Source organism: Vicugna pacos, unplaced genomic scaffold, assembly GCF_048564905.1.
Source record: "Vicugna pacos unplaced genomic scaffold, VicPac4 scaffold_77, whole genome shotgun sequence".
Lineage (NCBI taxonomy): Eukaryota > Metazoa > Chordata > Mammalia > Artiodactyla > Camelidae > Vicugna > Vicugna pacos.
This window is the reverse complement of record NW_027328758.1, coordinates 1344666-1416754: the sequence shown is the minus strand read 5'-3', so window position 1 is coordinate 1416754 and position 72089 is coordinate 1344666. Positions and strand designations below refer to the sequence as shown.

At 46.3% G+C, this 72089-nt stretch overlaps 1 long non-coding RNA gene across 1 annotated transcript; it reads right to left on the bottom strand.

Moving 5' to 3' along the window:
* Positions 1-18768: 18768 nt before the first annotated feature.
* Positions 18769-24567, bottom strand: LOC140694667 (uncharacterized). The gene is made up of 3 exons (XR_012070252.1): positions 24342-24567; positions 22734-22950; positions 18769-18852 (listed from the first exon to the last, which is right to left on the bottom strand). It is a non-coding gene; the product is annotated as an uncharacterized lncRNA (long non-coding RNA).
* Between the last annotated feature and the right edge of the window lie 47522 nt (positions 24568-72089).

The window sequence follows — 72089 nt, the reverse complement described above, 5'->3', positions numbered from 1 at the left end:
GCCTTGAAAGTAGGCTCTCCTGTATATTTAAGGCTAAAGGCAACATTGTTTTACAAAAGGTGCAGAGCTAGTAAAACTAAGCCTAGAAAAGAGGGCAAAGGGTTAAAGACAAAAGGACAGATCTTCTATGGAGTCAGATTTTTTTTCTTTTCTATTATACTATATTCTAGTTTTGTTTTAAGTATATAAGAATAAAGTTTAGACTTTTCCCATTTTAAATAGTGCAATTTTAAGGAGAATTAATTGCATTCACAGTGCTGTGAGACCAACACCAGTTGTTTCAGACTATTTCCTTCCTCAAAGTAAATGCTTTTATACAAAGCGCACCCCACGTCCTACCTCCCCCAGCCCATGACAAGCCCTAATCCCCTTTCTCTCTCTATGTCTTTACCTATCCTGGAGGTTCCCTATCAATGAAATCATATAAAAGGTGGCTTTTTTTTGGTTTGTCTGCCCACATATCTTAAGTAGGGACGGGTGAATTTTTTGTTTGTTTGTTTTCACGTGAATTAGCATTTTTGTATTTTGAGAGGAAAATCCAGATGGATTAAAGATGAGACGTACCAAATGAAGCCCTTTTAGTAACTCTGCATAATCTCGGGGTAGGCACTGATGTTCTAAGTGTGAAACCAGAGCCAGAAGGGAGATGCTTAGCTCTTCTTGTGGCAAAATAAAACCAAACAAAAGCAGAAAACAAAGGCCAAGAAAGACAGCTGGAAAGACAAACCACAGCCTGGAAAAACCTTTCCTCATGACCCAAGGTCGGAAAAAAGCTTCACATCCCTGTGGTCCAAAAAGCTCTTGAAGCCCAGTGTTCTGAAAAGAAACAAAACACACAGAGTCAGTTCCAACGAGAGGCAGTGCAGGTGGCCGGTTTGTGCTAGAGATGCTCGACCTCTCAGGTGAGGGCACAGGCAGACAGACAGACTGCAGAGCCAGCATTGGCCACCATCACCCTGGCAGGTCTTTAGCCCTGTGACAACCAGCCCTGGTGACAACGTGAGCAGGCAGAGGCCCCAGGAGGTACCCTGGAAGGAAGAGCAAATGGACGCTCCTCTGCGGCAGAACAAGTTGCAGGATACATCAAAGTGCCACAGGTGCATCCCTTCCCTAGCAGTGCTGAGCCTTAGAGAAGATCCCACCGAAGTGCTTGCACAATTTTCAAAGATAATGTTTCTTCAGTAACATGAATTCAAAATAATCAATATGTCATCAAGGGATTTTCAGAAGTGACCTTCCCTGGACCCGAACAATACACACACATAAATACACACATATAAACATAAATATATACACACATACATACAGGAAAAGAGACAGACAGACTGAAACACAGAGAAGCAGGGGGAGACAGAGAAACAGAGAGAGAGACAAGTCAGAGAGAGAGGCACTGAGAGAAAGTGACAGAGAGAAGGAACACTGGAGCTGGTAATGAGTGGAACTCACATACATTTTCACAAGTCAGTCTATGTGTCAGAACCAAAGTCCCATCCACCCTCCAGGGGAGGGTGTGGGGATCCCACAAGGGTGTGGGAACAGAAGGCAAAAAAATAGGAAGCCATTGTGGGGTAGCCCACCACAGAGGCCGAGATGGGACACTGGGCCTGTATGTCAACATGACAGAATGACCTAGGAGGTTGTATGCCAGAGCGGACGATGTCAGAGTTGTATTTAATTTCAGTCTCACGACTGGGAGCGGGGAAGCAAGCAGCAAGGAAAGTGACTTTCTCCAGACCCCAGGGCAGACCCTGGCCTGTGTGGGGTGTGCTTTGCACTCCGCCAGCCCTCTGTGGGGTCCTTCCTTTGCTGAGTCTGTGCACTATCTCCCTTTGATGCCAGCCCGTGGGGGTGACACATGCAATAGTTGTTTCTAGGTCTAGAGACATGATGGGTTCTCTAGGAAGCAGGGGCCAGAATGATCCCCACTGTGCCGATGGGGGATTGGGGAGACCCTGAGAGGCACGTGGCTTGTCCAGGATGATAACACTGCTGAGTAGGGGGAGCCAGGTCTGAACCCAGCTGTGTCTGCTGAGCTGCGTCACTCTTTGCATCCAGGCTTCCCCAGGGCTATGGGGGGGGCTGAGTTGGTGTCACTGTGTGTGGACATGGCATGGAGTGAGAAATGAGAGATTGGCAGCCCAGAAAGGCCCTTGAGGAGCTTTGTGTCAGGAGGAAGCTTGGATAAGTGGACCCCAGGAAGTGACCTCACTTCCCTGGCAATAAAGCCCAACAGAACTTGGAACTGAAGTCGCCAGGCACCCACTCTGTAGAGAAGTCCCTACTCAGCTCACCTGGTTGGAGACAGAGGCATGTTCTGCTGCATCCCAATATCCCGAGGCCGCAGCCCCGGAAAGCCCGCAGCGAGGGGTTCTACCAACGCTGCCGGCACTGGGTCAGGTCTCACCCAAGGCGCCTCTGGCCTTTTGGCAAGAGAGACCCAAAGGTAACACAGGGAGTCCCAGGGCAGTCCTGCCCAGGCTGGGCCACCACTCAGATCCCACCCAGGTAGCCACACGGCCCCTTCCTGGCTGGTGGAGGTGGAGCAGTCATGTTGGGGATGGGTATCTGCCTCAAGAAAGAGCAGGACAGAGGCCTGGGGGGCCCGGTCGCATAGACAGCCGAGGAAAAAGCTGGCTGGCTGGGATGTGGAGAGCCGGGGAAGGGTCCTGCTGCCCGAGGTGGAGCCCATGCTCTCTGGGTATGTATTTTCCCTCCCGGATGTCTGAGCTGAACAAAGATCCGGTCTGATCTAGCAGCAGAGGGTAGAGTCTACAGAATCAGGAGTGTTCCTGGCCGGGAAGGACTCTGAGACTTCCATGCTGGGTCAGCTGCTGGTCACTATCATTGCAGAGTCAGATACCACATATTGTACAGAAGCTGATGAATAAGAACACCAACGCCCCCTCCCCAAGTGAAGGGCTGGTGTGTCACTCTTCTGAGGGCCAGCGCAGACTCCTGCTGGGTCTGGATATGGAGGGGTCCCCACCACCATGGCCCACAAATCAGTGGGGCAGGCCTCCGACCCAGACATCACCCAGGACTCTCCCAGGGACCTACCTGGGGCTGACGGGTAGCTCAGCACACCCGGGTCTGACCTGGAGCACCGTGCCCACCTCGCTGCAAGTCACGTGGAGGTCCAGGAGCCCCTGAAGCAGAGACCAAAGATCAGAAATGCAGGGCTGGTGTATGTGTGTAGGTGAGGGAGGGGCGAGGGCTGGGCCACACAGGGAGGTGTCCCTAGAGGCTACTGTTGGGACCAGAGAAAAGAATGGCCTCAGAACACCTGTCTGGAAAAATTCAGTCACAGAACACATCCTGTGGGCACTTTCTGGGTGGGAGCTGTCCGGGAAGGTTTCTGTCCTTGAAGAGGCACATGGAAAGGGAGGCAGGTGCGTAAAATTTTCCTCTCTCACAGCATGAGGTCTTCCACAAGACTTAAAACTCTCTCCACATCCAATAGTTACAGTGGAGGCAGGGGCAGGGGAAGATGTCAGAGACCAAAAATGGGACGAACTGGATCCAGCCGGAGACCCCGAGCTCCCTCCTGCCACTCCTGCAGCTCCTCCTGAACCTGCATCTGCAGCTGGACTGCTGGGCAATGGAGAACCAGTTCAGGCATCACCACCCCCTTGGGCAGAGACCCCTCTGCACCCACCCACACCTTCTTCTCCAAAATGTTCTCCAAAATCCCATCATCAGTCCCCCCCCAAACTTGACGTCCCTTCCGCTGGAGATGTTTTTGTTTCACTTTCTTTAGTTTCCTTTGCTTGTTTCACATCATTTATGACATCCTTTATTTTTCTTTTTAGAGTTTCATGTAATAAAATATAGACATTTCCCCTATTAAATTGTGCAATTCAGGAGCATTAGAGGCATTCACAATGTTGTGCGACCATCACTACCATCTAGTTTCACACTATTTCTTTCCTCAAGGTGAAACCTTGGATCCAGAGCACGCACTCCCCTCCCTCCTCACCCAGCCCCTGGCAACCCCAAGTCCTCTTTCTCTTTGCGTGTCTTTACCTCTACTGGTTGTTCCCTGCCAATGAAACTTTAAAAAAGGGTTTTTTCCTCCCTGCCCACATGTTTTAAGCTGGGGCTGAGGATTTTTGTTTGTTTTCACTTGAAACAGCATTTTTATTATTTTCAGGGGATATCCAGGGGGATTAAAGATGTGATGCACAAAATGAAGCCCTTTTAGTAACTCTGTGCATAATCTCAGGGTAGACACTGCTGTTCCCCCTGTGACACCACAGCCAGAAGACACAAGGGAGATGCTTAGCTCTTTCTGTGGCAAAATCAAAACCAAACGAATCAAAAAAATTAGTAAAAGCCCAGAAAAATTGCTTGAAAGACAAACCACAACCTGGAAAATGCATTCCTCAAAACCCAAGGTTGGAGAAATTTTGCCCATCCCTTTAGTCCAAAATCCTTTCGAAACCAAGTGTTCTAAACAGAAACAGTACAGGCATGGGCAGTTCCAATGAGAGGCAATGCAGGTGGCCAGTGTGTGTTAGAGATGCTTGACCTCTCAGGTGAGAACAGAGGCAGACGGAAACACTGCAGAGACAGCACCGGTCACCATCACACTGGCGGGTCTTTAGTCAGGTGACAACCAGCCCTGGTGACAATGTAAGCAGGCAGAGGCTCCAGCAGATCCCCTGGAGTGAAGAGTGAAGGGACGCTCCTCTTCAGAAGAACAGGGTGCAGGACGCATCAAAGGGCCACAGATGCATCTCTTCCCCAGAAGATCTGAAACTTACAGTTCATCCCATTAAAATCCTTACACACCTATTCAAAGATGCCTTTTCAAGGGTGTTCATCACAGCACTGGTTGAAACAGTTGGAATTAAAGCAACACTAATATTGATGGAGAGGGGATGGGGTCCATTCATTCCGGTTCATGTGGATGAATGAATGCTGTGCAGTTGGAAAAGTGGGTGCCTGATCTCAACCCAATGTCAAGGGAAGCCTCAGGGTCGAAGTATGCAGACCCACTCTCTGCATCCAGGGTCCCATCTGCACGACCACATATGTGTGAAATCAATATAGATGGAAATTTATCTGATTGTGAGTGTGTGAGAGACAGAGATGGAGAGAGACATACTGAGAGACACAGAGACTGAGACATAAGCACCAAATCATTCATGACAGTCACCGCTGTGGATGGGAATTACAAATCTCTTCTCTTTTAGGCAATATTTCAATTTTTTGTAATGTGTCTGTATTACTCTACTAATTCTAAAAGGATTAAAATCCTATGCTAATGTGACCCATTCATTACTCAACTATGGAGTAATTAAAGTACATTAATCCTATTTTTAAAAGAATTTAAAGCCTTCTCAGGACTCAGTTCCATGTCAGCTCAGTGGAAGCAGAGGTTCTCCAGGAGGTCGTGTCTCTTCTGAATCAGCATCAAATAGAGGTGAGCAAGAAGTACCCGACTTGGACACTGAAGACTACAATAGATGAGAGAGTCTGTTGAGAGAAATTAAGACCTACATTCAAAGAGAATAGTCCCATATTCATGGAGCAGAAGGCTTCATTCTACTAAGATGACAATAGTCCACGAATAGATCTGATGATTCAAAGAATGCCTACCCAAATCCCAGGTGGTGTTTTGCAGGAATTGAAAATCAATCTAAAATTCACGTGGAAAATCCAGGGGGTCAGAATACATGAGTGAATCTTAAAAAAGAACAACAAAGTTCGAGTAATGGTAAGTCAGATGGAACCCACGTTTAATACAAAACCTCTTTAAGCTGAAGATAACTGAGATTCAAAAGATGTAGAAGAAAACCTGTCATGGAAGCCAATTCTCTCCTTTCCCTTTTCCCTATTAAGTTAGGTTGATAAAAAAGCCTTTAACTTTCACCATTTAACATGGTAGGTACTTTTCTCGTTGGCTCTTGCGTGTGTATAAATAAAACGTTTCTCTCATTCATCCCCTCTTTACTTCTGTCGGCTCTTTGGGAGGGACTCTGGATTATGGGGACTTGCTCTTTTCTCACCTTCTTTAGTGACATCTTTTGTCCATGGTGAAGTTCTTAAAAAAAGAAAAGGCTCATTGGTTTTGGGTCAGAATTGCAACATGTATACCTTTTGAGACCCCCTGGAGGAACAAGGGGGTTCAATACTGCCTGGAGAATTCACTTGTCAAAATGCCTAACAAGACGCTATTTGCAAGGTTTTATTTAAAGATTCTTACCCTAAAACAAATCCCCTATCTAAACCTCTTGGATGATCAAATAGAAAGAAAAAAGTAGAATCATGTCTGGCCCAAGAACACTTGCTTAACAAAACGGAAGGACAGAATCAGTTTCGGAGCAAAAATTAAAATGCATTTATACCATCAACCCTCCCACTCTTTTGTACACTGTCCTCATGTAATCTGCCAGATGGCCCCCTGGAGAAGGCCCTTTGCCGGAACTCGTGCTCATTTTCAGAGCTCGGCCAAGCGGGTGGTTGGTCCCCAGGGCCTGAGAGGGGCTCTGTGTGAAATCTTCTCTGCTGAGACCCAGCGGACTGAAGGTAGCTGTGTGCTCTGAGGGAGAGAGAGCACACCGAGCCTCTGTGGAGGCGTCTCTGAGATCCTCCCCAAGGCACACAGCTCTAACTCTGGACACAGGAATTTTTGATTGGCATCTTAGTTGGAAATCTCCTCCTGGATAGAAAGAAGCAGATTCAAGATGTTGCAATTGGATGGGCAGGTCGGCCTCTCGAATTAGTCGATGAGGAGGACACGCAATTTTCTGCAGAAGTAGGAACACCCATCCCTGCTCTGCTGACGTCATCTACAGAGATACAGAGACGCGACTCAAGGGGGAATTCAAAACCCACCAACCTTTCTTACCGACGTCAACATCCCCACTTTATTCTCCTGTCAGGTCTCTGCACAAAAACTGTGGCTCATCCCCAAGTATCACATACCCATCACCCCGTACCACTCTGTGCCTGTGTCAAACTCGAGCATTAAGGCCTGTGACCGTTACTGTTAAATCGTGTCCCCCTTTCAGCCCGTCTCCCGCCATCATCCCAGCTCAACCTCGTTGTCTCTCTCCAGGTCAGCAGCACTCTTCCCACTGGCTTCCCATCAGCTTACCTTGCCCTGCTTCCATTGCTTATTCCCCATACGTTACCCACAACGGTCTTATTAAAGTATGAATCAGATCAAGTTGTTCCACTTTGCAAAATACTTTCGTGATTTTCCATTGTATTCAGAAGGATATCCAGAGTCCCTACCAAGGCCCTATGTGATCCGGGCCCTCACCGATCTCTGCAGCCTCAGCTCTCACCATTCTGCTCCAGCCCATCTTCACCGCCCCGATGGTCCCCACCAGGACAGCTGTGTTTCTAACTCCAAGTCTCGTACTTACACTTCTTCCAGCCTGGGAGGCTTTTCTTGTCTGTTACCTACGTGGCTTATTCTTTTGCTTTATTCAGGACTTTGTTCAAATTATTTACCCTCAGAGAGGACTTATCTGACCACATTATTTAAAATAGCATGCACATATTTCCTATTCAAACATTTTCTCTCCTAATATGCTTTATGTTTCTTTGTGGCATTATTAGTACCTGGCACTACATCATATATTTATTTGCTTACTAGTTTACTGACTGTCTTTCTTACTAGACCTATATTCATGGAACCACAAATAACTGTTTTAACCAGTAACTTTCAAACCACCTTTAAATGAATTATTTTATAAGTTGAGAATTTCAGAGGCTTCCACGGGTTGCTTAGGGGAAAAAAGAAAAAGGATTCAGGTTGAAATAATTTATTAAGGACCTGAGAGTTGGTTATTTATTTTATACATAGTAGTGTGTACCTGTTAATCCCAAACTCCTAATCTAGCAAAAGACCTTGCTGACTACTATTTTTAAAAGACTTTTTTTTATTTTTTAACTGGGGTTGTTTGCGATCTCTTTTCTTCTTTGTTATTTTTCTTTTTTTAAAGACTTTTTCTTATTTTTTTTTTTTACATTGAGGTACCGCAAATTGAATCCAGCACGTACTCTACCCCTTGAAATATACCATCCCCTCCAAAGACAATTATTTTTATACTTTGACAATACCATATTGAATTAAGATTTTTGTTCCATTTTCCCTTCATAGAGTTTATAACTGAGGGAGAGAGTCAGAGGAAGCCCTGGGCCAACCCTTCCTTCTCAGCGGGTCACTACACAGCAGAGGAGCTTGGCTGTCTCCAGGCCCAGCTCACCTTTCTGCTCTGAGGGCCGACTCAGGCCACTTCTCTTAAAACCGGCGTGTTAGAAGCAGCAGAAAGCCAACTAGCGAGCAACAATGACAAAACTGACCCACCTGCAGTTGGACATCATCTGCTCCGAAACGAACCTCATAAATCTCTTCTTCTTATTAGTGGATGGTTTTCAAAAATATTCCCAAGGAGATGAATCTCACTCTATTTTTCTGGATTTCTTGGACCTTCTATGACTTTAACTGCAAGCTTGATTTTCTGCACAACATCTGCAGGGAAGCCAGGCAGAAAACGTGAACAGACCCTGCAGGCCGCGGCTGAGGCCTCCGGTCAAAGCATCCTTGTTGTGCAGAGCCTACGTTCATGGAACCAGTTTCATTACTGCTGTAATTAGTTCTTATCCAAGTGTCCCACCAGAAATGTTTCTAGATAGAACGTGGCCTGACGCAGATGAGCAGTGGGGATGTGGGATGCAGATGGCAGACAGAATGGAAGGAGAGAAGGGAAATGTTTCCTCAGGCTTCAGTTTGGAAGATTTCTGATTTTTATATGGACATTACACTTGGTCAGGCTGAAGCACCGTTTACTCTAAGACGGGGTGATGTACATGTATCCCTACAACTTCTAAAAAATATGTTGAAGCTGGGCGTGAAAGCCTAGGGGACAGACAGCTTTGAGTGACACCTCCGTTACAGGATGCCTATGATCTCGGGCTCACAAAGAGGAAAAGAAAACACATATCTTGCCTGTGTAGCTCTATGTGAAATTATTTTGACCCTTGACGGATGGTGTAAGATCAGAGATCATGTAGTCTTTCATACGTTGCAAAGATGACAATTCTTCTTGATGAGTCAGCAGACTGTTTCCGATGGCCCGGGGTCTGTGCCAGACATTAGCTGTCTAGACAAATACCACACAGACCCCCATCCATCAAGGAGATCACAGTGTGTCGTGGAAGAGAGAAATTTAAATAGGTTTTCAAAACAATGTGCTAAGAGTCACTTGGCATCATATATACTATATGTTCAGAGGGGCTCTTGCACTGCCTGGGGCAGGGTTCTAGAAGGTAGCGAAGGTGTCAGAGAGAAAATGCCTTCAGCACTGACATCTGAAGGATTCCAGCAAATCCCTAGACCAGGAGAGTGCGTGCTGGGCACGGGAATCTCGGCAGCTTGCGTGTCTAGTGCAGAGGTCTGGTCGTGTCTAAGAGCACTTTGCACTTAGGGAAGGAAGGTCAGTGAGGCTATTGGCTGTGGGGAACTACCGGAAGCTGAGGCTGAAAAAAAGCAGCAACTAGGTGATGAGAAGGTGTGACGTTAAATCAGGGAGCGTGGACTTCCTCACATACGCCGCGGGGAATTCTTTGGAGTTTTAAGGAGGAGAGTGACACAGATTAGTCATTAAAAGTGAGAAAAGTGGATTGTTCACTCTAAAGAACAGCACTGGGGAGACTAGCAAAGGGTGGGAATTAATGCAGTGGGGAGCGAGGGGCGGGTACTTATTTGGGGGACATTAAGGAATAGAATTGTAGTACTGACGGGGGTGAGGGAGTGGAAAAGTAAAGGAAAACTCCCAGATGTATGTCACGGAAAACAGATGGGATACTGATGCCATTGTTTGAAAAAGTAAACCTAGTTCTGAGCGAGTGTAAATCCAAACATACAGAGCTTGAGATTTTTATGGACGAATCAAGTGGGAATGTCTACTTGTCAATTATAAGTATATTTCTGGGACTGAAATGAAATGTCCTTGCTGGAAAAGATTTGATAGATAATCAGTAGACAGAGAGAAGTTGAAACAACGGGAATAAATGCCACCCACTGACATTTTTATCAAAGAAAAGGGAAGCAGGGCACTTCTGGTTCAGAAAATATGGCAGACCGGAAACTTGAAGACGCACTCACTAAAGACACATAAATACGTAGGACACAATGCCGCCAAACATTTTTTTTTTTATTTTACAGGCACCTTTATTGTGGTATGATTCCTGTATAGTAAATTACACATATTTCACATGTCCTATTTGATCAATTTGATAGATGTCTACAACCAGAAAACCATCACCACAATCAAGATAGCTAACATTTCAATAACTCCCCAAGAGGGACACTTTTCCAATTCCCATATTTATCCCTTCTCATCCCCTTCTCTTCCTGGTAACCGTAAGTTTGTTTCTGTATGCTGTGGGTCTGTTTCTCTTTTGTAGTTAAGTTCATTAGTGTCTTTTTTTAGATTCCACATATAAGTGATATCATATGGCATTTTTCTGGCTTTCTTCACTTAGAATGACTATCTGTACGTCCATCCATGTTGCTGCAAATGGCATTATTTTGTTCTTTTTAATGGCTGAGTAGTATTCCTGTGTATACATATACTACTATATCTTTATCCAGTCAGCTGTCAATGGACACTTGGGTTATTGCCATGTCCTGGCTATTATAAATAGTGCTTCTGTGAGCATTGAGGTACATGTGACTTTTTGAATTAGAGTTTTCTTCTGACATATGCCCGGGAGTGGGAAGGCTGGATCATGAGTTAAGTCTATTTTCAGCTTTTAAAGGAAATTCCACACTGTCTTCTCTAGTGACAATGCAGCCCGTTTTGTGAAAGCAGAGCCATGCTCAGAAAGTAATGGGTATTTCTAGCGGCCAGACATGAAGCACAGTGAGTGTGGCCTGTTGAAGAATCAGAGGGCAGTCTGCCAGGGCTGGAGTAGAGTGACAAGGGAAGTGTGGTACAGGTAGGATTCAGACCACATGGGGACCTGACAGGCTGGGATAAGGAGCCTGGAATTCCAGTCATCCCTTGGTATCCATGGGGCACTGGTTCCAGGACTCACCCCTGACGTCAACATCCATGGATGCTGACGCCTCTTGTATAAAATGGCATAGGACTTGCATGGAACTTATGCGCACTCTCCCATATAATTTATATATATTTGTGTGTATATATATATACACACAAACATTTATTTAGTTATAGTCATTTTACAATGTTGCATCAAATTCCAGCTTAGAACACAATTTTTCAGTTATACATGAATATACACGTACATTCGTTGTCACATTCTCTTTTGCTGTGTCCTCCTGTGTACTTTAAATCATCTCTAGAGTACTCACGGTATCTAATACAACATGAATGCTATGCTATGTAAGTTGTTGTCATTGTATGGCAAATTCAAGTGTTGCTTTTTGAAACTTTCTGTTTTTCCATGAATATTTTCAAACCACTGTTAGTTGAATCTGCTGGATAGGGAGCCCCTAGATACGGAGAACCCCCAAGCTCTTCCTTTCCTCCTCCTAATTTTCCACTGCAAACACTGGAGTCCAAACATAGGAGAGCGCCATCTACCTGCTGGAAACGCTGAGGAATTCCTTCAGTTTTGTAGCGCAGGACAGAAGGTATAAGGACAACTAGTGGGAAGGGAGGGAGTGCCTGGAGAGGAAGGAGGAAGGACCGCAGTGGAAGCCAGCTCATGCACTTACTGGAGCTAGCTGATAGCAGTGAGGGACGCCGAGGAACTGGAGACACGTCACATGGGGGGCGATCCTGGCCACCATGTGCAGGGTTCACATAGCTGGGACCCAGTTTGCAAGATGAAAACAACAAGGGTGGAGAGGGGCTGCCTCAGCCCCGGGATCCTGACAACGGCCACAGCGCCGTGACTCCAGCTAATACGGCTCCAATAGTAAGCCAGAGAAAGGAAACTCTGAGCCAAGATATTGCATATTCCACCGCAGGAACACGGATAACTAGATCTCTAAGCTGACAAAATGTAACCACCAGAAACAGGAATCTTTCCTTTTCTCTTCATTTGGACCTTTGGACAGGGAGCCACACATCTCTGACGGGAATCAACTTTAATCCAATAGAGAGCTCACTTTTTCAGGAATAAGCATGGAGAAAAAGAGTGGGGTGATGGTTTAAAGCAGAAGTCAAAGTGGAAGCCCATCTGAGAAATGGTAAAAACATGCATCTCAATGAATACGAGTTATGGCGAAAAGAAGGAGGAAGGTTAAGGAAATCTCTATCCAGCTGACAAGTCTAGCCAGTCATAAAAAGACAGGACTTTAAATCAAGAAAACTTTTTTGTTTTTTTGGTGATGAAAAACAATGCCATATTTTAAAACAAGTCTTGGGCCATCAACAACACGCTGAGAGTTGTTGAGGAGAATATAAATCTGCATATATACATGAAAGTGTTCCAAGTCCAGCACTCGAAAAAACTTAATGAATCATGTGTCCAGTTGATTTGAAAATCCTGATAAGTAAATAAGTCAATAGTGGGAAAGACATGGTATTAAATTGTGGTTGTGAGCAATGAAATCCAAGAAGTTTATACCTATATTTTCATTGTTAATATAACAAACTGAAAGCAACTGTCAAAAAGTAGTAACTGGGGGACCTACACACACACACACACGCACACACACACAATCTGGAACAGCAGAGAGGTAAAATATGCTAAATTTATCATTATTGTGGTACAGGATCTAATAGATTATTTCATTTTTGATAGTGTTAAAGGAATACTGGTCCAATTACATATAAAGTTATGAACTTAGAGATAATTTATAAAAGTTTAGAGAAAATTTTCATTAAAAGGCAATATACCTTCCAAATCATTGAAGAGAAAATTATCAATAAAAAAATTAATCAATCCAGCTAATATGGAGTAAAAGAGACCATATGTACCATCCTAAAATAAACCACAAAATGGATACAATATATGAAACAATGATTTTTAAGACACGTGAAAACGATTATCCACTAGGACCCTGTCCTGCCACCCCCATAACAAGGCTGCTAGGCCTCCTACTGCCATCACCAAGAATGTCCACCAAGAGGCTACATTTCCTTCCTCTGCTCCTACTGCAGAGCCAGTCCTGAGCAGTCCTTTTCCAGGTTTTGGCAGGCAGCTCTCAGAAGTGCTCTCGTATGCCTTGGTCCCTTTTGGCCACTAGCAAAGGGATCAAGGCTGAGCAGTGAGCCTCCTTCCTCATCCAAGACCTAGGAACCTCTCTGACTTCTGAGCAGGGCTTCACCCTTGTCTGCTGTCTGGTACTCTCCACCTGGCTTCCCGAGTCCCCGGCTTGGACAGCCTGCACGCTGGCCACAGCCCATCAGAATCTGTTCCCCTGCCAAGAGGCCACGTGTAATCGTGAGCAGGGCCCCAGGCCTCTGGAGCAGCGTGGCTTGGACTGCGTCCTGGCCCTAGGCGCTCGGGCTCCATCCCCTTGGTTGAGTCAGTTAACATCTCTAAGCTAAGTTTCCTCATCAGTAAAATGAAGACATATCAATATGGAAAAAAAATCAGAATCGGGGGTTAATAAATTTCTGGTGACTGAAGATTTTTTAATTTTGAATTATACAGCGAAATACATCATACAAATTTTACTACTTCAGAATTCTAAAAGACAGCTTCTACTGTTAAAACTAATGCATGCACATACACACAAACACACGTGCAGACACACTGGCTTTGCTCCACATACTTCCCTATACACACACACGTACATGGACTCATGTACCACACACACACATAGCATACACACAACCACACACGTCCTCAGGCGCACACACACACATAGGATACACACTACCACATACATCACCAGGGGCATGCACTCACAGACACATACACACTCAGAGTCATGTACAACACAATTCCCCAGGTGCTTGTGTGCGCACACACGTCATACACACCTTTGGCTTTATTCTAAATCTATTTACAATTGAGGGTCTCAGTGTCCATTGTTTTATCCTCTCAGTAGATCCTGGCTTCAGAGCGTGAAGCAGGAGCCCCTCCTCTCTGGAGACGGTCTTTGCCACTTACAGTCCCAGTAGAGCCAACATAAATACTCTGGACCTTTGGAAGTGCAGTTCCAGAGCATACCTGGGAGCTCACATCCTATATATCTAAACATATTAAGTGCAGTAGGTTAAAGTCCTACCTTTACAAATATACATTCATTATCAGGGGGAAGGCCAGGTTCAAAATTAGAATTCCCAGACTCAGGGGAGTCCTGCAAAGAAAGTGAGTGTGTGGGGAGAGCTGATTCCAAGACTCTGATCACTAGCCTGACTCTTTTCTTCCCAATGCTGTGTCCATCCCTTGCCATAAGGGGCCTTGGATGTGCACAGGGGGACGCTCAGAATTCACTTCCGGCTCTGCCTATAACCTCCATGCAAACAGCTGCCCTTTGGCCTCTCTGTGAATCCTGGGAATCTGAATTCCGGGGAGAGCCGGTGCAGGCAATAGAAATGGATCAGGGGCTGCTGAGGCAGGGCATTCGTGGTCCTGGGTTTCTAGAGCACGGAAAGGAGCCAATAACCATGTCCCCTTGGCCCTGCTGACTCCACCCAATGGAGGGCGTGGCCAGAGGAAGTGTCAGGGCCAGGGGTACCGTCTGCAGTGCAGGACTGAGGGCAGCGGGCCCCATTGCCGTGGTCTAAGGCAAGAAGCCCTAAGGAAAGGTCTGAGGAGGCTGTAAAATATCTTCATTCCCATTAATTAAAAAAACAAAAGCTTACCACAGGCGTGCGTGGGAAAGGTTTTGTTCTAACAAGGGAAGGGACTTGCCAAGGTCTGGCCATAGAGGGCTGGTGGGCATGCCAGGTTGATGAGGAACCAAGAGGCCGTTAGCCTCCCTTGGGTCTAAACACTGCCTGAATTCCTCCAGGTGACACTTAAATGCAGTGAGACATGGAACCATCTCAAGTTGTTAAAATATTCATGGTGAGCCATTCAACTCTCTCCTCATTCTTGGCTACGAAAGCACGATAAACACAGCTGGGAATCTCATCAGCCTGTTGGTTGGTTCACTGTCCATCAGGCGCCCCCTCTTGTAGGAGCTTTTATCATATCACTCAGGGCTGATCCATCCCAGGATTACAGCTGATTTTCTGCAGGTGGCACCACTTGCTGGTGACACGAAGGAGGCATGTTAGCCACCTCCCAAACACTGAGGCTTCTCCTGGGAGGAGCCTGCAGATCCCCAGTCCAGCCTCTGCACAATGATGCTCCTCAGTGTCACTCCTGGCTTGCTGCCCTGGCCAGAACCTCACTGGATTGTTGATAAATGTCACCCATATACCACATCTAAGCTTGGGGTCCAGATGTGATCATGGTTCTTATTTTCTTCCCATCGATGGATTGTTTGATCTTCGTGTAATCGTGTCGGTAGGAAGGCCAGTACAGCCCTCTTGGGGCCTCCCCGAGCCGCCTCTGTCTATAACTGTCCTAGCACCCCAGGGGATCGGGTCTGAAGCCTGGCACTCAGACACGAAGATGACAGCTGGAGAGACAGAAATCCACACCTGCTGTGGCTTCTGCTGAGGCTCGATGTGGCCATACAAACGGATCCCACAGGCCCTGAATTCACTTGACTCGCTGCAGGGATGCTCCCACACTGCCGCGTTCCCCCCAGAGACCGAGGGCTTTCTGCTTGTTCCGGAAGGCCCCACCCCCGAGGGGACACTGGGTCCAGTGGAGCGTCCAGCCTGCTTCCCAGCCAGCCCTTAGGGCTTTCGTGGGGCCTGGAACATCACCTAACCTCCTCTTAGGGGCCCGTTTGTCCTTTCCAGCCAACAGACCTATGTCATAAGCACTTTAACTCACCTGAGGGTGTTTTCCTCACTTCAGGGGCAGTGAGGACTGGGTTTCTTCACACTCCAAGTGCCCCCGTTCTGGATGAAGACAGTCTGGCTCTCCCCCAAGTCCTGCAGGTCCGGGCCACACCTGCTGCTGGTCACTGAGTCTGTGCTGTGTTCTCTTCCAGGACAAGAGGTGCACTTTGCCCCCTGCCCCGCCCCCACCAGCGGTAGCAGAGGCGGCGAACACCCAGGTGAGCTGGGGCCTGAGACCGTGCCTGCAAATCAGTGCCCCAGAGGCCTCTGGTGACTAGAGGGACCACGGGGCAGAAGCCAGCATGCGAAGGGAGGAGGAGGAAGGTTCAGGATAAGGAGATGAAAGGGGGAACGGATAGCACCGTGAGGACCACGACCATGAAAGGGAAGAGAAAAGACAGTGAAAGCTGGAGCGGTGTCGGCGTTAAAAGCTGTGGGCTTTTTTAAAAAATTTTATTAATTACCAATATATATTGACAGATTTCTTATTTTATTAAAGATTATGTGCCATGTCATATAACAGGATATAGTATGATATTATTTATTAAATTATACATAATAGAAGATATACTAGCATATTATGTTCTGTTTATTTATTAGCAGATAGTATATAATACATATGTAGGTGTTTATATACGTAATATATAATTCATGCACCTATATAACATATAACCCATAACAAATAATGTAAGATTATGATTAATGTATAATATAACAAGATTACATAACAATAATGATGTAATATTATCCATTGTATGTCTTGGTTCATGAAACATTCTCATCGTAGGTGACTGTCAGAAGTATTTATGTATTAAAATTAGTATTATAAGACACAGCTATGAACATATCACCCAGCATCATAACAGGAATATTGACAGTGACATACTGTGTCCTCTTTCCCTATCATGCACTTGGCCTACTCTCACAGGAAGTAACCAGCATCCTGAATCCTGGCTTACCATTCTCTTGTGTTATTTTCACATACACAATACTTAAGATCAGTTAAAACAAATGAACTGCAGGTACATGCAATGAAATGAATGAATCACACACTCTATGTTAAATTAAAAAAGTAAGCCGTAGAAGGTAGCCTATAGTGTGCTATGCTTTTAACTGTGTATATATATGTCAACTAAACTCACTAAATTAAGAACAACTACAGCTAGAGTCCAGGTGGGAGAGAGACACATAAAAGGTGAGGTGAGCAGATTTGCTGCAGGTGAGCGAGTTCCTTTCCAGTGACATGTCATTCTCTCTGAAGAAGGAGGCAAGGCCATCTGCTGGGAGTCAGGGAAGAGACAGAGGGAAGCTTAGAGTTGTGCAGAGAGCAGAGAATGTTGACACCACTGAGTGATAAGCGGGGAAATGTGCTCACTAGAGAAATCCTGGAGGACTGCCTGGCAGTGGCAACATGGTGGGCATTGATTTGTAGTCTTAGAAATCTGTGCTGGGAGAGCCTGTTGCCTGCAGGCTCAGAACAAATAGAGCTGGGTGAACCGAGATGGAAGTCGTCCTGGTGAGGAACTGAAAAGATCAAGGGTCAAGGGGGTTTTGTTTGTCGTAAAGAGAGGGCTGACTGTGGATGCAGAGCTGAAAGGTGGGGAAGTGGAAGTAAGAGGAACGTGGACAGGCAGGATAGCAGAGGAGTCAGCGCTTGATGTCCCAGTGAGGGTGAAAGAGGGCCAGGGAGGCTGGTGGAGAAGCAGCCGGACGGCTAGAAATGGGCATTTCAAGGAGAGAGGCTTGACTCTGGAAGGAGACAAGCCCGGGTATGAGCCTGGGGTTAGGGTGAATGGGGGGGTGGCTGGCTCAGGCTGACGGAGAAGACGACCCTAAAATGACCATACTGGGTGGTGGAGGGAGAATCAACTTTGAAGTCTTGCTGGTATGAGGTGAGGCAATACAGAGCTGGTGGTCCAGGTGCTCCTTACTGAGGCAGATGAGCAGGGAGACCAGGGTGGCAGGCACTTCTAGGAAAGGATCTGGGTTTTCCAGGAGCTCCCAAGAGAGGAGGAGCAATGATCTGAAGGTGGAAAGTGAGCACAAGGAGGTCAACCCAGGCTCCTGATCAAACGGGGGTGTGTGGGGGGCAAAGTGTCAATTCCAGAGATGGTTACCCAGGAAGCAGGGACCACGGGTGAAGTGAGGGGACACTCAGAGAAGAGAGGGAGGAAAGTCTTCTGGGTGTAGGGGGAAGAGAGGCCCCAGGACAAAGGAGCACAGAGGCACAGTGATGAGGATGGACTGGCTCTATGGTGACACTGAAGGTTTGGCTGGATCTTTGTCCTGAGGGCTTAGTTTGGGGGACTACTGGCCTTATGAGGACTCCCCTCTCAGCAGCCTTCACATAGGCTCTCACTACTGAGAGCTGTGTGGCCACAACTGTTCCTGGAGGGGCTCTGCCTCCATCTTCTCTTATCAGACTTTCCTGCCCAGCCCCTGACTGCCAGCGAGGGAACCTGGGCCTCGCAGCTGCTTCCCGTGGAGGGACACTGGCTCCTCGGAGAAGCAGGCTGATCTCACTTTTCTCCGTAACCCATGGCCTAGCAAAGGGCCAGCCCATGTTTGGGCCATGTAGGGGCTCAGATACTTAACGAACTAACTCAAAGCAGAATAATAGCAGAGCTGGAGGAAGTGACCACTGAGCTCACAGAGTTCACTGCCCACACCCCCATTCTACAGACGAGGAAACAGAGACCAAGCAGTGAAGCAGCTTTGGCCAAGGTCACGCTGCTCTTAAATGCTGGCCTGTGTCGGGCATGCCAAGTGATGAGCTGCAGTGAAGGGGCTGAGAGGGGGCTCTGGGGCTAGACAGCTTGGGTTCAAGTCCCAGCTCTGCCATTTATTAGCTGTGTGATTAATGAATGTCCTTATCTTTAAAGTGGAACTCATAGTGGTGCCTCCTCATTGGATTTTCGTGAACACAGCGTTCCTGGAACAGCAGGACAGAGTTCTGTAAGGGTTTGATGTTGCTTTGGTTACTACTATTATCACCAAGTGAACCCTGAAATGAAGAACAAAGGCAGCAAGAATTTTTATTTTAAAGGGTTTTAAAATCCTCTGATGAATGATTCATTCCATCTATTCAAGTTTGCATTTGAGCCTTATTAACATCTACACAATGGATGACATTTGAGGCAATCTTGCTTCATGTCTTTAATTCTCATTTTCGACACAGGCTATTTAACAGGCAGCAGTTTCTTTTCCAGGAAGAGGGACAAAAAGTTAAAAATGACTCAGTGCCTTTCGGTCACAAGTGAGTTCGTTGAGACCTGTCAACCCAGCTTTGGGGAAGTGCCTGCTCCCACTGGGCTCGCTGAGCTGCCCCACGGCCTCCAAGGGGCGCTGTACCCCCACACGAATCCAGTCTCTTGGTTCCTATCTATTCTTCAGATTCCTCAAGGGCTGCCCATGCCCCAGGACCCCATCTTTCCTACCAGCCTTGGCTGCTGGATTCCAGGACACTATCCTGGGTCTCAACCATCATCTGTTCCTATGACTGCCCCACTACTCTACATTTTGTCCTTCAAGTGTGGGCTCCTGTGGCTCGCCACACAGCAGGGGTCTCCCCGTCCTCCACCTTGGGTAACTGCATCGTCCTGCACGGTGCCTAGCGAAACCGTGTGGAGGCAGGAAGAATACAGAATAACAGGTGCTTAGAGGGGCTGCCTTTCCCACTGCAGGGAAAGCTTTTCCCAGCTGGTTATTCACAGTTGCTGAAGCTGTGGAATCTCAATCTCACCAATTTAATGGGCATCATCACTAATTACAAAAGCAATCATTTCTTCAGTAGCAAAAGGAGAAAAGACTGTGTTCCCCACCTCCAACTTTTTTCCTCCACCTTCAGATGTTTCTCATCTCTGGGCAAGGGTAGAAGGCAACTCACAGAATATTATTTTTAAATGTCTTTTTCCACTCTGAAGATTGCTTTCCCAGAACAGATGAAGGCTAGAATGGTTTAGCATTCCTGGACTGAGTATTCAGAGGCCTGGGGAGGAGGGGGGAGGTGAGATAACTAAGCAATATTGAACCTAACAGAGACATTAAAAGTTCTATTCTAAGCAGAAAGGAAGCAGGATGCTATAGAAACAGGACAACCATAGTTGGAAATGCAATAACGAGTTACAAGAGAATAAACATAAAGATGTAAAAATGAAAAAGGACATCAAAATAAAAAAAGGAGGGAATGGGAGAGGTGAGCAAGAAAATATAGATTTTTTTCTTTCTTTTTTTTTCTTCGTTATTCTTAGGATGTGTTGGAGCCTACGTGATTATCAGTCTAAAAGAAATAGATATAGTAATATGTTGATATATTTGAAGAATAAGGTAACCACAAGTCAAAAGCATGCAATATAGTCACAAAAAAACCAAAAAGAAACAAACTCAAAATGGCTTAAAGACTTAAATATTAGACAAGCCACTATAAACTTCTCACAAGAAAACATAGGCAAAACATTATATGACATACATCTCAGCAATGATTTCCTAGGGCAATCTAAGCAACCCAAGCAACAGATATAAAAGCCAAAATAAATAAATGAGACCTAATTAAACTTATAAACTTTTGCACAGCATTAGAAACCATAAGTAAAACAAAAAGACAACCTATGGAATGGGAGAAAATATTTGCAAAAGATGAGACTGACTATGGCTTAATTTCTAGACTATATAAATAGTTCATACAACTTAAAAAAAAAATAAACAACCAAATCCAAAAATGGGCAGAACAACTAAACAAGCAATTCTCCAATGAAGACATGTCGGAGCCAGCCGACAATCGATCAGGTCCAGAAATCTGTGCTGCAGGACTGAGAAAAGAAAGACAAGACTAAAAGGAAGACAAGACTAAAAGGTGGGGGAGAGGGTCTCACTCTAGCCCGCAAGACGCTAGGTCAAGAGTGGACCTCGTGTTTATTTCCAGCAGTTGATTTATATGCTTTTAACCCATAGGCAACAGTATCGTAGGTAACGGTATTGTTTTTATGATCTCTTAACAATGTGTACTAAAATCAGTAACTTGTGCATAGTTACATACACCATTATTGTTTATATTTCTCATCAATCAAGACTAACCGTTCCCCAAGAGCTAACATCATTGATTACTGTTATTGTTCCTCTAGGCTAACATCGTGATTTGTGTATTGGTAACTCAGGTGATTGTCACTAAGATCACTAACTTATGTAACTTGTGTATTGGTAACTCAGGTGATTGTTACTAAGATCACTAACTTGTGTGACCTGTATCTCTCTTTCCAGAAGCCCCTGTTCTTAATAACTCAATGGCATCAAGATGTTTTTCCGACTCCAAATGCACCTGCTGTTTTTCTAACAAAGGGGTGGCGGGACAGAGATTGTCTTTGCTCAGTCAGCCTTAGAGCCTGACGCCCTGCACTCTGGGAGTTTAGGCCCAGTTTCTGTGCTCGGCAGTCCCAACCTCAGAGCCTGGCACCCCGCACTCTGGGAGTTTAGGCCCAGTTTCTGTGCTCGGCAGCCCTCAGGTCATGAGTGGCCCCCCGCAAAGACACACAAATGGCCAATAGGCATATAAAAAAATGCTCAATTTCGCTCAATTATCAGAGAAATGCAGCTCAAAACTGCAATGTTATCATCTCACACCAGTCAGAATGGCCATCATTCAAAAGTCCACAAACCATAAATGCTGGAGAGGTGTGGGAAAAGGAAACCCTCCTACATTGTTGGTGGGAATGTAGTTTGGTGCAGCCACTGTGGAAAACAGTAGGGAGATTCCTCAAAAGACAAAAAAAAAAAAAAAAAAACTTATCACCTAATCCAGCAATTCCACTCCTGGGTATATATACAGAGGGGACCTTAATTCCAAAAGATACCTGCACCTCAATGTTCACAGGAGCACTGTTTAAAATGGCCAAGACATAGAAGCAACCTAAACGTCCACTGACAGATGACTGGATAAAGATGTGGTATTTAGATATAACAGAATATTACTCAGTCATAACAAAGAAGGAAATAAGGCCATTTACAGCAACTTGGAGGGAACTAGAGATTATCTCACAAAGTGAAATAAGTCAGACAAAGACAAGTATCATATGATATCATTTATATGTGGTATTTTAAAAAATGATACAAATGAACCTATTTATAAAACAAAAACAGACTCACAGACTTATAAAGCAAACAGGAGTTTGGGATTAACAGATACAAATTAGTATATGTAAAACAGACAAACGACAAGGATTCACTGCAGAACACAGGGAACAATATTCAGTATCTTGCAACCTATAATGGAAAAGAACCTGAAAAAGAATAGACTATATATATGTACAACTGAATCACTATGCTGTATACCTGAAACTAACAAAACAGCTGTATATCTGAAACTAACAAAACATTGTAAATCAACCACATTTCAATTTAAAAAAATTGATAAGCTTTAAATACCTTTATTCAAAGAAAATCTTGAAGTCTACCCTCTTACAAAACTTAAAATGTGTAGCTTGAGCAGGACCAAATTATACTGGATGGGCAGTTACATACCTTCTCCAGCACGTGGCCCATGCTACACACACATCGTGTTTTCCTACAGGTAAGAACAGCCCTGAGTGCACAGGGAGCGAGTCCTTCTGGGACAAGGTCTGTGGCAGTGGCCTCCTTGTCACCGCTCCATCTCACCAGGAGTCCAGGGTTTTCAGAGGTGAGGGGACATAGAGCTCATACACTTCAAATTGATTTCCCGAAAAAACTATGGAAAAACCAAATTCACCTGCAGTGTGGGAAATATGAGTAAGGCCCCTAAGCAGACTGACAAGCCCAAAGTAAGATGGCCCGATGTTCAGATCGGAACCAGAACAACGACCACCTGGCCCCAGTTAAATGACCACAGCCTCACCTGCAATGAACTGCTCATACTCAATGTCAGGGATGTTTCTGTTGAGACTTGGGAGGTCAAAGGAGTCGGACCAGGGAATCCAGACCTGGTTGATGTTAGGGCTCTGCCAGTGGTAGAGGTGGCCCCAGTACCGGCTCCTCCATCTTCAGCAGGGTCTTCAGGAGGAAGGCAATGTGGATGCAGATGTTCCTACGGAGGCTGAAGCCCTCTGGAAGGTTGAAGTCACACAGAAGGTACCTGGCAGGGAGCAAAGGAGAGCGGGTCTTCAGGGCCAGGCCTCTTCATAGGAATCCCGGCTTAGATAGAACAGATACAGTGGGAATCCCTGCACAGCCCATGGCCTAGACTCCACACACATTCAGCAGCTCCTGGTTTGTGAAGTGGAGGCACTGCCCGCCCATTTCCATGTGGCCAATTACTTCAAGTCTGGGAGCAGTTGCGGAAGACATCTTGGCGTCCGTCTAACACCACTAAGCACCTGACTATCACCTGAGCACCCGTTCTCCAGGGGCTCTCAAAATTCTTGTTCTACAGAACCCTATACACTCTTAACAATTACTGAGAATCCCAAAAGTCTGCTATTTCTGTGAGTTAAATCTATCAATATTTCCTGTGTTAGAAGTTGAATAAGAAGTTAGAAAAAGTGCATGCATTCACTTAAAAATATTAACAATCTGCTGTATGTTACCATTAATACTCAAACAAAATATAATTGTATTTTTCAAAACAAAACTCATTAGTGAGAAGAATAGCAGTGATTTTAATTTCTGCAAATCTCTTTTGGACTGGTGAGAGCTGCATTCTCCTATCTGCCTCTGCATTCCGTTTTTAGATATCACAGGCCAAGTTTTCCCTGGAAAACCCCACAGGGACTCGGGAGAGCAAGAGTGTGCAAAAGGCAGGTGACATCCCAGCGTTTCTATGAAAATGGTCCTGCACCTCAGGGACCTTGGATACACTTTGATAACTGCTGCCCTATCCTAGGTGAGACTCTTCTACACTAGAGCCAGGCAAGGGTCCTGGATTCTGTAATGAGTTACCGCCACCACACCCCTCCCTTCTCTGTGTGTTTCTCACAACCTTCATTACTGCAGATGAGGATGTAATCCTCAGCCAGGGCCTCTAATCCCATAAGACTACTAACTTCAAGAGAGAGGGTCCCATCTACCATCCCTACACCCCGCATAGTTTATTTTGAGTTAAGCCCTAGATAACTGCTTATCGGCACTGACCCTTTTGTCTTATTCCTGAGGTTGATTGAGGGAACCAATATCTGGAATGAACTGAAATTTCCCTGCAGATAAACAAGGCTGATAAACCACCCCATTCCAACATCTGATTCTGGGGCTCTTCAAAACCCGGGTAAGGCCCCGCTTCATCTAAGATGGGTTCTCCGCCTGCCGTTCCCCGGGGGTTCTGGGAGGCCACGGCCACCAAGGGAGACCCAGACTCGAGGCCCCAGCCCCAGGGCCTAAGGGGGAGGAAAGCTTGAGGCTGTGCCCAAGCCCTGCCCCGCCCCGCCCCAAAACGCTCCCGGGCACCATAGCCCTCCCAGGCCACCACCCCAGCCCCGGTCCCACCACAGTTCACGTCCACCGGCCACTCTGACGGCGCGGACGTACGTTTACCTTCTGTGGGACGCCGCCCCAGACAGGATGTCCGCCGCCTACTGACCAAGTCAGAACTAGTCCCCCGGCCAAGCAAGCCGCCAACCCCAGCAGCAAGCACCGCCATGGTCCCAGGCAGCTACACACTTCCGGAGCCCGCTCCCCGCCCCAGAAGCGCACTGTGGCCCGTGAGGAGAGCGGCGCCTGTAACCATGGCAACGCCGCAGGGCCCTCCCCTAGCGCTTGCGTCGTGCATTCTCCCGAGGCTAGACGTGCGAGGGCAGAACTTGCGGAGCCAATGGGAGCCAGTTCACGGCCAGCACGGGGGTGGGGGGAGGCTTATGGGACAGCTGAGCGGGGCCGGGGAGGGCGGGGCCGCGCGGACATCCTCACCTGCAGGTGGCGCCGGCCGGGGGCTGGGGCGGTGCTGCCACCAGTGGGCGGGGCAAGGGGCAGCCAGGCAGCCGGGCAGCGGGGCAGCGGGGCAGCGGGGCGGGGGCACCCTCACCTGTCTGTGTGTGGGGATTAGCCTGGGCTCCGCGGCCTCCCCTTGCACCGGACGTGGACCCAGGCTGCCGGTGGGCAAGACAGAGGACTGAGCCCAGGCACTCACGGCTGGCCAGGTAGGGGCACCTGAAATGCAGATCTGCCAGGCCCGCTGCCGGCCTTGAATACGCGTTGCTAGGCAGTTTCCATGAAGAAGGCATCTGTCATAAGGGGGGAGGTAGGGCTGGGGTGCCAGATGCCGGATTGGGTGCAGTCTCAGAGGAGAGACACGGTGAGAGATCGCAGAGCGGCCTCTGTGTTGGCTGGGCTAAGAGTTTGGGTTATAGGGTGGGGGTGGTGTGTGCCTTGCTCTGTGGTCTCCCCAAGAACCCTCACTCCAGAGCAAGGGGCTCTGCTCCCCCCACACGTCACTGCACTCCCTGCCTCCCACAGCACCACCTGGGGTGTTGTCATGCCAGGGCAGGGAAGGCCCAGGGAAGGGGCTCAATCAGGGGGAGGGGCCACTCTGTAGGGATGCTGGACCTGATAGTGATGCGGTGCTTCGGAACTCCCCTGGGATGGGTTTCTAACCAGTGGGATGGAAGGGCCTCTCCTTCCTGGGGTGCAGTTGGGGAAGCTAGATCCACCATGAATGTCAGCCCTGAAAATGGAGGCTGCACTACATCCATTCCTGGAACGAAAAATCAGGACCCTCCGGCCAAGGTGACTAAGGAAGTCATTCAGCAATGTTCGGGGTCCCCAGTTTAGGCTTTCAATTAGAGTTGAGCGGCTCAGGAGGCCAGAACCCTGTCCGTGGCTCCAAGAGTAGGCTTTCTGCTGGGGGACAGGATCCTCACAAACACCTGTGTCTTTGTGGGTCACTCCCCTCTGACAAGCTTGGAGGCAGGGTGCAGTTGTGGGAAATCGTGTTTCCATGAGGAGAGGACCACCAAGTGGTGGGGGCACAGGAGACAGTGAGAAAGAGTCCCGCAGCCTTTCTGGAATCAAAAAACTAGCAAATGTGGAAAAGTGCATAATTTGTTTTATTGAACAGGCTGCTTATGTACGTTTGGAGGGCCGGGTTCAAGGACTCTGCATCCCTCCCGGACAATAGCCTCAAGAGTAGAGCAGACAGAGTAGGAGGAGATGTGGGGTTTCTCCCAGGAATGAGGCAGAACAGGGATTTCTGCAGATTTGCAAAGACAGCCCAACCACTGAGCACGGGGTTACAACCCCACGTGACCCTTGTCGTGTTTGGGCTCTGGGTCTGGCCTGATCATGTATTATTCCAGGTGAGTTCCAGAAACTTAGAGCGTAGAGTTAGAGGGGCTGAGCTTGGAACCCGGTGTGGAGACAGAGGGTCCATTATCCTGAGTCCCCTCAGCCTAATCACTGTAGCTGAGTTCCAACACCACCCAGGCCCCCAGGGTGGCCGTGGAGGGAGAGCAAGCCTGGCAGGTGACCCAGGGGTCCCACTGCTCTTCCCCTCCCTTATCTTTGTTCCCTTTCTCCCCGGAAGGTGTGATTGTCTCATGTCATGGTGACAAGCCATCTCTCTTCTCTGTCAGGTGGGGTCCCCACTCCCGCTCAGCCTTCTCTCTGCATGGATGCTGAAGGACCAGGCTCACTTGAAGTTCTGAGCTTGAGCAGTAAGTTGGAAACAAAGAAACCAATGGAAACAAAGAAACAAGTCATTGTGGCAAAGCTCCCCACCACAGAGAAGCTGCCCTGAGTGGAAGGGAGAGTGTGGGCATGCCCATTTGTTTCCTGTCTCCCAGTGCTCTTCATTTTCTTATTACAGACCTGCATGGTTACAACAAAATGATCTGCAAAACTGAAAATATTTACTCTCTGGTTTTTACAGAAAAGGCTGACCAGCCTCTGGTTCCCATACCGGTCAAGTGATTGGAGTACCTTTCCAGTTTGCAAACATCTGGGCAGACCCAGGTTTACAAAATTCTTTAAGAGTAGTTACGGAGTTTTGCTTCTAAACATTTTTTACTGCTGTATACTTCTGAGCTGAGGTTGTGCTGTGTAATTCTTAGCCGGGATTTTCTTAAACTGTTTCTCGTTTCTTATACCAGACACCCCTAAATTCCAAGGGGAATGGGATGTTAAGGAAGCCATGGAATTTAGGAAAAAGTTACAGATTTAATTTCCACATAAGCATTGATGTATCTCCATCCTAGGCAGTATCGGTTCTGCGGTTATTGATAGGGGAACTAAATAGCAACCAAATTTATAGAAAATAGTGGGTCATTGGGTACACAAGTTCTTCTTTTCAACATTTTTGTAATGTTTACAGTTTAAGATGACCATTCCTGAGAAACAGGCAGCCTCTTAGAATGAAATAGCATTTTCCCTGAACTATATTCAATTTTTATTTTGTAGACAGCAGGAAGGGCAATCACACATCCAACACTTGGGGACCTCAAAGATAAAATGTAACTTTCTGAGAGCACACTCCCCCCGTCTCCCCCTGCTCTTTTCACTGTCCCATTGTCACTGAAGGCTCTTTCGTAACTCCTGCTCCTGACTCTAGTAGCTCTTCCTCCTCGTTCCTCAGCTGGTAAGTTTACTTTTCTACTTTGACCAAGCAAACTGAAGCCAACAGAAGAGAACTTTCACCAGCAACTCCCAGCACATCCTCTCGCCTTCTGATGTCTGTGACCACACTCTCGCTGCCCCACCTCTTATTACAGGTGACATCGAAAGCCAGATCATCCAAAAGTCGCCATGGGGGCCACCCATCCAATCTTCTCCGGGCTGTCACTCCCACATCCATCCTCTCTGTCACTACCTCGTCTATTTTGTTCTTCTGCTAGTTGTCTCCTATCAGTATATAAAAGTCCATCCTCTTAAAAGAAACGAACAGCACTCCTTGACCCTAATTCGCCCCCACCAATTGCCACCCCATGTCTTTGCAGCAAATCTTTAATGAGTAGTTTAAATTCAATGTCTGCATATTCTCTTGAGCCATCCAATTTTGCACCCACTCTGGCTGTTCCCCTGATCCCTTGCTCTATGGAAACTGCTTTGTCAATACCATCAGTGACCCCACGTTGCTAAATATAGTGGTCAGTTGTTAGTCTTCATCATGCGTGGCCCTTTGGCAGCATTTGACCCAGCTCTTCCATCACTCCTCCCCCGTGTTTCTGCCTTACTTGGCCTCCAGCCCATCACTCTGCTTTCGACCCACTGGCTGGTCTTTTGCCAAAGTCTCCTCTTTTTTCCAAACATTTAATGCGAATGTGTCCCGGAGTTAGGTCCTGCGATACCTTTGGTGGAAGTAACCAGAATTGGAAATTGACATGCCCTCAATTTCTCGATATGTCCAAAACTCCCTGATTGGTCTTTTCCATTTGGAACTCTCTCCCTGATACTCATAATCTTTTTCTTTCATTCATCTTGCTTTCACATTCATACATGTGTTCTACTGTGTAAATTACTTTTCCAAATTTTGAATCAGTCCATACATATCATGTAAAATGCTCAGATCTCTATTATTTCCACTAAGACGCTCATTCTACCTTAGAACCTTTCTGCATTTCTGTATTTATATTAATAAAGTGAATAGTATTTCTACAAGCCCCATAGTTAAACAGTGTGTTTGTTTGGAGCTATTATGTAACATGAAATAATGATACATCAACATAGTCCTTTTTCATTTAATTTTATATAGCACCAAGATGAGGTTTTTGCATTGAAGACTGGTTTTATTGAAATTTTACCTATGTTATGGACAGTCAGTTTATGTGAAAACCCTCATTTCTCCCCTTTTCTGATATATTTTCCATTTGGCTATTTTAACATATAACTTGGCATGAAATAAAATTCCAAATTCATTCACATAATAAAATTAATACATTTAAATTATATTTTTTAAAGTTAAAAAGAAAGAAAAAAAAAACCCAGACTCCTCTACCTATTAGGAATTTTGGTAGCAATATCTTATAGGCTCCTTAACCATGACATTGAAGAACTGAGCTGATTCTAGCCCCTTTCCACCTGCTCAACCCCATCTTGTCCTATCCCCTGTGGATGGAGAGGACATCCATCCCATTTTCCAGGTCCAGATGTTGGAACCATGTTCTTTCTCTCTCTTTCTCTTAAACACACACACACACACACACACAGCAAATCCATCTTGTTAGAAAATTATGGCTACTTTGTCTTCATTAACAACCTACTCCCTGTTCTCCACCCTCCTAGGAGCCACCTTCAGCCACTTCTTGGACACCAAATAGCCTCCTTCTTCCATCTTTGCTTTTCTACAATCTCATCCACACAGAGTCAGAGGGAGCCTATAAAAGCATACATTGAGGGGGTGGGTGTAGCTCAGTGATAGAGCGCATGCTTAGCATGCATGAGATCCTGGGTTCAAACCACAGCACCTTCACGAAAATAAATAAATTACCCTCCCCACCAAAAAAAACCAAAACAAAAGCATAAATTGGACATCACCCATCCCATCAAAATTCACTAAAAGGGTCACCATTTCATTAGGATCCAAAGTCGTCCCAAAGTCTTCCAGGACCCGGCGTGCTCTGCCTCTCCGCCCACACTCTCCCCCTCAGTCTGGGGGCCTCTGGCTCCGGCTCTTCCTTCTTCCTCCAGATCTATGCTGCTTCAAGTTCATTACTCCGTGAGATCTGCCAGGATTGCCTTGTTCCCTCCTGTCTGCCTCGCACCCCACCGCCATCACCTGAGTTTGCTCATATCACTCGTATTTTTCCCCAAGCTCTTGCTACCCCCAACATGCTGCCTGTTTCCTCTGCTAAAACTCTGAGCCCCCAGTGATGGGGAGTCGTGTCTATTTTGTTGAATAATAAAGCCCAAGAGCCTTGAGAACGGGTCTAGTTACTAGATTCCCAAATGTATTAGGAGCTTACACAGATTTGCTGAATGAATGCAGAGGTCCTGGTCCAATCTGATGGAGCACTTCTGTATCCTGCTCAAAGAATAACTCTCCTTTCCCCCTGAGAGGGGGTGACCACTTCCTTGGTGATCAAAGGCAAGGTCTATTTTCTTTATGCTGTTAACCTTAGGCGGGGAGACTGGGGGATCTTCATTTATATTTTAAAATTTGATTCACTCTGTAGTTTGTCTTCTGTCTATGTATTCTTTTGAGAAACCGTTTATGAGTGATCATTCTTCCATCACATTGAACAGGATCCAGGGGCAATTACCAAGCCTGTTCCATCGGACATCCTGTGTGTCATGTCCTGTGACCCAGTGGATGCTCAGCACATAAGTGAACCGACAGGAGTGAGTGAAGAGATGAGAGCATCTCATTATTGTGGTGGCTGCACTCTGTCCGATGCCTTGAGATTTGGGGAAAGGTTAACAAGTGCGGAGGTGTGAGGGCAGGGCCTCTGTGCTCTTCCTGAGTGCTCTGGCCTTACCCATTCCCCCAGACCCCTCTGGGCAGCCAAGCCCAGGAGCTGGGCTACCGGCGATTGTGCTGATCACTAATCCACCTCACCCAAAGTCCGGGGGTAGGAGCGACCAGCACAACTGATTATAGACCCTGGAGTCAGGTCCTTGGAGGAATTCCTCACTGAATGATGTTTTGGACCTTTTATTTTTCTCTATAGCCTTCAGCTGAAGAAAAAGATTGCCTTAGATACATGAAAGGTGAGGACACCTACTATCCCCATGGAGCCCTGGTGGGGCTGGGAGTGTGCTGTTTGTACAGCCCGTGGGCTTGTGTTGCTTTGGGCATCCCTGTGCCTGAATTCCTGCAGTACACTCGGTGGTAAGGATGGGGGTGCCTGGAAGGGAGGGAATAGGGTTGGGAGACTGCACAGCTGGGGTGATGTTAACCTGGGGTGAGCGGGAACCTGCTGATGCATGGCATCTCGATGTAGGGAACTCTCCACACTCAGAGGGGTTCCCACTCCCGCCAGGGCCCTTTGATCAGGGTGCTGGGCTGTCAGCACAGCAGGGTCCCTGTGAGGATCATGGTGCCTTCAGGCAGTGGGAAGTGGGGGGTCAGTGGCACCTAATGTGTTTCCTAATCTGCAAAACTGGAATGATGTTAACCATCCCCCAGGTTCGTTGATGGGCTGCGACACACTAGACAACCAGGAGCTAGAATTCCTCTGTCCGGATTGTTTTCCTTCCTTCCCACTATTTACTCTCACAAGCTCAGTCTCTCTGTCTCTCTCTCTTTCACTTGTAACATTCTCTCCTGCTCTGGTTTCATTTGATTCCCACCCTCTTCCCAATCCCCAGATGAGTGAAATTAATTTCTGTGTGTCAGTTCCAAATTCCCGGGAAAGATGCTCTGTCCCCTCTGGATTTGTTGTCCATCCAATCAGTTGCAGCCAGAGGAGAGTGTCCCTCTGTGACCAGAGCAGGGGCTCTGCCCAGCCACCCAGCCACCACTGTGGGAGCACATAGCTCTCCGAGGAGGAGGTACTGGCTGTGACTTGGTGTCACTAAGTGTGAATTTATGTCTCCCCTTGCCCCACCTTCATCCTCCTAAACAAAGATGAAAATTAAACATTCCTGAGATTTGTGTCATGGAACACTCAGGGTGGGGGCTAAGAGGGCTGGATTCCCTGCTGAGTGTAAGGGGCTGCAGTGACTCCCCAATGAGAGCTTGTGAAGGGAACAGCACCAGCCCCACCAGACACTTAGGGCGCTGAGTCTGCGTGACATTGAGCCAGGCTTCTGACCACAGCTCAGGGGTCTGGTCCGACTAGTTAGTCTCTGAAACCAACCAGCTTTGGATTCCTCAATCCCTCCATGAGGTTTTACCTGAAGCACCAACTTCTGTATCTCTGAAGACAGATGATGAGGACCCTTCACATAAGGCATTTACACAGCCCTGTGCGGGAATTTGTGCTGCATGGTCTGCCCGGCGAGCTGACCGAAGTTGGTATTTTACTGATCTTAGAAATAGTCTGGTTTCCTGATGCACTTTTTCACTTAACAAGCAACAGAAGCAACCTCTGTCTGATAAAAGCAAAAAGGGACTTAATGAAAAGATACTGGGAGGTTGCATGTAGTTGCCTAGACCAGAGCCGACCCGGGGGCCGTAGGAGATGTTGGGGAGCCCTAGGCAGCAGGCTGGGCAGGGTGTCACCGGGCCCCCTGCTGCCCCAGCAGGGACCCCCTCCTCCTGACCCTCCACCTCAATGCAGGTTCATGTCCCTGCAGGGCCAGGTAACACTGAAGCCACCAGCACACACCTCAGTGGGGGAGTTGGCCCCGGCTCAGCTAAGGGCGTGCCTGGTGTGGGGAGAGGCCCAGTTAGAGGAAGGCGGGTCCCCTACTCTTCCGAGTTAAGGTGCAAGTCAGTGCCGGTCACTCAGGGGAGCCAGGGTGGTCTGACCTCATTGTGGTGACTATGCCGTCTGAGTTCACTTATTAATTTTTAGGTTGGAAGGCCCAAGAGGGAGAAAAATTGGAGGTTCTAGTACTTATTTTATATTTCCCATGTACCAGGTATAGTAAGCAAGCCACTTGGGACAAGGCCCAGAGCAACCACGTTAATAGGCCACGGAGCAAGTCATGCAGTCAGGCCCCTGCAGCCCCGAAACCCATGTCCTCATCAGCTCCGTAGTTACCAGTGGATGTTGTAGGGATTTATGGGACTGTGTGCTCCTGTGGGGGCAGGGATGTGTGTGTTTAAATCCACATCTTCAGAAATTCGGCTAGAACCACAGCCACTGATTGTCTGCATGGAGGCAGAGGATTGGAGGCTCGCAGACTCTAGTCCAGCTTGTGAGGAGCTCAGAAGTTGCTCCTTCTGTCCTTAAAATACCAGAGCTGAGGGAGCTGAAAACCCACTGCTCTTCTTAGATCCACAAGAAAACTGAGGGGAAAGCTGCTCCCAACCCAGAGAGGCAGCCGGGCAGACTTAGAAAGTCACAGCTCCCAGGGCAGAACCGTCTTTTGTAAGTACCCTGGGGGCAGTCAGATTTAATAGGTCCCTGAGGCCAGCGGGAGGCTCAGCGTGGGGAAATCTGAGTGTGACAACTCCAGGGGGCCAGTCAGATGGGCCCCCTGCTCTTTTCCATGCATTTTACCTCCAAGAACGTGTCCTGTTCTCAGAATGAAGGTCAGAGGAAAATTCCTCATGCTTCCTGCCTGGAAAGGAGAAAATAACTCTATTGAAATACACCCAGAACATTCTGTTTCATTGGGGGTAGTTGTTTTTTGTTTGTTTTTTTAATGAAAAATTATTTTACCAGAGCCTAACCAACCTGGGAGAAGGGAAATCCCTTCTGTCTCACCCAAATTGAGGTGGGGGAAAGAGACACACTTGTGGAGGTCACAGCTCAGGGCACAGGCTCAATGAGAACTAATCACAGGACTGCAGACACCCTGCTCTGTCCCACTCCTCCAACACCTTACCTCCATGACAGTAGGGCCCCTGTGTAATAACAGGAATAAAACTAAAAGAAGTAAATGTCTCAGGAGTGTCTAGGGAAAATCCAAAGACAGCGGGGAGATGTAAACAAGGACACGCAGGCTGTTTTAGCCTCTCACACCAATAGCTGTAGCAAACTACACACAGCCCATCTCCAGTAGATAAACAGACAACCTCACAGAAGAAGTTTTTTATTTTGGTTCTCTTACCCAGTTCATTCCATGGTGCATTCTCGCCTAGAATTGAGTGGAAGCAAGTCCATCTCAGAAGGGACATAACTGAAGAGGGATGGCTTCCCAGACTCTGATGGGCAGAGAGAGCACCAGCCTGGGTGAGAGCACGGTGAGGGGTGGGGTAGGGGGTGGGCTGCCTTCTTCCCCAAATAAGGAACCTTCCTGAGGCCAGCACAGTAGGAGGGAGGGCCATGGGGTGGAAGCAGACAGACTTCTTCCTGAGAACTGATGGGATGCCTCAAAGGGACCATTCAGGTGCCCAAACTGGGCCCTGAGGGTGGGAGCCAGTCGGTCTGACTCAGAGCCCAGGACTGAGGTGGGCGCACAGCAGGCCGGTCTTACTTGGCCGGATCCATTTCACTTCTCCGAAGCCCTGTGTAAAACATGAATCGTGGACGGCCTGGTGAGCACAGCTCTGCCCTCAAGACCGGTTTCAACTCCTCTCTTCCCAGAAAACAGCGTGTCTGAGGCCGACCTTGGTGACCTCACAGAGATCACCCAAGTGGCCCAGGCTAGTGACCGGGAACATGTACCTTCCTGCAGGCAACCCCTGACGTCCACTGATGAATCATATACTGACAAAGAGTGAGTCCCTGTGCATTGGTCTAACAGCTGCCAAAGGCCCAAGAGGTGGTGTGTGGGACATGCAGGTGTGCAGGAGTGTAGGCAGTGCAAAGGTAACTGATGACAGGCGTGCAGGGGCTGTGGAGGGCGCAGGCAGTTCAGGGGATGCGGGAGTGGAGGGATGCAGAATTGCAGAGAGTAGCAGGGGTGCAGAGGTGCAGGGAGTGTAGGGATGCAGGGAGGTGCTCAGGAACGTGGCCAGGATTAGAAGGCAAGTGCACATCCTTGCAGTCAGCCTGACCCTGGGAGGCTAGTACAATGCTTTGGGGCGGCAGCGGCGGCGGCGGCGGCAGTGGCGGTTGGGAGGCTGCCCGGGCAAGCCGGTCGATTTCTTCTCTTCCTTGCACCCTGTCCTGGGGTGGGGCTTGGCCGCCAGAGATTCGCCAGATTTTGGACTCCAGGTAAGCTTGCTCCTGGGAGGTGGGGCGGTTAGGTTAGGGGGCGGCGGCAGCGGCAGAGGGGCGGAGCGGGGCTGCCCCTGGCGAACTGGTGGAATAGCTGCCTTGTCCCGGCTGCCGGGCCTGGGAACGGCGTCTGCTGCCCCAGGTCGCCGGACACGCCTTTCCCACTCAGCTTGCTGAGTGGGGAGCGGAGGCGGTGTCGTTAAGCTGCGGGGCCCACGGGGGGAGGGAGGCTGCCGCGGGGAAGCCGGTCAGTTCGCTCCGCTCTCCCCGGCGGCGGAGCCAGGGGCGGCTTCTCCTGCCCTAGAGGAGGGACGCGGGTCTCCAGGTGAGCTTGCTCCTGGGAGGCGGGGGCGACGGCAGCAGGGGGAGGGGATGTGTTCCAGGGAGCTGCTCCATTTCTTCTCTCCCCCGCGGCCTGGCCTGGGGGCGACCTCTGCCGCCGGAGATTTGCCTGAGGTCCGACTCCAGGTGAGCTTGCTCCAGGGAGATGGGTGCAGTGCGGTCAGGGGGCCGGTAAGGTGGTGGCTGAGGGCATAGGGAGGCTGCCCCGGAGGAGCTTGTGGATTAGCTCCCTGTCTGCACTGCGTGGCCTGAAGGCGGCCTCTGCTGCGCCAGGTCCCGGGACACCCCTGTCCCACTTTGCCTGCTGGGGGCGGGAGGCAGGGTAGTCAGGGTGCAGGGGTGGCGGTTGTCGGGGGCCTGCAGCGGGGGAGTGGGCCCATTTGTTCCCATCTTCCCCGCGGCTTGTCCTGGGGGCGGTCGCTGTTGCCCTGGGTTACGAGACGCGTGTATCCTAGTCAGCTTGACCCCGGGAGTTGGACTTGGTAGGTTGGGGGGGTGGCAGCAGCGGCAGGTTTTCCCATGGAGCTTGTCCATTTGCTCCCACTTCCCCCCATGGTTTGCCCTGGGGTCGGTCCCTGTTGTCCCAAGTTCGCCGGATGTCCATCTCCAGGTCAGCCTGCTCCCTAGAGGAGGCCACTTTGAAGTCAGGGGCAAGAGTGGTGGCTGCTGCGGGGGTAGGGGCTGCCTTGGGGAGCTGGTGGATTGGCTCCCTTCTCCCTGATGGCCTGGTGTGGGAGTGGCCTCTCCTGCCCCAGATCACCAGACACACCTGTCCTACTCAGACTGCTGAGGGAGGGGTGCCCTGGGCGGTGCCTTTAAGGTGCGTGGGTGGCGACGGCGGGGGTAGAAAACCTGCAGCGCGGAGCCTATCAATTTGCTCTCCTCTTCCCCGCGGCCAATCCTGGGGGCGTCCTCTGCTACCCAAGAAGCCGGATGCACGTCTCCAGGTCAGCTTGCTCCTGGGAGACGGGCCCGATGCGGTCAAGGGGCAGAGGCAGTTGCGATGGCCGGCTGCCCCGCCTAATGGGGCCACTTCTTCTCCTCTCCCATGACCTGACCTGGGGACGGCCTCTCCCGCGCAAGATTCGCCTGACACCCCACACCCGGTCTGGTTGCTCCTGGGAGGTGGGCGCGGTGAGATCAGGGGGTGGAGAGGACAGGGGGCTGCCCCTGGCGAGCTGGAGGATAAGCTCCCATCTCTCTGGAGGCCTGACGTGGGGGCGGCCTCTGCTGCCCCTCATTCCCAGGTCACACTTCTCCGGGTCATATTTCCCCGGGGTTGCTGTAGGGTGCGGGGTCATCAGGGTGTTGGCGGAGGTATGGAGCCTGCCGCTTGGGAGCTGGTGGTTTAGCACCCATCTCTTCCGCAGCTTGGCCTGAGGGCAGCCTCTGTTGCCCCAGGTCGCAAAGCAGTTTCCCTGACAGCTTAGCCACCGGAGGTGGTCAGGATGGGCTGACAGGGTTGAGGCAGCCGCCAAGGCAGCGACGGAGGGGGCTGTCCCTGGCCAGCTGGTCAATTTGTTCCCATCTCAACCTTTGCTGCCCCAGTTTCACAGAACTCCCTTCTCCAGTTTATTCTTCTCCTGGGAGGTGGGCTCAGTGCATGCAGCCCAAGGTCTGGGCTTTCCCCTGGGGAGGGGCAGAACTCTCTTGTTCTCCTTTGTCTTTATTCTTCAGTGAAGTGGTTACTGGACGCAATTCTTAATTCTGAGAATGTGTAGCCTGTGTTACGGAAGAGCTGCTGGACAGTGAGTTTTCTGGGTGGATTTTCACATCAGCTGATGCCCCAGGCAGGCAGGAAAGCTATTACTCAGAGCTTCTTAGTCTGGAGTTGGCGGTGGCCCCGCAATCCTCACCATGCTTTTTAAAAATGTGTTACTCCCCTCTTTTTCCTAGGTGACATTTTAAGTTATTGGGTCACAGATTGCTGGCACACTCATCCCTGTTCTCAAACATCTTTTAAATATGGGTGAAGTGATAAGTAGGGGAAGATGATTTACTGAAAGGTAAGAATACTTAAATTCGCATTAAAGCTACATTCTGTCAATCTTTCTCAAATGATTTTTCTCTGATTCTAAATCCACGACCTAGTGAATGTTGTACTCCTGTGTAAATCATTGATCTTCACATCACATTTGTTGAGTGGTCAACGAGATTTGTTAATTTGATTATTCCTGAAAGGAAAAGTTCTGGCTTTTCAGAATTCCTTGTCTGATATCACCCAGGCAGTCACAGTAGAAGACAGAGCTGATATAAAAATCCCTCAGCTGCCTGAACTGCAAAGCTTCTGGGATTACTGATCCCTGAAATGCAGGTGACTCTTGATGATAATCTGGGGGATGGTTTAAATGATCAGATTCTTCCAGTCCTATAAATGGGTTCCGTGGCCCCAGCCCCGGGAGAACTGGACATAAGGGCCATATCGTGTGTGGTGGGATGGGAAGGCAAGGTGTAAGAGCTGGAATCACTGAGATTCCACACTCGCTAAACACAGACTCCAGAGCCTAATTGTTGTCAGGTTCTGTTCTGGATTTGAGAGTGTGTTCATACATGATTCTTGCCCTTCTGGAGTCACTGCCTGGGTGGAAGTAACCTTTACATAGATCTGTGGAGGATGACAATTAAGTAGATGGGCTGTTATGGTCCTCAGAGTGCCCAGGCTTGCTCTTCCAGGCACTCGTGGGACTAACGAGAGTCATGTTATTCACTCTTTCACTGATTTATTACGCTTGAATTGATCACTCGTCCCACAGTAAGTGAAACAAGGGATCAGGAACCTGAGTTTTGTCCCCTCTCCCATCACTGATTGTATCTGTCAGTCGGGCGCCCTGCGTATGCATTGTGAAATGGTGGTATTTCGTGCCCAATGGGGCAGCACTGTCAGTTCTGAGAATCAGGGTAGACACGTGGGTAGGACAGCACCCTGACACACATGGCACCCCCCCACCCCGTGAGACAGCATTGTCAATGCTCAGGTGACCCGATGTAGACCGCGGTGCTAAACGTGAGCATGTTTAATGATCCTGGTGGCTATGAAAATACAGACTACCAGTCGCTACCTCTGGAGACTCTGAGGGTGTGCACCCCAGAATACTGCACTTTAAGAAGCACTTTAACTAATTCTGATGATGAGATCTGAGTGTCCCACTGAGAAACACTGGTGTCCGAGGCACCAATATTGAGGATTCTCAGGGAGCGATGTCTTCTCAGGATGGTCCAAGGGCCCTCACTTGAGACTTTTGCCTTGGGTTTAATTGTATGTGTTCAGAAGAGATGTCTTTCACTTCCAGTGCTTGTCAGCATGCTCTGTGCAGGGATTTGCTCTCAGTAGATGGCAAAAACTACGACTCTTCAGGTCACCGATCTACAGTGTGAACGATATTTTATTTTGGTTTTCTTTATAGCAATGCAGAGTCTCCCGAGAAGAGATTCAGACTGAACAGCTTTGTGTCAGACCTTGGAAGACTGCTGCTGCCCAAGGTGTTCTCTGGCAGCGCAATGACGAATCTAGGCCCCTCTGTCACTGCTACATCAATGAAGTGGACCACTTGGACAAGGCCAAACCTGGTATCCCTACCATAGCCCTTTACAGTGATATTCGGCTACAGGTAGTCATCAGATGCAGCAGGTGGCCAGAGGAGGAGCCGAACAGACTCATGAAATGTGACATCCCCAACTTCATCAACACGGACCAGAACTCTTCCTTTGGGGAAGATGATCTCCTGTTTTTGTAACTACCGATTGTTCTAGAAAATAAACCAGTTGCCCAGAACTCACACAAAGACTTGAACTGAGAAACGTGCTTTGTCAGGTATCTTTCTGAAGATGTGAAGTCTGTCTTTGTATGGCAGGATGTCCCCTTTCACAAAACTGTATGTGTCTGTGTCTGAGAGAGGGAAATGGAGACAGACAGAAAAACGAAGAAGCAGAAGAGAGCCCCCTCAGAAGAGAGCTAGTTAAGGTGAGTTTTTGTGCCTTTTATAAACATTTGGGGTTTTGAGGGGAACAAAGTATTTACACTGTCTTATTCTCCTCGTTGGAAACCTTGGCCCCGTCCTCAGTGTCAGTGGCCTTGAACGGGGGTTGCAAGCTGCGTTTCATCTGGCACTGCCACTTCCACGCTCTGCCTTTAGCACGTTGCTTTGCCTGTCAGGGTTGTTACCATTTTAACTGTAAGGTGAGGAGTCTAGAGTAGATGATACACCCCAGCTCTGCTGTTTTGCAAATTTCTGATTTCGTATTCAGATGAGGCTGGGATACACCCAGAGCAGTATAAACCAGGCCCTACCTCCTGCCTATTGCTGGGGCACCCCTCAGGTCTGTGCCTTCTACTCAACCCTTCACTGAGCCCAGCTTTTGTCAGGAGCCCAAGTGCCTACCGGGATGGCAGGGGACTTGTCTTTCGTGGTCACGGTGGCCTACAATTCTATTGGTTGTGCTGAAACAACTCTTCTGAGATCCTCCACCCAACCTTGCTCACACCTAAGGACAGCCCTACGGTTCCTTTCCTAGGAGGAGGATCAATCCATGGTGCATTTTATGACAATCCTGTCCCCAGGAATGCACGGGAGTTTATCAGCTGAGTGAGGGGAGGTGCCTCTGTGTCCCTGTATCTCTGTCTGCTCACAGTTCCCTGCCATCGGCTACTTAACAAGAAAAGTGCTATTCACCATGCTGTGTGTTTTGCAAATGTGTAGGTGATGGTCTTGTGGCTTGTGTGTGGGCTTTGATTTGGGATGGTGAAGGGCTTATGTATACCTCATCAACATGTATTCGAGGTGGCCTGGTGCCACACAGATTTGATTCATGAAGGCATCAAGCCTGCACACTGGTTTGGAAACAACTTGGTTTTGATCATTGACACTGCATGCATGACTCGCTGCTAATCTGTGGGTGGTTTTTTCATTTTAGATTTATTCACCCCGTGTCTTGCTTAAGCTGATAAATACATTTATTTCACCAGAATATTCTCTGATTCTTTGTTTTCACACATCCAGTTTTTTTAATTCCTTTAAAAATGATTCTGTGTTTATAATGCCTCCTAATTTCTATCATCTCTATGTTCCCAGTGGCCTGAGCCATGCACCAGTTTTGATTCCGGAACTGTTCCACCAAAAGAAATCCCTTCGCTGTAATATCTTTTGAGGAAAATATTATTCTTTAAGGCTCTAACAGTAAATCGTAGAACAAAGCATGGAGCATTTCTTGTAGTTAATATATGTTCGTGCGAAAAGAAATGATATTTTCATTAAACAATGTTGATTTTAATAACTTTTACAAATGTGAATATTGTTATTCATAATTTAAGTAACCAGATAAAATCCACAGTTATTTATTATGAAGATTGAAAACTATTTACACGGTCTCTTAATTAGAAGTAGCTTTATTAGAAGACTGAAGGGTATTTAAAAGATGGAAAAATACCCATGATGACAGCATCATTTTTATTAACTAAATATCAAGAACTCTGCAGGGTTAAGATTTAACCCTCTGCAAGCTGCCAAGTTAGCATGAGGTAGTTTGTGGATGCTGCCAGAAGACAGGACACTCCCCCAGGATCAGAGTCAAAGGACTTCCTGCCAGCACAGCAGGCAGCCTGTGGTTCATGTTCATGTTGGTTCCTGAGTTCCTTTCCTATTGCTGTTGTAACAAAGGACCACAGACTCAGTGGCTTAAAGCAATACACATTCATCTTCTCACTGTTCTAGGGTGCAGAAGTGCAAAGTCAATGTCAGTGGGCTAAAATCAAAGTGTGGACAAGGCTAAGTTCCACACCGAGGCTCTTGGGAGGGATTCATCTTCCTACCTTTCCCAGCTTGTAGAGGTGCTCACACTCCTTGGCCCAGGGCCCTGTGTCACTGTGACATCTGCTGCCACTTTACATCTCTGTCTCTGACTATATAGATATAGAGCAAGAGTCTTCTACATCTGGTATGGACCCTTTTTCCTAAATGGACATTGTATCCCTATTTATGTGCAGATGAAAACCCCTTTCCTCCAGGGTGCGGTGGCATCAGCTCACAAGGTGACCACTCTGGGCTATAAGTGTCCTCTTTGTATTGTCACCTGGGAACTTCTATCTCCATAGTTAGCTCTGTGTTACTTTGTTGTTGTATTTTACCCGGCATTACTGAAAGTTTTCTTAAAAGGGATCCTAATTAGCTCTGTTTACCTGTTTCCAGAGCTGAAAGCTTTAGTTCTAGAGTATCTGTTTGATTTTTCTTAAAAATACATTCCAGTATATTTCCCTGGTGAAAGTCTTTAACCTGTTATCTTCCATCATTTCCTTATTTTCTTGAATATATTAAAAGTATTTTATAGCCTTTATTGGTAACTCTGATTCCTACATCACCTGGGGGTTTGCATCCTTTGTCTAATTCTTCTTATTCTCATATTATCTGTCATACAGTCTGGACATGTTGCATGTCAAGAAATTCTTTATTACATGGTAGACATTGCAAATGAAAAATGCATATGTTATCTTCCGTGAGAGGTTTTCTACCTTCCCGTTAGGCAGACAGGGTGAGGGACTGATCATGTCACTCCAATAAGGCGCTGAGGTGGATCAGGACTAAAGTGCCTTTTTTCTTAAAACAGATTTGAGGTATACTTGGCAAAATAATTTTCACACTTTTGAAGTGTACAGCTTAATATGTTTTGATATAAGTATATCCCCAAGAAACCATGACCACACTCAAGACAGTGAACATACCCATCACCCCAAAGCTTCTCTCCTGCCTTTTGTTGTCCCTCCCTCCCTCCCCATCTCTTCCCCTGGAAACCATTGATCTGCTTTCTATCACAACATATTGGTTTGCATTTTCAAGATCCTTATATGAATGGATTCATGCAGTATCTACTCTATGTTGTCTGACTTCCTTCATTCAGTGTAATTATTTTGAGAGTCATCTGTGTAGCTCTATTAATAGCTTATTTGTCTTATAGCAGAGTATTGTTTAGTGCTGAGTTTTACTGAATAGGTTATTGTGAGCAGTGTTTGGATAGACCATCATTTCTTTCTGCGTTTACTTCTTGATGGATGCATGGGTTATTTACAACTTGAGCTATTATAAATAAATTTGCAGTGAATATTTGGTTACAAGTCTTTGTATGGACATATGCTTTTCCTTTCTAAAGCACCAGATGAGGAATATCTGGGTTATATGGTAGATAGGTGTTTAAATTTCTTAAAGAAAGTGTTAAAGACTTTTCCAAAATGGTTGTACTATTATAAATTCCTCGTGGTGTGTATCAGTTCTGGTTGCTCTACTTCCTTGCCAGCACTTTGTAAGGTCGGTCTTTCTAATCGTATTCATTCTAGTATGTACGTGAACTAGAATCTCACTGTGGTTTTTAAAAGCATTTATCTAATGACTAATGACATCTTTAATTAGCATCTTTTCATCTGCTTAATATCCATCTGGATATCTTTACTGAAGTGTGTTTTCTGGCCTCATTCATTCATTCAGGTGTTTGCATTATTATTGAAATTTGAGACCTCTTTATTGTGGATCAGATACAAAGAGAGAACTTTATCAGATATATGATCTGCAAATAGCTTCTGTCTATGGCTTGTCTTTTCATTTGCTTAGCAGTGTTTAGAAGAGCTTTGAAGAGTCTTCATGTTGATAAAGTTCACTCTACCAGTTACTTTTTAAAATACATTATACTTTTGGTGTCATAACAAAGAAATATTTGCCAAACCCAAGGTCATAAAGCTTCAGCCTATGCTTTTTCTCCTCGCTGTTTTATAGTTTTAGATTTCCTATTAAGATCTATGATCCATTTTAAGTTAAATATTGTATATTTTGTGAGGTGTGGATCAATGTTCATTTCTTTTTTTTTGCGTATCACTATCTAATTGTTCTAGCACTACATGTTGAAAAGATCCTTTCTCCACTGCATGCTTTTTGAGAATCAATTGTCTATGTAAGTTTTGGTTTAGTTCTGAACATTCTATTGTGTTCCATTATTCCATTTTCCTGTTTTACACCAACACCATACTTTCTGATTACTGTAGCTTTATAAAAAAGTGTCTGAAAATCAGATAGTGCAAGTCTTCCAGCTTTGTTTTTCTTGTTCAAAGTTGTTTTGAATATTTGGGATCCTTTGAATTTTTATATGAATTTTGGAATCAGTTTTTAAATACCTTACATCCTGTTCTGCCAAAATTCCACCCATGTCTTTGGCCATCTCCAAAGCCACATTTTCTGAAGAAGTCTCTCTAGATCCCAGATGAAAGGAATTTCTCTTTCGTCTGTGCTCCAATCACATTTGATATTATTTGATTACCTTTATTCACATTTGGCTGTATGTACTACTCTGATCTTTCCAGCCATATAGTAAATCTCAAAAGATTAGGAATCTTGACTTGGTTCCCTCTGTCTGCTGAGAAATTAATTCTATGCTTTGCAGGAGTGAGCCCTGCAGCAAGAGGTATCTGCAACACACATCTAGCTCATTGCTTGCATATTGTCAAGGAATCCTACAGATTTAGAATTGTTTATTGATTGTTGTCTCCAAGACGGCTGAGTCTTTTTTATTTCTATTGCAACTGCTGCAGTTTCAAAGAACAATGGGCTAATTATTTTCCAAATATCAAATCATACTCTAATTGTGTTGTCACGCAAATTATGTGCTGCTGTGTCTTAACAACATGCTTAGTGTTCACAGGCTCCTTCATTCATGGAACTTTTGGGAGAATGTCATAACCTTAGATATAGTAACGCTGTCTTTGGCGACCTGAGCAGCAGTATCTGAACTCACTCCTGCTGTTTTTCCTGTGTCCCCTCTAGCCCTCCATGGGGGGCCCTACATTTCTGCCTTGGAAAAGCCTGTTGCTTCTCAGGAAGACTTCCCTATGAAAGATAATCATGTCCTTCTTGTGGGGACATTCAGTCCAGAGACCTGACAGCAGGGGAAAATGTTTAGCCTGCTTTTGGTAGAACCTAAATTCTTCCATACTTATTAGAAGCAATTCCTATGAGGAAACTGTTCTGGCATCTAACAAATGAGCATAAATATCTGATAAGGCAGATCAGCTTCCCCATCCCACTCAGTGGTCATGTTGATGTGACACTCACCTTGGCTAACATTTTCTCCTGTGAGCAACGTAAAGGTCAAGACGTTATGAATGGCTTTTTTTCTTCCTTAGTCTTTCCACATTCACTGTGTTTCGTGAGATTATATGAATCCTGCTTATTTTCAGCACAGTACTAAGCTTTTTAAAAGGATCATGTGTTTAAAAGGCTAGTGGACAATTTTTTAGAAGACAGAAATCCTCAGATTTTGGTCCTAGAGTTGAATGTTGGTTAGTGATGAACGAAAATTCCCGTTAAAATTTTAAATTCAGTGATATAAAGTTTTAAAAATAGTTAAATATTAGTCAATTTCATTAAACACTATAGCAGTTATTTACTTTTAAGCCTGTTTCTGGGGTAACTTTGCAATGATTCCCTCCCTTTATTGATTCCCTCTTTATCAAATCCTTGAGAGTCCCCTGTCGTCATTGTCAGTATCATCATCATCATCATCATCATCATGGAACTGATTCTTCTGGAAGATTCTAGGAAAATAAAGAGATGGACGGGATTATGTGTAGGTCAGTGTGTGCATATACAATAAGAACAGTTATCAGACATTAGATGCAAGAAATCCACTTTATTTAGAGAAGAATGTGGTCATGAAATCCTGATGTGGTGAATGAAGGAGGCAGTAGGAACAGGATAGTCAGTGGAAAGGAGGAGATATTGGGTGAAGCGGGGAGCATAGATCCTTGGTTAGGTGATCAGCACATTGGTGAGAATGAGGGGAGTGTGATGGCAGAATCATGTCCCTCCCCGGCCACAGGGTAGCCACCTGTGACATGTTAGTGTACATGGCAAAAGGGATGACAGATATTTTAGAACAAAAATCTTAGAGGATTTCTGTTTCCTAAATTGTCTATTAGTTAGCCTTTTAAATCCATAGTACATTATTAAAGATTAGTGCAGGGGCACAAATAAAAAGGATTCATATAATCTCACCAGACATACTGAATGTAGAAAGATAAGGAAGAAAAACAAAAAGTCACTTATAAGTGCCTTGAACCATAAATTGCTCGTGAGAGGAAATGTTACACAAGGTGACTGTCACGGCCACAAACATACTGCCTGAGTGGGATGGGACAAGGGGATCCTGAGATAAGACAATAGGGTGAATAGCCTGGATTGTCCAGGTGGGCCGAATGTAATCACAGGGGTACTTAAAATGGAGTATATTTCCCAGCTGAGTTTAAAATCAGAGGGAGGTGTAGCCATGGAGCAATGTTCAGAAAGGCTGCTGGCCATGAAAACGGAGGAAGTTGATGGGCACAAACTAAGGAAGGTGGGTGACCTCTGTAAACTGGAAAAAAAAACAAAACAAGGAAACATTCTCTTCTAGACCCTCTGGAAGGAAGTAACCCTGCTGGTACCTTGAATTTAGCCCAAGGAGAACTGTGTTGAATCTCTGAACTCCACAGCCATAGCTGATAATTCTGTGCTAGTTTAAGCTATTAAGCTTATGGAAATTTGTTACAGTGGTAATAGGAAAATAACATAGTGAGCGGTAGTGTAAGGGATTAAAGGTTTAGGATGGGGTGTGGATAGAATTCTGACATTTACTGCTAAAAAACAACCAGGTGAAGTGGGAAGGTGTTTTAAGGAAGACCAACCTGGCAGGGCTGTCAAGCAGACTGGAGCGAGCGGAGCCTTGGATTTAGAGGAATCAATTAAATCTCTACCAGAAAAATAAGGAATAAAATGTAACAGGGCTTCAGTGTTAGTGGATGTAGGAATGGAAATGGGCAGAGAGATATAAACATTATTTTGAAATTAGCTGCAGGTATGATGACTGCATGTTGGGGAGAGTTAGCCGATGTGTGGACTGAATGTTTGCATCCCCTCAAAATCCATATGTCGAAACCCCATCTCCCAGGGTGATGGTATTGGGAGGCGGGGCCTTTGGGAGGTGATTAGTAGGATAAAATGAGGTCATGAGTGTAGAGCCCTCATGAATTGTATTAGTGTTCTTATACAGGGCCCGAGAGTGCTTGCTTCTCTCTGCTCTCTGGCCCATGAAGATAGTGGGAAGACAGCCATCTTCGAGCTGGCAATCCTCTCCCAGATACATTGACCTTGAAAGCCTCAGCCTCCAAACCGTAAGGAATATGCTGGTTGTTTAAGCCACCCGACCCATGGTAATTTGTTACAGCATCCCAGACTGACGAAGACAGTGGAGGATAACACTGAGTTTGGCACTGATTGCCTGGAGAATGCTGAAACCCAGGGAAGTGGGCAGCACAGACGTTTACTCATTTAATCCTGCCAACACAGTAGGGGATAGAGTCTACATATTCCTCGCTATTTGAAAGGTAAGGAAAAAGAGGCACAAATAATAACAACGACAACGACAACAACAACAACAACAACAACAATAATTTGTCCAAGATTAACACAGAACTCCCTGGAGGGAGAGTGAGAATTTATACTTATGCAGGCTGGCCCCAGAGCTCATAACTACTAAGTCAGACCATCTTGCTTATGTGGATCAGTTGTTTTCAACTGTGATATGAGGGTACTGTGTCCAGTTACTTATAATTTCAAAACACCTCTCTGTAAGGGAATAATTAGTCACAGGCATTACAAACCACAGAAAGTTAGACATACAAAAATAACTTGTTAGGGCAAGATAACCAATAATGTTTTTAAATATTATACCTGCTGACCCTTTGCAATAAAATGTTTATTAATAATTCTGTCTGGCTACAGAATAACATCATAATCCTGCATGTGGCTCGTGGCACCCATGTTGGACAGCACGGGCCTAGAGAATTTAAATGACTTGCCCAGCCTCGCCCAGGAAGCTCGTGGTGGGATCAGATCTATAGTCTGGGACTTTTCCTTCCTATCCAACAAGTCCCTCGTGGAAGTTTAGAAGCTTCTTCTTTGGTGCCCAGCTGTCTTTCCGTACTTATGACATCTTGTCAGGTGCCCCGTCCTGCTTCTGAACATCAGCCAGAACCCACTTCTGCTCTTTTTTGGCCAGGTAATACCTTCTAGCAACTTCCATTGCCTTCTTGGCATCAGTTCTTACCTGGAAGTATAGTGGCTAGAGATGGAAATGTGTCCACATGACAGGTTTTTCATAAATATAGTAGGAGTGGTCAAGAGAAGAAAACGTCAGGAAGACGAGTTGAAGCAGGTCATTTAATATACAAAATACGTACTTTCAATGTATGTTTGTGTTTCCGATTCCAGGCTTGTTCTACTCGTGCATTACAGGCCAACACATCAGGAGACCAGGTTTTGGGGCAAGAAATAGCGGCTTTAATTTGTAAAGCCAGCTGAGAAGATGGTAGACCAATGTCCTGGAAAACCATCACCCCAAGTCAGAATTCAGGCTCTTCTTATATTGAAAAGGGGAAGCGGGAATGCTTGGTTATTGCAAACTTGGTGTATGAATTCTTATTTGTTAGAATCCTTGGTTCTTGCAGCTCTTCACCTGGGTCAGATCCGTGTAAATCTCCAACAAACAAAAGTTATTTTCTATTCTGTATCTTGTTATCTTTATACGAATGGAAAAGTGTTAATATCCTTGAAAGTCAGAGCCTTGAGGATAGTGTCTCCTGTATATTTCAGGCTCTAGGCAACATTGTTTCACAAAAGGTGCAGAAACAACAAGACTAAGCCTAGGAAAGAGGGCACAGGGTTAAAGTCAAAGGAACAGATCTAATATGGAGTCAGATTTGTTCTTTCCTATTTCAGTATTGCCATGGAGAAGGCAATTTGGGCAGCTTTCTGTAGGGTCCTGGAGGCTTTCTCTCTCAGACTCTGTGCGCCTCTATTGAAAACCGGTCATCGCTATCTGGCCTGCTGGAAAAGCACTCCGCCTGTTTTGCCCTGAAGATGTGTTCTGTTTATAACTCATCTCTACTCCTTGGAAAACAACTCAATAAAAACTCAGTTGGTTTTCCAACAGCCCTGGGCAGGGGTGAGGGATAGCATGTTATTATTTTATAAAAAAACATATAAAAGAAGTCTTAAAACAGCACTGGGCACATAGGAGAGAGACAATCATTGCTTCCTGGCTTAAATCAAAAGTGATGACTCAGTGAGTCCATGGCTGCTGTATTTGCTGAGCTAGTTACTCCTTTGCTCCATTACACTTTTATTTTAACTGAAAAAGAAATATATGCATATGGTTAAAAAAATTCAAACAGAGCAAAAAATACTCAAGTGAAAGAAGTTATCCCTCATCCTCTGTTCTTACACGCCTCCCTTGAGATGCCACTGATTACAATCCTTTGTGTGCTTTTCCAGATATGCTATGCACACTCCCACCAATGTATGTAAATTCCTTTAAATTTTTACTTAATTTTAACTTAAAGGGATTTAAACCCTCAAGTGGCTTCTGCCATGGTAATAGAAAAGAACAAATCTGACTCCATATTAGATCTGTTCCTTTGACTTAAACCCTGTGCTCTGTCTCCAAGGCTTCATCTTGCTTGTAAAACAATGTTGCCCAGAGCCTAAAATATACAGGAGATCCTATTCTGAAGGCTTTGATCTTTAAGGGTATTTAACACTTTTCCAATCATATAAAGATAACAAGTTGCAGAATAGAAAATAACGTTTGTTTTGTTGGAGGTTTACGGGGATCTGACCCAGGGAGATAGCTGCAAGAACAAAGGATTCTAACAAGAAGGAATTCCTACACCAAGAAGTTTGCAAAAACCAAGCACATAGGAAAGGAACCTGAATTCTGACCTGGGGAGATGGTCTCCCAGGACATTAATTTGCCATCTAGGTCTACAGAAACTATCTATTCCATGCCCCAACAACTGGTCTCCCAACTTACTGGCCTGTCCTGCACTGAGGAGAATGAATTTGGACTCAGTAACACTTCTACCTACCTAGCAAGCTGGGCACTGGGACTGAGGGCAGCTCTCCCACACACAGGGGCCTTCTGTGAGCCCTTGATTATTCCCCAAGGTTGGGGTGTGGTTTACTCAGGAGGGATGGGGACTATGCACCAACACTCAGGCAGTCTGCTCCTTCTGGGGCTCTGGCATTTTACCTCCCGCTCCCTGCCAGCCCAACACTTGGGACAGTGAAGCTAAGGCAGAGATCCTGCCTGCCTGTTTCCCAGCGTGTAAAAGGGGAATATGTACTCTTCCCAAGGTAGTTCTGAGCGACAACCTGCGGATGCTTGGTTCCCGGAGCAACAGTAAACCCAGCTCCTTGTGGGGACAACGGGTGTGATACCCGTAGGGTTTCTGCAGAGACCTTAGCTGGAGGGCTGGGCCAGGGACGTAAAATATGAGCTGTGGGCATTGAAGGGTAAGAGAAGGGTGCATAGGCAGTACTGCTGCCTCCTTCGGGGTACCCCAAGAGGCAAAACGCTTTCTCCCCATATCTGCTACTCCCCTCCCTATTCCAGATATCTGCCTTCTCTCTGCGCATCCTGTCCATCTGTCTCCCTCCACTTTTCCCCTCCTCCTCCCATATTCTCCCTCCCTCGGTTCCCCACCTTCTCTCTCAGTACCCAAAGCGGATCGCTGGACCTCCTGCGCATGCGCAGTCACTGCCAGCTGGACCGCGGGTTGGAAGCTCCAGCTCCTAGCTGGGGATCGGCCCCAAAGTCTTCTCAGCTCTGTTGCCCGGTAGGCCTATGTCTCCTGCCTGGTGCCGGGGCCTCTGGCTGTGGAAGTGCAAGTTGGGGGGATCTCGGGAAAGGGTTCAGGAGGGCGGTCGGCGTGTCACAGCCCCCCAGGGCGCCAGTCAGCCTGTGTTAAGCTGAATTGCTCGGGCCAGGCCCCCAGGGCGCCACCTGCCCCGGCGCCCCGGCCACAGCTGTCCAGGGCCAGGTGTGCCCCTGCCACCTCTCACCCAGCCGGGCTCCCCTCAGTTCGCGGCTGGCGTCCCCTCCCCCTCTCCCGCCCGCGAGTCCTCTCCTCCCGGGCTTCCTCTCCTCTGCCGCCGGCCCGTCCCCACCACTGGGCGGGCTGCGTCCCGGGCGGGCGGGGTCTGCGGACCTGGACGGGGCGGGCGCCTGGTGCTGGGGCTGGTACTGGGGCTGGCCTCCAAGCGGGGCTGCAGCCCGCGTCCCCCACTCCGCTCTCCCTGCCTCGCGACCCCGGGGCTGCTTTCCTCTCCCTTTGCCGGTCCCTGAGGTCCAGATCAGTGGCGTGGGTGCTGCTCCCCAGGTTGAAAGCACCCGGTTGTAAAGCCCAGCTTCTCCTGGTGGAGTCGGGAAAAGGGAGCTTAAGTGCTGAGCGAGCTTCTGTCTCCTCCCTCAGTATTTCTGCCCCAGGTAAGCACCTTGAACACTTTCAGGTGTTATGATGGCTGTGCTTGTTGATGTCACGTGTTTTTATAGTAAGAGGGATAACAGTGGTGAAAGCAGGGCTTGGCTCAGTTAAAAATGAGCTGAAGGCATGAGGCTGTCTCATCCTCCATCCTTCACTCTCCCAGGGTGAAATCTGAGAACGTCGATCTTAAAAAGATACTTACAGTCCCTAAATAGTCCAACCCAGGTAGTGTGTGTTAACAGGAACAGCACCATCCTAGGCATTGGAGACCCAGGGACATTGCAGTCCTAAAGAGCTCCAGGCAAAATCTGGTTTGTTTTTCTTTTTGTTTGTTTGTTTTGTTTTGTTTTTCTTAAATTGTGGGACAGACTAGTAGTATAGAGGGAAAAATAATTGGCAAGAAGTATTTTTTCATATAACAGCTTTATTGTGATTTTGTTCACACACCACGAAGTCCACCAACTTAAATGTTACAATTCAGCAGCTTTTAGCATATTCACATTTGTGCAACCATTATTATTCCAGAACGTTTTCATCACTTCAGAAAGACCAGTGGAAATGCATGACCTATCCACCCCTTTCCAGTGGTGGTTCAAAAGAAGTTTCTTGGCTATTCCTGACCATAAATTAACTTGTTACATTCCATGAAATATCTGGGAGGAATTCTAATCAGAATTGCAATGAATCTGCCTATCAAAGCAGGAAGAATTAATGTCTTTATGGCATAAACTTCTTCTACACATGAATATATCAGGGACCCAATCTTTTCATCCGTCCAGAGCCAGGCCTATGGGAAATCCTCATTAATTCTTGGGTTTGTGAATGATGAGCTTCAATACATCGTTAGATGCAACTGTAGCCTTTCACAGAAGAGAAAAGTATCCTCGTACAAGCCAAGTGATTCTCTGATGGTTAGAATGAGTGACCGCCAGTGCTGGAGTGATCGAGTGGAATTGGTGCTCGCAGAGTTCTCCACCACCTACAGCTAAGGGGATTACCGTGTTCTTTTACTTTTTTTTATGGCGTTGCTTTTATTTTTACTTATTATGTAAAATTATTTTTTATTGAAGTGTAGTGAATAAACCATGTTAGCTTCAGATGTACAGCAGAGATTCAGTTATAAGCTTATGCATATGTATATACATGTCTTTCAGATTGTTTTTAGTACAACTCATTACAAGAAATTGAATATAGTACCCTGTGCTATATAGTAGGTCCTTGTCATTTAGTTTATATTTATTAATGTGTATCTGTTAATCCTCCCTTTCCTGCCTGCTAACAACAGTTTGCTTTCTATGTCCATGAGTCTATTTCTAGCAGCACCGTTTTTGCTAGTAATATATGCTGGTTGGCTGCTTTCGGTTTCAGTAATTCCATCTTATGTGTGGGCGTTTTTCTTCTGGTGGGCCTGTGTGTGGTTTGCACACGTGATAATAGAGATCTGTATTTGGGAGAACTCCAGGCCTCGTGTAGTCCCTGGTACGGAGCGCCCACTGAACTGATGCTTGAACTTGGAAAAAAACAGTAAATGTTGGAATTTCCACTATGGTTGAGACTTCCAGGTTTCTGTAACCTGTTTAGCCCACCTTAATGTTGGCTGCACCCATACTGGATAATTCGGTGGAACTTCATGTTATGGTGGTGTAGAGACAGGGCCTTGTATGCTTCTTCTCTTTCCTTTTTCTAACACTCATTCTCCTGGGCCTTCCAAGTACTCCCCCAGAAGGGCCCAGGGCTGGCTTGGTGCGGCGCTGAGGCTATATTTATTAATAAGGCCCTTTCCTCATCTCTTCTGAGCCTCCGTTTCCTTCTCTGCACAACGAGGGCTTGGACTAGATAAATGCTTTTCAGTTTCCTTTAAAGCCATGTTTCCTTTGTGAAACAGAAAATGCAAATCTCTCCTCCCATCCCAACCCTTTAGACTTTGATAAGTCCTCCAAGGAGTGACACAGCTTTTTGTGGTAAATTGAGGTGATTGTGATTCCACGTGGCACAGAAAAGACTCTTCAGAGATTTATTGCAGGGAGAGGGCAGGAAAGGGGCAGTATGTCACACTTTCTAGTGTGAGCACTGGAGCAGGGGCTTGGGTTTAAATACGGTGTCTGACGTGGCCTCTCTCTAATCTTGCACAATATGATAAAACTCTCTCCCTAGTTTCTTAATGTGTAAAGTTGTGGTGATAGTATTTTAGGGCTTTTGTGAAACATTATACACATAAGCCATTTGTGTGTCGGTAGATACAAGACCTGCTAGAGATTCAGGGATTTTTAAAAATATATATATATATATTGTCCACAGCACTCTGTCTGTGTGTATTTTGAAGTTCCTGGAGGGTGAGGGTTGAGTCTAAAGTCCATCGTGGGACAGGTGGCCCATGGGTCTGTGTGCCTCAGATTGTCCCCTCCTCCCCAGTCCTCTTCCTCTCAGGCCAGGATGAAGTTCCCTAGTAGATTTACACAGAGTTCTTGTGGAAATGGCTTTTCATTTTATTGTTTCACCAAGGAGGGTTGCCATCATGATCTCTGTCATCAGATTTTGGTGACCTGAAGTCTATGCAATTGGGGATTTCTATTTAATAAAAAGAAAAAAATTACAAATACAAAATTAGACCTAGGGTGGTGGCAGGGGCTATTGAAAGTGGGGACCATTAGATTTGTTAGCTTCAGGTGCAGTGGCCTCTGGCCACGAGGACCCATCCTCGTGCTCTGAAGTTGGAGGGACCTGTGGGTTCAGTGGGAATATTTACTGAGTGTATCTCATGGGCTGCGCATTTTCTTATTTGTACTGTGTGTTCCTTATTTGAGACAGTGAGCTCATTTAAACTCAATAGCCTCTTTACAAAATTAGACTTTTTATTTTTAGATGTAATGTAGATTTCCATGTAGTTGTAGGAGATAATATGGAGAGGGCCTATGAACTCTTTGCCCAATTTTCTTTAATGGTTCCATCTTGCAAAGTTAGGGTACTATTCATTCGTGACTGACTAACCCTTTTAGGTTTGTGTTATTACCCTCATATCTACTTATGAATAAACTGGTGTTTAGAGAAGCACACAGGCCTGCCCAGGTCACCCACGTGGTTAGTGTAGACACGGGTGGAACGTGGGCTTGGCATTTCCAGGCAGTACCATTATGATGATCTGTGGCAGGGAGCAGCATTCACTTTGCTTGTTTATTCATTCATTCAACAAACATTTATTGAATAAACTCTGTGGATCAGATGCTTTCATAGGATTATCTGATTCTTCAGCAGTATGGAGAATCAGGTAATGCTTTCTTTTTTTTTTTTTTAATATGAGGAAAATATCTCTGAGTGGTTATAATCTCCCCAAAGAAAAATAGCTCATAAATGAGGGATAGTACATTTGTACAGTTCCTTCTTCTTATGCAGGTGGTACCCTAGGCATTTTACATTTGCAAACTTCCATAATCCAGATATATTTTTGTAAGGCAAGTAGTTTTTTTTTTAATTGAAATATAGTCAAGTTTACAATGTTGTGTTAATTGCAAGGTGTTTTATTTTATTTTGAATTGAAAAAATATTTTTTGACTGGGGTAATTAGGTTTATTTATTTGTTTCATTTTTTTAAAATGAGGTACTGAGGATCGAGCCTAGGTCCTTGTACATGCTAAGCACGCGCTCTACCACTGAACTGTACCCTCCTCCGCAAAACAAGTTTCTTACCCATTATTCTGCACCTTAGGAGTTCAAATAAATTGGAGTTGAAATCCAGATCTTTTGATCCCACTATGGTTCTTTGCATTATATCCTGCTGAGGGGTGGGGAAGCAGTTCCTTTATTCATTCCTTTATTCAGCAGTTTTGAACACTGACTTTGCATCAGGGCCTGCCTAGGTGCTTGGAAACAGAAAACAAAAAATGACCCTTTCCTGCAGGGGATGGAAGCCTCGACCAAAAGCTGGGTAATGTGATCTGAGCTACAGCAGCCATGTGCAGATGCTGAGGACAAACTTACCCCCGATTTTCTTGGGCTTCCCTTGCCTTCTGGCTGGTGCAAACCAGGTCGCCTCAACACAGTGAGGTCCGCAGCCCACAGCACAGTATGTACATCGGTTTACTCTCCCCTCTCGGCAGGGCCTGCAACATGAGCGTCCCTGACTACGTGCAGTGTGCTGAGGACCACCAGACTCTGCCCGTTGTGGTCCAACCAGTGGGGATCATCTTAGAGGAGACTTTCATTTTCATCTATAATGGAATCTCCTTGGTGAGCCAGATCAGCCCGTGCGTCTCCCAGTGGGCACTCTGTATCTACTATAGGTATCACTATGCGCCCTAGAATGGATGGAGTGACTTCCAGACCCACCGCAATGTCGTGGGCCTTGTCACCATTACCGACTGCCTCTTGGCCAAGACCTTCTAGAAGCTCCACGCACAGAGGAGCTGTATGGCACCACGCTCTACGACTCTCAGCTCTTTGTATTTGTGCTGTATGGGGAGGTGACCGAGCAGCCGCGCACCGACGTGGCCTTCAATCTACGAGGACTGTGGGGTGGTGGAGTAAAGGATTGAGGAGTTCACTGAGTCAATCTTGATCTTGCCCAAGTCCAAGTGGCTGGATGGGGCCCCCGAAAATTCTGGGGAGAAGACCCCCTCCTCTACATCCTGTTTGAGAAGGAGAACTTTGTGGGACTGGACACAGACAGCAGGCAAGTCAACCTGAAGGCCAGGCCACCCTGGCTGTGTGAAAGGTTGCTTCCCTACATTCAGAATGGGATCAGCAAGGAGGAGGGCTCTCTTGTAGCCAAGGCGGGAAGGAGGTGCAGCCCGCCAGTTTTCAGACGTTTAAAAGTGAATCCGCCTTTGTTTCAGAGAGATCCTTTTAGGGTTAGTGTGGACACTTACTCCCCCTTTTCAGCCAGAACACTTGGTGGGAATCCTGGAGTTGCTGTCCAATAGAGTAGCCACAGCAACTGATGTTAGGAGCCCTGGGGAGGAGGCAGGTTTGAGCTGAGATGTGCTGTAGGTCAAATGCACATCAGATGCTGAAACTTGTCTAGTAAAAAGAATATAAACTATCTTGTTACTTTGTATATTGATTACATGTCAAAATGATAGTATTTTACATACAGTAGAATAAGTAAGGTCTGTTCTTAAAATCAGTTACTACTTTTTTTTTTTTTTACATTTTAAACGTGGCAACTGGGAAATGTTATTTACATGACTCTCATTTCATTCCTGTTTGACAGCCTGTCCTGGGACAGTTTCATCCCTTTGCTTATAGGTGAGACTGAATCCCGAGACGCAGAACGAGGTGCTGGCTGAGGTCGGGGTGGAGCCGGTGTCTCCTGCCTCCCAGGCCCAGCACCAGCACGGCTCAGGCCCTCTCCCCTGCCTGACAGCCACCATGCCAAGTTAGGACATCAGAAACTCTGCCAGGGGCTTCCGAATGAGCTCCTTACGCAGGGAAAGTCGTGTCACGGGGAATGGTACAGAGCAGGGGAAATTTCGTCCTCACTTTGTCCCTGTGATTAGGTCAAAGGCCCCACTCTGCCTTGGAAGTGCAGGCGAGCTCTTCTGGGCTGCCTAGCCCCTCACCCTCTACTATGTTTCCCTGTGTATCTTTCATGCTGTCCCTCGGGCAGAAGAGGGTGAGATATCTTTGCCGAGAGGTGGTCCCCCTTTACTGGGGAGAGTGAGGGGAGCTGTGTCCCCCTGGCCTACGGCCTCGGGCCTTGAGTCTGGAGAGCGCTCATGGCGGTCCCACAGGCGACGGTCGGAGGACCTGGCACGTGCTGCCGGGCCCGCTGTGCAGGAGGGGCTCTGTGATTCTCTGTTATTCTAAGGTCAGATTCTACTTTCTTGTTGTTGGTAAGATGGAGGAGAAGATGCCAGAGAATTGATAAAAAGAAAATCCACACCAGTCCTGTGAATGACAGGCACAGGGGATCCGTGTCCCACCTGCGTGTGGTGCCTTGCGGGCTCTGGATTAATTTTCACTTCCTCCCCGGACATGCCTCTATGGCTTAAGGAAGGGGAGAGGCATGTCGTTGCCATTATCTGTACTTGTCTTCACAGGACCCTGTGATCTACATGCCCACACTACCCTTCTGCTTCTTGGAGATGAGGTGTCAGGTTTAGGAAACTGGGCACTGCTGAGGGCATAGCTGCCAGCACCGTTCTACACAAAGGCTGGCTCCGTTCACCTCACCTGTCACCTCCTGCTGAGTCCCAAGGCGTCAGTCAAGGTAGGTGCATCGGTGCAATGTAAGCAGGGACCACCTTCTCCCCCTGGAAAGACCGGTGGGTGAGCAGTGGAAGCTCGGAACTCTGCACCAGCCCCAAGGCCAATGCCTCCTCTTTTGTCATAGGAGGCACTGGTGACATTTTTGCTCAGCAACTGCTTGGCTCTGGGTCTGCAGACCCACCAGAGAATGCCAGCTTGTTTTTGCTTTTTGAAATCTGCCCTTGGGATTTGGCGGAGTAGCTGGATGTGTGCTGAGTCCATAGTGGTTGACACTGTCACCATTGTTTACCCAGAACCTCGTGTACCAGGCATGGCTCCAGGCATCAAAATACAGCAGCGCATTAAACCTCCCTCCTTGTGGGTCTGTCTGTTTTGGTACCATAAGGGCTCAGCCAGCATCTGAACGTCAGTGAGATAACGCGGCCAGTGAGCTCGGGTCAAGCAAGTTCTCTTCCAGTCACTTTCACTCCATTGTTGCTTTTACGATTCCACAGTCATTAATTTTTTAAACAGTGCTTTGATTCAGGAGCAGAGCCTAATTCTCCCCTGTTTCTCTTGGTGGGAGTGAGTAAAATTGTCCAGCTTGAAATGCGAACACATTTTGTATCTCAAAAGCTGTCTACACGCATCTTGGTGAAGTTTTGGTTTGGGGCGCTGACCACGTTGGGGTCCCCCGGCAGCGCCGCTCCCCTCAGGCCCCTGCCTTCCCTGGATCAGGAGGTGAGGGTGGGTCTCACCGTCCCCACGTCCCTGTCCTCATCACACTCACGTAAATTCTTGAAAATGCTGTCAGTTATTTTTGTTCTCGTGTGCTTCTAATTTTCGCTGTTCCTCTTTTCCTTTTTCTATTTTCCTTTTTCTCTTATACCACCCTGTGAGCATGTTGTTGGGTCTGAAAATGTGGACTCTGCACACCCTGCATTGGAAATAGCCAGATCTCCCTGTGTGCCGTCTCCATCGCTTCAAAAAGCAAAAACTTAACAGTTACCATGATCCATATATTATCCTAGTCATCTTCTTATTTTCTAGTTTTTTGGAATTTTTGCTCTGTTTGCATATTACCCACTGGAGTTGGATACCTGTTAAAGTCCTTGCTTTGAGGAACCTGTTTGTTCCTCCTTATATTTGGTGACAAATGCGCTCTTACTAATTTTGTTTATTTGTTTTGAAGAAGTGAGATGCGAATTGATTTAGGCGGCTGCTGAGGGATTTCTTTCATGGAGTATTTGAACTTGGAAAGTCAAAATCTGCAGCACCTTGCTTGATTCTGGCTTTTACACAAACGTGCTCGGCATGCGGTTCCTGGCTGTCACTGTGTGACGTGCGTGACAGCGCTTCCTGGCCGGCGATCACTGGTGAGGGAGTGGCCGGCTCGGGGGTGAGCAGCTGCAGGGGACGCTGTTGGAGGAAGCAGTCATCTGTTTTTTGTTTTTTGGTTTTTTTTGCATTCACCTTCCCAGTTCCATTTACTTTACTTTGCATTCATAGGGGGGCAGGAACAGGTCTAAAATCCATGCCACTCTTTTGTTCCCTTTATGAGGCTGGTTTTTCTAAGTATCAGGACAGCATGGCCTTCTCCTAAGTAGCTGGTTCACTTGGATCTGGTGGACACAGGGACCGCTAACGGGGACCAAAGCTTCTTCTCTTCTTCAGCCAGTGGGCGTTCAGAGCCGGGTCTGTGGTTTGCCTCAGCAGCCGTGTAGGCCTCCCTGCATCGGCCTTTACTTTTGCCCCTTTTTGGCGTAAATAGCTGACTCTGTGTCTGTTGCAGCTGATGTCCACCACTGACGGCCATGTAGTTATTTTGCGGTAATGAGTCTCCAACACCCCTGTCAGCCGTGAAGGGACCTTGCATTCTCACCCCGACCCTGGTTCATCTCACCCAGGGGAAGGGTTTGGCCACCACCGTCATGCTGGCCATGAGGCCTTGTTTCTCCTTTCATGCTCTGGTCCAAATGTGGACACTTCATCCTTCACTGACTTGGTCTCGCTTAAGACAGGCCAGACTTTCTGAAAGAGTCCATCACATTCTGGGGGGGAACAGAACAGAAGTAAGGGTCGCAAGTAGGAGTCTAGGCTGTCTGGGTTGGCAAATGCAGGCTGGGATCTGTGATGGCCGGGCTGTGCCAAGGAAACAGGCCTTTCCCTGGCTCCCGAGAGACCAGGGATTGGAGCGAGAATAGCCTTGCCTGGGTTCCCCCATCCTCATCTGCTCACTGGCAGGAATGTCAGCTAACTAGGAGCTCCCCCAGACCTCGGACCCTTCAAAGCTCAGACCACGGGAGATCCTTGAGTCCCTTCTCCTGGTCCTCCTTTATGAGAATCCAGTGCCTTCTGAGGTGACCGGCGGCAGGAGATGTCTCCCCCTCCAGGGAGCTCCCTTCGGAAGACTGTGACTCAGTGCACCTTGCTGTGAGCTTGTGGGTTTCCGTCCCTGGTCCCTGCAGAACCAGACTTGAGACTGGCTTAGCGACAAAAATGACAAGACTGATTCCAGGGCAGGGCCAGGTAGAGGGAACAGTGGAAATTGAATGTGACCTCAAACACCTAGGTGGGTGCTGGTGCTGTTACTAAAATGGGCAGCCTGGGAGGTACCTGCCAGGAATCGAAGTCTAGAATAAATGTTGGACATAAGGCTTTTTTTTTTTTTGACATAAAGCATTTTTAAGATGCCATTTGTCATCCAAGTTAGGACTTCCAAGAGGCACTCGGGTCTATGAGCCTGGGGCTCAGGTGAAGGAGCCGGACTAGAGATACACGTTGGGATTCGTCATTCTTAGCTTGTGCTCACAGCCGTGCAAGTGGATGAGCTCATCTCAAGAGGTGCAAACTGTGGCTGAGGGGGGGCAGGGCTGTGCCTGGTTTGGAGGAAAGCCCAGACCATGTAGCTTTGGTGTGTCAGTCAGCGGCATTTGTGATTTTCAGAGAAATGGCATTTATCCTTAAGGTTCTGGGGGGTGGGCAGGGCCACCCAGGAAGAAATCTGAAGGGAGGGTTGTGGCCACGTGTGCGCATCTTGGGACGATCCAGAGGCTGCAGGGTCAAGGAGGGGAACCTCCTCAGAAGCTGGAGTCTCAGTTGGGAGTTGGGAGAAGGTAGTCACACACTCCTGTGAGGAAGGGAGGGAGGCCTAGGGAGTCCGCACCCTAGCGGACTCTCTTTCCCACGAACAAAAGGCAATCAGACAGAAGATTTGAGGTGAGAAGGGATGGGCGCTGGGAGAGGAGCCAACCTGGATAAAGGTGATTGAACAATTCTGGAATAGTCTCCCTGCAACATAGAGTTAAAAAAACCCAGACTCTTAAGAACGTTGATAGTGACTGGGGAGGAGGCAGTTGTTTTTCTGGCCGCCTAAGGGTAAGGTATGTATCCGGGGATACACAGAAGAATTGGGCAGTCTGTTCCGGGGGCTTAACCCTTACCAGGGGGAACAGTGCAAGTTTAAAAGGGGAGAAGGGCAGCGGATTGAAACTAGCCAGGCCCCGTGCCAGGTACCAGTCGGCCGCCCTACTTGCGTGTTGCATTCACATCCATGCCTCCCAGGTGGGCGGTGGCAGCCCCATTTTGCAGATTGGGAAGCCTTCTCAGAGGGGTTAAGGAATTGGTCCGTTTAACGGCTAGTAAATGCTGTCGCAGGATTCAAGCAGGGCCTTTTCAGACTTCAAGGGCATGTTCTCTCTACTAATTCCGGTACCTCCCCGTTGTACCTGAAATGGTGAAGTGAGTCAGTTTCGGAGCCTTTCAGAGAAAGTACTCTTTAAGTGCCTCAGGACTGTTGCCCAAAGCTCAGTGTTCTTTGATGGTTCGGAAGCACTGCAGTGCTTTTCGCCTCACAGATGTAAGGTCTTACTCCTTTGACGATGGCGTGGTTGCAAATGACGTACAAGTGGAAAACCACACTTAGCAGCTTCTGGAGGGAAACTCTCCAGTTCTCCCTTGATCGGCTTTCTTCCGCGAGATGTAACTGTGCTGCAGCGTAGGCCTGAGCTTTCCGTATGGAGTGAGGGTTTGATATCCAAATTTAGCATAAAACAGTCAGATGGAGAAAATCGAAGATGACAATATATTTTGGGGTTTCATTAGACCAGATATACTATCTGTTAATGGCCCATAAAGCGAATGAAATTGAGTACAGAACATTGCATGTCTTACTTTCTACTGAGAGCTGTCTTCCAACGTAAGGTTCTCTGCTTTGGAACTTCAGCTCAGCCACTAGGGCGCCTGTCATTGTGTTGGTGTGATTGCATTTACACAGTGCATGTAATCTGGGCTTCCTTAGCCCCAAACACTCCAGTGCAGAATCATAGGCTGTAGCCATCACTTAATTATACAAATACTTCTAAACTATATGATACCAAAAAAATAAATAAAAATAAAAAGAGAGAGGGAGATTGCCTTTATCAAAGTTCCTTTGGATTCTAACTGCAAACTGTTGTTGAGCAGCTCTGGTTTCCTTTGGATATGAATATATACATTTCTTTGCATGTAACTTGGATTTTATACTTGAACAACTAGCTCTTGTTTTCCATGAGCCGCAAAAATCATAGCCAAATGACACAGGTATGAAACATTTTATTTTTTTATCTGAGACAGAATCCTTGAACTTGGGACTTGGGCTATGACTTTGCTGTTTGCTCTTCCCACCCCTCTTGTCACCACACTCCTTTTTCCCACGTGGCCTCCACGAGGTCATGGTCTCAAAGGAGCAGGTGGACAAATACCAGTTGGTCGCCAAGCAGTGCTGCTGTAGATGGAGCCCAGGCAAGGGCTAAAGGACATCATCAGAGAGGACTTCCTGGAAGAAATTGGCTCTACATTCAGTTCTGAGGACAGAGTTAGAGTCAGCCATGAGAAGGAATCAAGAGGGTGACTCAGGTGGCAGGAGAAACCAGGGTAGAGGCCTGGAGGCTTGTGGGATGGGGACTCGGGGAGAGTGCCCTGTGTGGTCCAGGGTGGTGGGTGCCCCTGCTGGGAAGGACACTGGAGAGGGCCTAGGGGTGGAGGGCTTTGGAGGAGCTTGGTTTTTACTAGAACTGACTCAGAGGAGGCAGTGAAGGGTGTCAGCAGGGAGTGACCCTCAGGAGAGCAGATCTGCCTGTCCCTTTGAGCCCCACCCCTTCATTCATTTATTCATAACACACGCAATTCTGAGTGTCTAGGGGAGAGGGGGTGGACCCACAGTAGTAAGCAAAATGTACTTGCTTCTTGAGAGCTTAGCAGTGTCAGAAGTTGACTTAGTTTAGAATGTTCTAGGAACACAACAGGGCACCTAACCCAAAGTGCGGAGTTTGTAGGGAAGGAAGGCTTCCTTGACAAACAGTCAAAATGAGCCTGGAGGCAAGTGGGAAATAGCAGCAGGTCACGGGGCCCCTGAGGTCACTCGGGACCTGGGTACTTAGGTGAGGCTGGGAAAGCGTGTTAGGGGTGGGGCTAGAACTCTACCCGGGAGCCTCTGAAGGGTTTGAAGTGGGGTGATGTAATCAAATTTGTGCTTTGGGAAGGCTGCCTTGGCTCTGTGTGTGTGTGTGTGTGCACACGCGCGCGCGCATGTGAGTAGCAGGGAACAGGGGAAGGGTGCCACCATCTGGGAGGGCCATTAGAAGGCATTCACAGGCTGGGAGGTGACCAGTGGGAGAGGGGCATCGGGGCTGCTTGGGGACTTCAGGGGCAGTGTGGATGCCGGATTTCCTTATGGGAAGGGCTTGTTAGCTGGGCAGCCCTAGAGGCACCTTGTGGCTGGAAGAAAACAGATGGAGGCCGCCAGCTGGACTTTCCTCTTCTCTCCTTCCCTGCCTTGTGTGATGATCCTAGCTCAGCCAACATATGGAACAGAAAAGCTAAGTTCCAGGGTAGCCCAGGACTTTGCTGAGCTCGTTCGAGTGAGATCTGGTAGGATATAAGCTTGTGTTGAGTTCTGCATGTTCACTTAGCTTGAAATGTCCCGTCTTTTGGATTTCCATAGGGGTATTAATTTTTGATAAAGATTGCTTTCTTGATGAGAGGAAATTTAATACAACTGCTGTCTTTCTCAAAAAAAATCTTATCTTTTAAGAAATTTAATATTCAAAAGAATCGGAATATTTAAAAATGATAAAGTAAGGCTTTGGTGAAGTATCTTTGTTTTTCTGAGTTGATGTTGAGTTAGAGCCTTTGCATTACTTAATAGCACATCCTTGTCAGTATTTAAAGAGCTGTTAGTGAGCGCCCCAGACACACTTTTCAAACCATCATTAAAGCTTGCTCTGAAATAGTGAAGTCATATAGGTCTTGTTTGCAGAAGCCAAACAGTTGGTTTATAATCTGCAGCATAGTTCCCTTTATAAAATAATAATAGGTTCAAAATTAAGAAAGTGGAAAGTAATTAAGTTTTTTAAAGCTGAAACATAAACTTTCTTCTGCTAATGTTGCAACTGGAAATTTCAAAAAGAAAAAATCCTACTGTAATATCATCTACATGAAATACATATATATCTGTCACGTTTGAAAAGAAACTGCACAGTGGTTTTTAAAGTCAGGATCATTCCAGCTAATATACTGGCAGTGATGGTTGCTGGTTTTCAGTGGAAGAGCCTAAATTTGCTTTCTTAGCTTTATTCTTTTCTTTTCTCTCTCTCTCTTTTTTTTGGGGGGGGGGTAGTGCGAGGGTTGAGTAGGGCTTTGCCAGCATGATTTTGGGGCAATTTGGAGGCAGATGTCGTGAAACAGCAGTGAGATATTTCCATGCATTTTACTTTCCGGACATCACCAGTGAACATGTGTGGTTTGTGCCTGCAGGCTGGGATGCTGCAGGACTCCATGGTCCATCACCGTTTTGTCTTGGAGCTGCTCCGGTCAGTGAATGATTTTCTGTTGCTTGGAGTTAATGTGGTCTGATGCAGATGATCAGATGTGTAACTGAAGTACTGTTAATTAAAATAAGAGAAAACCTAGCAAAAATGGCTCTAAAATACAGGATGAGGGAGGAGAATTGGCTGAGCTGCTTGCAGTGGGGAATATTCTCAGGTTGACTCCCTCACTGTGTCTCCTGTCACTCTCCCCCACAGCCCTGCACGGAAGTCCTACTGAAGCAACCATGCACTTTCTCAGAAACGCGCTGAATTTCCTTGTGCCTCTGATTGTTCGCTTTTTTCTCTTGAAAGCATATCTTGCCCTTTGCTTAAATGCCATCCCAGCTAGCCACCTCTTACACTCATTCTTCTGGACCTTGTCCATATATAGCTGCTGAATGGATGAACAAAATGTAGTATCTCTATTTAGTGGAACATTATTCAGACATAAGAGTGTATAAAAAAGAAAAAATAAATAAAGGGAAGTATGAAAAAAGCCACCTGGTTTGGGAAGTCCACCCTGACTGCTCAACCCGCACTTTTCCCTTTGAAACCCCACGCTTTATACACCTCTCTACTCTTTTTGATAGTATTTACCACCTTCTAATACAGTTTAACATTTTCAAAAATAAAAGAGACATGCTGATACCACTTCAAAATGGACGAGCCTTGATAACAGCACGTTAAGTGAAAGAGAACCAGACACAAAAGGCCACATATTGTTGATTTCAGTGATCTGAAATGCCCAGAATAGGCACATGCAGAGGCAGAGAGCCAGGTGATGGTTGCAAGGGGCTGGATGGAGGGGGGTTGGGGAGTGACTGCTAGTGACAGGGGTGTTCTTTTTGGGCGATGAAGTGTTCTGGATATAGATGGTGGTAAGGGCTGCACAACCGTGAGTGTGCAGAAGACTGCTGAACGCTGTCTCTGGGAGTGCCTGTTGTTGGGGTGGCTTTATTTTGTTCTCACGCTGCAACGTGAAGCCTCATCTTGTGCTGAGGCCATTCTACTCCTGTGAGTGGTGAGGCTCAGAGACTTTGCAGAGTCATGTATCTTTTACCCCCTTGCTGAGTGTAGGCAAGAAAGGTTTAAACCTGGGAAAGTGCTCCATCTGCAGAAATGTCTTTTAGTTTTGCCTGATGTAAAAATCTTGGGAGCTTTTTAATCGTTAAGGACAGTCTGTTGGGGGAAACAGTCTGGGAAGCCAGGGTGAGACACGGAAGAGCCACGCTTCCCTCCCAGACACGGGTGGGGATTGCACCCCCTTTCAGGCAGTGAAGGGCCCAGACCCGTGAGCGGAGTTGACAGTCGTGAATATTTACGTGTATCCGCTGCTTCATCTTGGATTTTAATTTCTAGCTGAGTCATTTTGTGGTGGCAGCCTCATCCTACATCAGGAATTTATAGTATATGCTCTTTGAGGTGAAGACCTGAGAGACTTGATTATTTAACAGTTTCCCTTGAATTGATATCTCAGATTCCTTTGTCAATCGCAAAACAGTAGAAATACAGACGTCCTTTAATGACGATGTGACCTGGAGCAGGTTTAGTTTCTGTGCCTCAGTGGCCTTATCTGCGTGTGGGGAAGATGATAACAGTGCTTCCCTCAGAGGGGCTGGTAAGGGGAGAGTGAAAAGCACAAATGGAGGACTTACACGAGATGCTCATGAATGACCGTATTTAGTGCTCTCAGCCTGGTGAGGCCTCAGGGCAGAGATGTCAGAACAGAGCAGTCCTAGCCGGAACTCGATCCACGTTGGCAGCTTTTATGATCAGTATAACCACTGTGGGTTATCAGGTAGTTTTAAGACTTGGTAATATGAATTCATGCATAATGTTAATAGACTAGACTACTCAGATCAGGTTTACATAGTTCTCAAGACTTCCTGTGAGAAATGGATTTTTTTCCCCCATCTTAAATCTGAGTGGAGTCTCTAAAAAGATTCTGTAGTCCTCCATCTTTTTGCTTTAAGTCCCCATTTTTTTAAAAAAATAGTTTTTAAATGGAGTTACTGGGGACTGACCTGAGGGCCACATGCATGCTGAGCACATACTCTCTCAACTGAGGTATAATCTCCCCCGTAATTTTTTTTAAACTTTACTTTCCTTGTATTCAGAGGTTAGAGGCCTCTAATTCTTTTTCTGGAGACTTGTCCATGAACCTGTAAGTCTATAATTAATGGACAAAATTTGGTTTATTAAAAAAATCAATGGAACTTTCTTCAATCCATTCAAAAGGAAATGCTCATTGAGTTTAAATGTTTCTCCTTTATGGTGATTTCTAATTTTTGGTCTAGCTTAACTTATTAAAAGTAATCCTCATCATCATAATGACCAAGCTTGCTGTGAGTGGACACCTACCAAAGGCGAAAATGCTTTTCTCATGTTTTGCTTCAAAGCAGGTGTTTGACGGTAGGTATCAGTGTCTCCTTTTTTGCAGCTGAGAGATTGAGAAGTGGGCAGCTTGTCACAAATCAAATGCAGCTGGCAGTGGCAGGCTCAGGGCTGGAACCCAGGCTGCACAGAATGCATTCTCAATTGCTCCTCTGATCAGCTTCCCCCTGAGTGTTTTCCCGAAATCCTGTGAGTCCATAAATGACCGATTTTGGCGATGTCAGCCTGATGAGGCCTTCAAAGGAGAGACACCAGTGAGAATGTGAGACAGAGTGGCATAAATTAAAATTGTACATTTTCACAAAGGTTGCATTCTCAGGTAATGACTTAGTTTATGTTTTCTTTTTTTTAGTGTTATGCCAGCACTAAAATCAAAACATTAAAAATGATTATAGTGCAAAATAAGAGTGGGCTTTGAAAGTCCAACCATTGCTAATGATGTTGCTTGTTTTTCTCTAGTGGTGCTTATTGACAGAATAATTTGCAATGACTGAATTTGTTTTATGTAGTCTTAGTATGGAGGAAAAGTTTGTCAGTGCATATTGAAAGTAAAATCTTTACTCTTTTCTTTCCTGATGATAAATATGTAAGTTACTTTCATGGCTTAAGTATATTTCCTCATTTGTAAAATTTGAGTGACGCCGTTTACCGTGTCTGACTGTGAGAGGTAGACGCCTTGTATAGAAAGCATCCAAGAGCTGCTTAGTAAAAATGTGCTGTCACAATGACGGATAGTTTAGAAGGATCAACTGTGAATACTAAAGAGGGTGGCCTGTTTCTGATGCATATTCAATATGGATATATATGAATATGGCTTAAAGTAACAAGGATTCAGGGTTTTGTGTGTGTGTGTGCGTGCAGTATGAAGTTTTAATGAAATCTGTATCATTCTAGTGAGACAGGGACTACTTAAATTGACTTAAGCAGACGACCTTGAAGATTATTTACACAGAATGTGTATTGTTACAACTCAGTATTCATGTTGACGTGTAGCTATCTACTCAGACATTTAAATTCGTAGGAATCTGACCAGAAGCATTAACTTTAGAAAAATCCACATTGATCATTTTCAGGGACTAAGCTTCTCTCTTTTGTGATTAAAGAAAATTTTGATTTATTTTTCTGCACTCTTAATAGGTTTTAAAATATCAAAACATTGATTTGGCATGTCTGCTTTTTTAATAGAAAAATCTCATGCTGTTTTAATATGTAAATAAATGTTTTTGTATTTCAATACACTTGTATGATTTCCTGGCTCTTTGAGAAGTATTTTGCAAGATACTTTGATTACCTACTGTTGGAAAAATACAGATGTGGATTTTATGAATATAGGCCTAGTACAGGTCTGTTGGTTTTTGCTACAGTGCAAGACATGAGGCCTAGGAGAGCTTTGATGCCGATGGCCAGGAGGGCAGATCCCAGATCTGTCTCCTCTCCTGTAAAATGAAGTGGCTGGACTGGATTCTTTCCTCTTCAAAGATGAGTTTCCATGAGCCTGTGTCTTTTGTATATATTCAGGAGTATTAGTAATATCAGATTAAATACTGAATACCCCTCCCTTTCCCGAAGCGAAATGCAGTATGTGCTGCATAAGCTTTTAGTTATCTGATTCTTGTTTCTGATTCACAGGCAATTTTTGTGTTGCATCTTTCCCGGCAACCTGGAAGGTCTTTTGAGCCTTAGGTGGCGCTGTTGCACCTTCTTACAGTCTTAATATTCCTGTTTGTAAAGGAAGTCTTAACGTTATTTTGTTTTGATTCCTTTGCTTAGTGCTTCACGATAGCACAATGACCATTATGTCTGTCTACGGGAAATATTATTCTGCTTATATCTTAGTTTTATTCTATCATCTCGCTGTGAACATTTCAGACTTCCTGTGCAAACAATGGCAACATCGGACTTTTCTTCCAGTGTTAGAAACCAGTGAGCCGGAATTTTATAAAACAGCTAGAAGCAGCCTCTGGAGCACCTTAAAGCTGAAAAGTGTACTGAGTTCCCTATGTATTGACCTCGCCGCTGTGTGTCAATGGGTGGTAGGAGATTTGGTACATATACCATGGGGTGTAGTGTTTTGACTTGGGTTTGTGTGCACGCGCTGCCACTGAGCCATGTGATCCTGAATCACTTCGTTCAGTTCTTTCCCTCGTCTATGAGACGGGGACACTCATTTCTGCTTTGTAGAATTGTGAGAATTAGAAATTATGTAAAGTGTTTAGCACAGTGGGTATGTTAATAGGGCTCATAAACTTAACTGCTGTTTGGTGTGAAGCCATCATTTGATAGTCTTTAGCAATTACTAAGAAACAGGAAAATAAGAAAAGCTGGTTTTATGATGAAAGATATTTGAGGAGGTTCCATAGTTCCTATGCCCTAATTTAGCATCAGCAGAGTCAGGACTGTTACACAGTCGCCCTGAAACAATGTTAAGCCACAAAATTTTTTATTACTTCATATATGTTGGGGCTTAAGGGGACCCAATACTTATACACATGTTGTCTCCAGCAGCCAACTGAGAGATGACAAAGAAAAACAGGCAGGCAATAAATGTCTCCTTTATTACTGATGAAGCCACGTTCTCCATAAAATTCAGTGCTGTGGGAGAGTGGGTGTCATTACACTATGTCCCAGAATTAGAGACTCACGCAGTCCCAGGTAACTCTGGGCCACAGCGAGCCTTCCCTTGAGAGGATCTGACCCATAATGTACAGGGCTGTCTTGCCATGGAGCTGAGCATCCCGGGTGCTTCCAAAGGGTGGCCAACACTGGAGGGAAAGGAAAGGTTTCATATGCCCTGCTTGTCTCCCCGGACTCACACTTCAATCTGTTAGTGTGAGGAAGGCTAGCCGTGGGCCAGGGGTCAGGGGTGTGAAGGGAGAAGCAGTCTCCCATGGCCCAGAGGAGTGGGGAGGTGGCATCCCCTCCCTCAGTTTAAACAGGTGGTGGGTTGGAAGAGAAGGGTTCTCCCTAAGAGATTATAAGAGGGGAAATAAGGATTTCCTTTGGGACTCAGACTAGCCATGAAACACAGAAGAATATCAGATGGGAGACTTGTAAATCACTTTCTTATTAAATTGACATTTGTTGGGCACCAAAAATGTGCTACATTCTTTTCTGAGAGTTTTACAGAAATGAATCCTTCAATCTTCACAACAAGTGAGTAAGGAAGATTTGATTGTTATCCCAGGTTTACAGTGTGGAAATTGAGGCACACAGAGGGTAAGTAATTTGGCCAAGGTCACAGAGCTAGTAAGTGGCAGAGCTGGGATTTAAACCCTGGCTGTCTGGTTTCCAGGCTCCCAGGGATGGGCTTTGGGTGTTTACAGGTATCTGCATCCCTGGATCTCTGTACCTCTGTGTATCAGTTAGCCCAGAAAGGACAGGGATAGTAGAGTTACACAGGTGCTCACAGTCGTATGTCAGCCACTGTCCACGGAGAGTGCACCGTGATTGGCGTTAATTGTCTTCTGGGCGGCAGATATGTTCGCATAACAGAAATTTAGTCCACTGAGTTAATCTAGAAACCCTTCCTGCTCTGCTTCTGTCCACGCTTACCATGTGACTGCCTGCCCGTGATTGGGCTGTGGAGGAGAAACTGTACTCTTGGTGGAACTCTGATATTTCAGTCTGGTTCATAGTTTCACATCTTCTGTTACATTAATAAATTATATTTCTGGTTTTCTTACATCAGTGTGTCATAAATTTGGTTAATGTGAAACCAGTCCATGGGAGCCCAGGGGTGCTGACGGTATAATTTCTGAGCACTTTGTGGCATTTCTACCCATGCAGACATGGCTGGAGAATGTCCACCTTCCTCACTGATTTTTCCCAACAGCAGGATCCTCTCCCACCCCCGGATGTGAGGATGGGAGCTCTCTGAGTAGGCTAGTCAGAGGCCAAGTCCACCAGTCAGAAAATGATGAAGTACCTGGAAGTGGGTTTAATAGAAGAAAAGGGCTTCCAGGTATTCCGATGGGCTGTTCGAGTCCATTTGGTGAAAAGCTGTCCACTGTGTGTGGTTGAGCTTCTTCTTTGCTGTTTAAAAGTGTGTATTACATGAAGGGATTTTAAAAAGCAGAAAGGTGTGATTTCAGGTGGTACATTCGCACCGGTGAGAAGTGATGGATGACCGCCTGTGTGAGGAATAGACAGAGTCTTACAAACTTCATAAAACAGCTTTAAAAGCTCTGCCATCTGAGTGCACTTCATAAGGGGTCCAATTCATCACTGGTCGCGCTGTGAGGACAAGTAACTGATGATGGCAGAAAGGACACGTGGGCATAAAATAGGTCTCAGTCATGTTCTGTGTTTAGAGGATGCGGCACAGTGTAATATATTTGAGCTGGTTTTTCACTGAACACTTTTGAGTGTTTTCTGGGACTCCCCAGTACCCCCAAGGTTCCATGCAGCTGGGTGTCCCCTCAGAGCAGCTCCGTCAGCGCTTGCCCTGGGCTGACGCGGTGTCACGGGGAGCAGGACGGGCAGCGTCCCCGGCTCCTCCGAGCTCCGTCTCCTCATCCGCAGAGCCGGGTTTCTCATCCGTGTCTACTTAGTAGGGTTGCTGAAAATCACACGTGATGGTTGTCAGGTGTGATATGTGGTTGTCTCTGTGATTGGTATATAGTCAATATTTGATAGAAACACTTGTTTTTTATTATAATTGTGGCTCCTAGATTGCAGTGGTTTTTAGTCTCCATTTTTTTAATAAATTTATTCTTATTTTTAAATAAGCACTTGTGTTTACTTATTTTCATGAAGGTACTGGGGATTGAAGCCAGGAACATGTGCATGCTCAACAGGTACTCTATAACGGAGTAATTCCCACCCTCCTTGTCTGCACTTAAAAATAAATATTTCAATACACAAAATAGTTCTTAAACACCATCATGGGACCTATTTTCTGCATAGACAATTGAATACATATGCTATTTCTATAAGAATAAATGTCGTAGGGTCATATCTTTCTGAATCTGTTTACGTGTTTAAAAACAATCATAGTTAGTGATAAACACGAGCCTTGGATCCACTACTTCTTAGGGTTTGCTTTGCCATCATGGGAAATTACATTCTACAGAGAAGGCTAATTGTGTCTCTTTGATATTTGGATGATTTTGCAATATTCAAGGCTTTCAAAAGATGACAGTTTTGTATTTTAAACTAACTACAAAGTTATCTTGTAGAAGTTGGAAGTCCTTAGCTTGTGAAATACCCAGTAATTCAGTGTGTGTATGTCTGTGTCTCTGTGAACGTGTGTGTGTGTGATTTCAGGAATGTAGGAATAAGTTCCATACAGCCTTCTTATACCTTTCTCCTCCAGTTCAAGGTGTAGGTATATATTTACACAAATAAATTGATACTCTTTTGTCATTTGGTATATTTGTGGGAATAAGATGTACTCATACTTGTTTCAGAAGGATTGGGGAGCATGAGCTTAGAAAATGGGAGGAGATAGAGGCAGGGAGGTTCTTTACACTTTGTGCAGGATGAGGAACAGAAGCTTTTCTTTTTTCTTCTAAAGCAAACTGGCACTGAATTGTAACATACTAATACTCAGAAGTGCTTTTCTGATCAGAAACAAGTGCCTCAGATTTTTCAAGGCAACATGAATGATGAAATGTGTTTTAGCAGTTATTTTTAACAGTAGTTTTATTTTTCAAGTAAAAGGCTATATATAGCCTGTACTTTTTTCCAGCTGAACAAGAATTTCTCATTGATCCAGGTACGTGATCAATGTGTTTAGTTTTTTTGGTTTTTTTTTTTTTTTAGGTGCTTGTTTCATTCTGGTGTGAATGAATGTTTAAAATTTCTGGATTTTGATCTTTAGAACGTGCTGATTTATCAGAACTGTTTAAAACCTGATGTTTGTTCCTCGTTTGGTGGGGCAACCTGTTGACTTATATTGTCTGTTAAAGAGGTAATTTCTTCCTCTAGCCTGCAGATAATTAAGTAAATGGTTTGCAGTGTGCCTTTAAAATTATTTGAATGCATTGAACATGTTTGTCCAGTGAATTTTGAATTGAGTCATAATAATGACTTTGCTTTGTTTCTGTGGCTTTTGTCCTCTCCACAAGAATTTGAATTCTATGCTGCACTTTGTACACGTGTTCTTAAAGGGGAAAAAATTTTGCATTTTTTACAGAGGTGGGTTTTCCTATCCCCTCTGAATGCCTTCTGTAATTGATACAGCGAAAGTCTGTTATTGCAGTGTTTAATTATTTCATAAACGATTTTTTGGCTTAATCAGAAACTGACAAAGAATGATAAGAAAAAATATGAAAACCTTCCTTCCTTTGAAGAATAGAAATGAGATGGTCAGGCTCACGCATGCTTTGTGCCTGACACACTTACTCTTATGTCATTGTGTATCATGATTCGGAGATGGAGTTGCTTCAGGTTTGTAGATTTTTGTTTTAACATTTGTGTTGAATTCATTGTTTAGGCTGATGATTCCTGTTGCCTTTGTGGAAAGTGTAGGTGAAGGGAAACAAATGCTTTGCTTTGTTTTCAGGAGGCCTGAGATGCTGATGAGAAAAGAGAAGAGGGT